Source organism: Danio aesculapii, chromosome 25 (assembly GCF_903798145.1).
Source record: "Danio aesculapii chromosome 25, fDanAes4.1, whole genome shotgun sequence".
NCBI lineage: Eukaryota > Metazoa > Chordata > Actinopteri > Cypriniformes > Danionidae > Danio > Danio aesculapii.
This window is the reverse complement of record NC_079459.1, coordinates 2,839,410-2,911,498: the sequence shown is the minus strand read 5'-3', so window position 1 is coordinate 2,911,498 and position 72,089 is coordinate 2,839,410. Positions and strand designations below refer to the sequence as shown.

The 72,089-nt window shown below is 36.0% G+C and overlaps 2 protein-coding genes across 2 annotated transcripts; one reads left to right on the top strand and one right to left on the bottom strand.

Moving 5' to 3' along the window:
- The first annotated feature begins 16,108 nt into the window (after positions 1-16,108).
- LOC130219935 (transient receptor potential cation channel subfamily M member 1) lies at positions 16,109-47,915 on the top strand. Its single transcript, XM_056452445.1, has 25 exons — positions 16,109-16,194; positions 16,430-16,643; positions 18,473-18,597; positions 20,239-20,410; positions 25,954-26,128; positions 27,035-27,158; positions 31,911-31,983; positions 32,062-32,162; positions 32,786-32,959; positions 36,889-37,023; positions 37,216-37,266; positions 38,371-38,511; positions 38,756-38,785; positions 38,873-39,168; positions 39,326-39,554; positions 40,980-41,108; positions 42,090-42,221; positions 43,235-43,363; positions 43,443-43,694; positions 43,774-43,948; positions 44,625-44,645; positions 44,759-44,903; positions 45,090-45,292; positions 45,396-45,528; positions 45,614-47,915. Exons 1-25 carry the CDS (start codon positions 16,192-16,194, stop codon positions 47,031-47,033), a joined length of 4,782 nt encoding a protein of 1,593 aa, XP_056308420.1. The 5' UTR covers positions 16,109-16,191; the 3' UTR covers positions 47,034-47,915.
- A 583-nt stretch (positions 47,916-48,498) lies between these two features.
- LOC130219934 (ras-related protein Rab-8B-like) lies at positions 48,499-71,046 on the bottom strand. The gene is made up of 7 exons (XM_056452444.1): positions 70,824-71,046; positions 62,862-62,922; positions 60,758-60,818; positions 58,666-58,743; positions 56,737-56,826; positions 56,460-56,576; positions 48,499-52,855 (listed from the first exon to the last, which is right to left on the bottom strand). The coding sequence occupies exons 1-7, from the start codon at positions 70,945-70,947 to the stop codon at positions 52,763-52,765; spliced, it is 624 nt and encodes a 207-aa protein (XP_056308419.1). The 5' UTR covers positions 70,948-71,046; the 3' UTR covers positions 48,499-52,762.
- Positions 71,047-72,089: the final 1,043 nt, after the last annotated feature.

Sequence of the window (72,089 nt, the reverse complement as noted above, 5' to 3'; positions counted from 1 at the left end):
TATAATATATCTTAATATAAGAATGTTTAATAAAATATAATATAAAATAATATAATATACTATAATATAATGTTTAATAATATATAATATAATATAATATAATATAATATAATATAATATAATATAAGATAATATAAGATAATATAATAAAATAATAGTCTTTACACTACATTTTGGGATAAAGAGCAAAATTAATTTGCAAATTAATAAACAAAACTGACGACAGTCTCTATCGTTTCCGCTCAGACCGCAGCCGAGGCCAAAACAGCGAAACCGAACTTGTTGCAAAAGATGCATTATATAAAACAGATTTGCATCTTTGAAACGATTTAAATCTCCTGCTAATCCAAATCCTAATCTTAATGATCGCAGGAGAAACCAAGAGGGCGTTTTTGAGCGTGAGTTTCTCCGCTGCTCCTCCGCTGCCTCTAATCCCCCATAATGCCCAGTTTGAGCTCCAGCAGCTGGCCAAGATTAACCACTTTACCTCCCGCTCGCAAAAACATCTGCTTTCATGTGATTAAGACAGAAAATAGAGCCGTCACAACTGCTCAAGGCATCAGGAAGAGTAGTCTACTCTTACAGCCATGTCAGGTGGACTGACTTTCATAAGATTTCCATACACATAATGCTATTTTAATTATAACTTTGTCGCATATTATATAAAGAAATACAAGATGGAAACACTAAAATGTACATAAAGCCTTACAGATAAATATATGGCTTATAATTTATTTTTATTTTTTCCATATTGCATGTTTTACTTTAGATGCAGAATCAGTGTGTTTGTACTTTGTTTTTAATTCTGTACATATTTAGATTTTTATTAATATTATAAATATTAGGTTGAGTGGACTGACTGTTACGTTCAATTATCGTGGCATATTATATTAGAAAGTGTGGGACAGAAACACTAAAATATACATAAAACCTTACAGAAAAGTAGATAGATAGACAGACAGACGGATAGATGGACAGATGGATGGATGGATGGATGGATGGATGTATGGATAGATAGATAGATAGATAGATAGATAGATAGATAGATAGATAGATAGATAGATAGATAGATAGATAGACAGATAGATAGATAGACAGATAGATAGATAGACAGATAGATAGATAGATAGATAGATAGATAGATAGATAGATAGATAGATAGATAGATAGATAGATAGATAGATAGATAGATAGATAGATAGATAGATAGATAGATAGATAGATAGACAAATACTAGATAGATAGATAGATAGATAGATAGATAGATAGATAGATAGATAGATAGATAGATAGATAGATAGATAGATAGATAGATAGATAGATAGATAGATGGATAGATGGACAAATACTAGATAGATAGATAGATAGATAGATAGATAGATAGATAGATAGATAGATAGACAAATACATGATAGATAGATAGATAGATAGATAGATAGATAGATAGATAGATAGATAGATAGACAGATAGACAGATAGACAAATACATGATAGATAGATAGATAGATAGATAGATAGATAGATAGATAGATAGATAGATAGATAGACAAATACTAGATAGATAGATAGATAGATAGATAGATAGATAGATAGATAGATAGATAGATAGATAGATAGATAGATAGATAGATAGATACTAGACAGACAGATGGATGGACGGACGGACGGAGGGATGGATGGATGGATGGACGGACGGACGGACGGATGGATGGATGGATGGATGGATAGATAGATAGATAGATAGATTGATGGACGGATAGATAGATAGACAAATACTAGATAGATAGATAGATAGATAGATAGATAGATAGATAGATAGATAGACAAATACTAGATAGACAGACAGACAGACAGACAGACGGACAGATAGACAGATAGATAGATAGATAGATAGATAGATAGATAGATAGATAGATAGATAGATGGACAGATAGATGGACGGATGGATGGATGGATGGACGGATGGATAGATAGATAGAGTGATGGACGGATAGATAGATAGACAAATACTAGATAGATAGATAGATAGATAGATAGATAGATAGATAGATAGATAGATAGATAGATAGATAGATAAAGATAAATATATCTATAAATACATAAATATAGTATTGCAGTGTACTAAAAATGTATTTAAATATTAGTGGTATTTAGTACACTTGAAATTTCAGTGTGTAAAGGACAAGAGCGCAAGCCTTAGATGAACAACCATGATCTCTGATCCCTCAGGCGGCACTGCATCAAGAATAGTCTTTCATCTATAAGCCATATCACCACATGGGCCCAGAATTACTTACAATTACTGTAAGTAAGAATTACTGGCAAACCTTTATGAAGTACCACAATGCGTAGTTACATCTACAAATACCAGTTAAAACTGTACTGTGCCAAAAGGAAGCCCTATGTTAACAGTGTCCAGAAGCGACGTTGACTTTTCTAGGCTCTGAGGCACCTGGGATGGACCATCACACAGTGGAGATGTTCCAAAAGTGAAATACGTGCTTATTTAGAAACTAAAAAAACATGCTTATTTAGAAGAAACACTAAAAATCACAAGGAACACATTAAATAATGTTTGTTGGGTTGTCTGCAGTGAAATACAAGCCCAAGTAAATTTAGAAATCACTATTTTCTCTGTTTATCGGCATCTTCCATACTGTCCCAACCTTTTTTCTGATTTGGGGTTGCATGTAGAAACTCTCTGAGAAGGTTTACAGACCTGAAATCAGTGATTAGTAAATAAAGTAACATTTAAAGCAATAATTTTCTTGTAGTACAGTAAAAAAAAAGAGGCTTTCTTATCGTTGTACAAGAAATGTAACCTAAAAAAACAGGTCACACTTTATTTTGCTGGTCCGTTTGTTGTTACATTGCATCTACTGTACATGCCAACTAATTCTCATTAGATTAGTAGACTGTTAGGTTGGGGTTGGGGTTGACATGTACTTGCAAAGTTTTTTATAGTCAGTTAAATGTCTGTTGAAGGAGCAGTACCAGCAGATATTAAACAGACAGTCTACTAATACTCAAATGGACCATCAAAGTAAAGTGTTACCTAAAATCATTGTAAAGAAATGCTGTTTGTGCAGTCTGAGAAGTATATGGCTATATAATTATATTACTAATAAAACGCTTCCTTTGACATTTAGATGTAAGTGCTTGAAAATTGAGGTTGATTTCTGTTTTGGGACTGTTCCCTTCCCCCTCTCAGACAGAGAAAAACACTCGCACACAAACATGGTTGTCTGAAAAATGTGTCTTATGACTAAAAAATCTCAAGGCTAATCAGTGACATGTTGGTCTCATGTGATGATGGCTAACTGGATTTCAAGCCCGGCGAGACAATGAGTCTTTTTAGAGGCAGGGTTTGAGGGGGAAACACTTTTCCTTAAAAAGGTTAAGCATGTTAAAGTTGCCTGCAACCCCACAGACCCGTTGTCTCCAGACTTGGTGTAAAGGCAAAGCTTAAAGTGAAAAAAGATCAATAAAAAGTGAGATGTTGCATTGGCAGCCATTAAAATAGAAGGTATGATCACAGTGAACACACAGCGTTTCAGTCATGGAAAAAGATGGATAGGGAGTTTTCTCTATTGTATTAGAGGATAGAAGGATGGATGGGTGGAATAAGGATCGAAAAGATGGATAGATGGACGGACAAAAGGATGGATGATGGATGGACAAAAGAGTGGATGAATATATGGATGGATTAATGGAAAAAGGATAGCTGGGTGGATGGATGGATGGAAAAGGATAGAAATATGGATGGATGGATAAAGATAGAAAGAGGGATGAATGAAAAAATATAGATAGATAGATAGATAGATAGATAGATAGATAGATAGATAGATAGATAGATAGATAGATAGATAGATAGATAGATAAAAATGGAGAGAAAAAAGGATGGATGGAAAAAGTATAGATGGATGGATAAAGGAAAATTAAGACAGAAATTAAGATGGGTGGATGGATAAAAGGATAACAAAGAAGGATGGATGGAAAAATTGATGGATGGGTGAAAAGGATAGAAAAAAGATGGATGGATGGATGGATGAATGGATAAAAGGGTAAAAAAGAAGGATGATGGAAAAAAGATAGACAGATGGATGTTTAATGGATGGATGAAAAAAGGATAGAACAAAAGATGGATGGAAGATATATGGATGAATGAAAAGGATAGAGAGAAGGATAGATGGAAAATGATCTGGATGGTTGGAGAAAAGGGTGGATGGGTGAAAAAATTGGAAAAAGATAGAAAGATGAATGGATGGATAAAAAGAGAAAGATGGATGGATGGATAAAAAGAGAAAGATGGATGGATGGATAGATAAAAAGAGAAAGATGGATGGATGGATGGATGGATGGATAAAAAGAGAAAGATGGATGGATGGATAAAAAGAAAGATGGATGGATGAATAAAAGGAAAGAAAAGAATGATGGATGAAAGGATAGAAGGAAAAATGGATGATGGATGAAAAAATTATGCATAAATAGATGAAAAAGTAAAGAAAGATGCAAAAGGATGGATGGATGGATGGTTAGAAAGAAGGATGGATGAAAAAAGGATTGATGGTTGAAAAATTATAGAAAAAGATGGATGGATGGGGAAAATGGATATATGGATATGTGGATGATGGATGGATGGAAAAAAGTATGGATGGGATAGATGGATGGATAAAAGGATTAAAAAAGGATAAATGAATGGATGATGGGTGATTTAGAGGAAAGAAAGAATAGATAGATAGATAGATAGATAGATAGATAGATAGATAGATAGATAGATAGATAGATAGATAGATAGATAGATAGATAGATAGATAGATAGATAGATAGATAGATAGATAGATAGATAGATAGATAGATAGATAGATAGATAGATAGATAGATCTTCAGGCATGGAGCTGTGGAGTGCTGTGAGCTGAACTGTGAGCTGGGGTCAGATCTGCTCATTATCAGTCAGTCAGCAGACTGCAGCTCTCGTGATCTCAGTGTCTGCTTCTGTGCTGCGTCTGAACTCCAGCAGATCCACAGACTTTACTCTTCACCTTCGTTGGCTTTGCCTTTACAACGTGAAATCACAGATTTGTACAAAAACTGTGGGAAAGCTTCGCGTGAAGCTATAATCTGATTTCCCTCTCTGCAGCTGCAATCCTATTTATGAACAAACGCCTTTTTTAGTTGAGCAACAGCGCGCGCGGAGCCGCACGACACGCACAGACTCAATAGTGTTGATTGTTGCCAGGTCTGCCAATGGTCTTGTTAATTTGAGCAAGAAAATAAGTTTTTTTCCTCTCAAAAAGCCGTTTCTGAGCAAAACTCGAACAAAGCTGATGAGCGCTCGGCGGATTTGAGCTTTAATTGCTGTGGATAATGAGTTTAAACATGCCGAAATAAGTGCGTCACACTGGCTCGACTGTTGCGGTGGCAAGAGCCCTTTGTCTTCAAGAGCTTTAACTACCAATAATCCACGTGTGATTTTAGGACTACATCAAACTTGCTGAAAAAGGGAGATTGAAGAGGAAAGAGTGTATTGAACATTAATGAGTAATCAGTGGCATAGCTAATAATTACAGGTTGTACAGTGTGAACAGATTTTGCTACTGGCCCCTTTGGAAATATTGTGGGCTTTGGCGATGTAACAATCATGCTCCCCCAAAAACATCACTGTAGTTTAAATGATAGAAGAATGGATGGATGGATGGAAATCAAGATGGATGGATTAAATTATAGAAAGAAGGATGGATAGAAAGGTGGATGGATGGATGGATAGAAATTAAGATGGATGGATAGAAATTATAGAAAGAAGGATGGATGGTAAAAAGGATGGATTGGTGGGTGAAAAAAGATAGAAAGAAGCAGGGATGGATGGATGGATGGATGGATAAAAAATTATGGATGATTGGAGAAAGGTGAATAATGATAAAAGGATAGAAATTAAGATGGATGGATAAAATGATAGAAAAAAGGATGGATAGTAAGATGGATGGATGGATGGATGGATGGATGGATGGATGGATGGATAGAAATTATAGAAATAAGGATGGATGGTAAAAAGGATGGATTGGTGGCTGAAAAAAGATAGAAAGAAGGATTGATGGATGGATGGATAAAATAATTATGGATGATTGGAAAAAGATGAATAATGAAAAAAGGATAGAAATTAAGATGGATGGATAAAATGATAGAAAGAAGGATGGATAGTAAGATGGATGGATGGATCAAAAGGATGGATGGATGGATAGATGAATGGGTGGATAAAAAAATTTTTGGATGGTGGGAGAAAATGATTGAATAATGAAAAAAGGATAGAAATACAGATGGATGGATAAAATGATAGCAAGAAGGATGGATAGTAAAAAGGATGGGATGGATGGATGTAGGTTGAATAAAAGGATGGAAAAAGATAGATGGAAAAAAGGATGGATGAATGGAAACAAAGGAAATATAAATGATGGATGGATGGATGGATGGATGGATGGAGAAAATGACGGATGGGTGAAAAGAATAGAAGGATGGATGGATAGATGGATGAACACTCAAAAAATGGCATGCGTTGTTTGATCAAACTACTTATTTAAAATGAGCTGAAACAACAACTATTGAGGGTTTTTTTTGCGACAACTTGATTGTTTTAGGTTCAATCCACATGAATTTGTAAGAACTAATAAATGAACTTAATTTCTTCATGTTGTCCCAACACAATTTTTAACCATGTAGACAGTAAAAAGGCTTTTTTTTGTAAAACACAATTTTTAAAGAAAAAATAGCACTACACTGGTTCCAATTTGTGTTGGGACAACATGAAGGCATTAAGTTAACTTATTACAAATGTAGATTTAAAATAAATCAATTAAGTTGTCTCAAAAAACTGGAGAGTTGTGTTGCTTCAACTCATTTTTAATAAGTAGTTTGAACAAACATGTTTTGGGTGTTTTTATTTAGTTTGAAAAGGCGTTTGAGTAAATTATTATTATTATTATGATAGTTATTATTTTCCATTTTTCCTGAACTGCACATTAAATATGTCCTAAGGTGTGACAAAGTTATGAAAAACAACTCTTAATAATAATACTGTACAAATATTGTGAGAGTGATTTTATCTTCATAGTTGGATATTTACCTTTATATAGTAATAAGTTTTTTATAGAAATTCTGAATAATATTATTTTTCTCTATGACTTGTTGAACCTTATCAATTAATGAGGGTGTCGCACCAAAAGACAACAAAATTTACACTTCTATAGTGGTTTCAACATGCAAAAATAGAGTTTTTCTGGAGATTTTTATGACAACTTAAGTTTAAATGGATTGAACATAAAACAGTTAAGTTAACTTAATCCTCTTACGTGGAACCCTACACATTTTTACAGTGAAATAAGGTAAATATGTATAAAAACATCTGAGAAAAAATGTAACCGCTTTAAAGAAAATCTTCTTCACGTGATCTTGAAATGGGGTCCTTCAACTAATTTATGTTTCCCGTGCATTTGCCAGATTTAAAACCAGCACGTGTCACACCAGAGGACACGCTGAAAAAAGTGTTGCATGCAAAACTGTTGCAAACAATTTATTTGTGTTGAATTTAAACAAACAAATTACATTTAACAATGTTCAACTTAATTTGTTTGTTTAAATTCAGCCCAAATAAATTGTTTACAACCACTTAACGTAAAAAAATTGAGTAAATCCAAGGAATCATCTGTGAATAATTTTTTGCAGTGCACGGTTTTTGGTGAAAAAAAAAGTTTTAGAAATATCAGGATGAAATAAATTAATTACTAAAATAGTAAAAATTATTTTCTTTTTCGAACCGTTTCGAGCTCTCACAACAAAGGACACTTTTGAGATCTGGTAATGTAATAGTAATGTAAAACAGCTGTTTTTATAACAAGAGGTCTGTGGAAAACAAAGAAATGTTTACCTATTTACTGCATTTATAATGACGACGACACTAATTATATTCATTTTTGTCATGCGTGAAAATGCGACACCACGTTCCATCAACCCATCCACATTTTCATCAACCCATCCACATTTTTTGGCTGTAATCTGATCAAGTTTGCAATAATTGACCGGGTAACCCTGCTTGATATTATATTTAAAAACCATCCAAATGTCTCCCATCCTGGTCAAATCGCTTTAGGTAGTAAACTAATTTCATTTTTTTTCTTATCGAAACTTCACAAATCAAAATATTTTTGCTGCTCGTTGAAACAACTTATTTATAATGAGCTGAATCAACACAATTCTTGAGAGTTGTTTTTTGGCACAACTTAATTGTTTTATGTTCAATCAACTTGTATTTGTAAGAATAATTAAGTTAACTTAATCGATTTGTGTCGGGACAACATAAAGGAATTGTGTGGATCCCAGCCTTTTTTATAGTGTTTGATTCAATTCTTAAATCTTTAAATAAAAAAAGAAATGTTTTTGTTTATATTACATTTATATTCATTCATTCATTTATTAATTTTCATTCGTTAATCCCTTATTTATCAGGGGTCGCCACAGTGGAATGAACCGCCAACTTATCCAGCATTAGTTAACACAGCGGCTGCCCTTCCAGTGCAACCCAATACTGAGAAACATCCACACACACTCATTCACACTAATACACTACGGCCAATTTAGCTTAATCAATTCACCTATAGCGCATGTCTTTGGACTTGTGGGGGAAACCGGAGCACCCGGAGGAAACCCACGCCAACATGAGGAGAACATGCAAACTCCACACAGAACTGCCAAATGACCCAGCCGAGGCTCGAACTAGGGACCTGGATGTCATCTAGTATATTAAATTTATTATATTATTTATATTTTGCACCATCGACTTCATAATCATTTATTTCTAGAGAAGCGCATCGCCGATTTGTTTTTATAATGATCAATTCCAATACTTCCAAGACCTCATCACAAAAAAACATGTTAACCATTGGATCGTCCCACATCAAACATCCTCCATTGAGTGTCACCAGTTATGATAGTGAAAGGCTTTTTGTGTAAAAAAAACCCGTGTCGCTCGGAAGATGAAAGTCGATGATTGTTGCTCCGTCAAGAAACATTTTCCGCCTCCCAATATGGCTGGCGAAAAACAGAGATTAACAACAATTAGCGTCGGATGACCTTGCCCCCAACTGGAGCCCTGTCATGTATTAACTAGGCCTCTTTTCAGAAGAATGCCTGCGCCCAATTCTCCCAATTATGCAAATTGGGCTTGAAATCAAAGGGTGACGCTTTTTTCGGTGCGCTCCCGTTCCCGTTTTCTACATCTCTTCAGCTCCCCAAGACTATCCGAGGGTAAAAGAGAAGGTTTTCAAGGGGTTTGCGAAGCTATCAAAGTAGATTTGTTGTGCTTTGCTCCAGCGAGGGATGAAAATACCCTGTGGGCATGGAGAGAGAGAGGGGTCATGGGACTCCCAAAAGGATTACCTTGAACTGGAGTCATGGGACGTGCCTCGAACAAAGGCTCTGCTCACATGCTCATCATATGAACAGCCCCTCATAAAGTGATGAAGTTTCATGTGTTTTGGCACTCATTGGGCGGTGGAGCTCCAGGAGAGAGGACCATCCGAGAAGGGACCATAATGCAGAAACGAGTCTCACTTTGGCTCCTTCTTAACTTCGGCTTGGGGATCCAGAGGTAGGACTCTTGCTGGCTAACATGGATCCATGGTCCACTGATCCCGCTGGTATGATGGGATGAGAAACGACAAGAAAATGTATATTGAAACTAATGTAACAAACCTTTTTCCAAGTCTTTTTTCAGGAATATTTTGGGAAAGTTCACCCAAAGATGAGAGTTTAATCACTTTTTACTCTTTAAATCTCAAAACCTTTGAGTTTCTTTCATCTGTTGAACACTAAAGCAGATATTTTCAGGAAATTTGTAACCGTTGACTTCCATAGTAGGAAAAAAACAAATACTATGGGAGTCAATGGTTACAGATTTCCAACATTCTTCAAAATATCTTCTTTTGTGCTTAACAGAAGAAACTCATAAATGTTTGAAACGCTGAATAAATGAGGCTCAAATTTAGATTTTTGGGTGAACTTCCCCTTTAACTCTGATTACTATGACTAGATGAGAAACGTCAAGAAAATGTATATTGAAAATAATTTAACAAACCTTTTTCAAATCTTCCTTCAGGAATATTTTGGGATAATTCACCCAAAGATGAGAGTTTAGTCACTTTATACTCTTTAAATCTCAAGTGGTTTCAAACCTTTGAGTTTCTTTCTTCTGCCGAACACTAAGGGAGATATTTTGAGGAAAGCTGATATTTGCAACCGTTGACTTCCATAGTAGGGGAAATGAACACTATGGAAGTCAATGGTTACAGGTTTTTAACATTCTTCAAAATATCTTCTTTTGTGTGTTTAGTAGAATAAAGAAACTCATAAATGTTTGAAAGGCTGATTAAATGATGACCGAATTTCCATTTTGGGGTGAACTGCCCCTTTAAGCAAGTTATTATTAGATATAAATATATTTGTACTGATGTCGCTGGTATGATGGGATGAGAAACATCAAGAAAATGTATAAGGAAAATAATTTAACAAACCTTTTTCGGGTCTTTTTCAGGAAGATTTTTGGATGGTTAACTCAAAAATGAGATTTTAGTCAATTTTTAGTCTTTAAATCTCAAGTTTCTTTCTTCTGCTGAACACTAAAGAAAATATTTTCAGGAAATTTGTAACTGTTGGCTTCTATAGTAAGAACAAAAAATACTCTGGAGATCAATGGTTGCGGGTTTCCAACATTCTTCAAAATATCTTCTTTTGTCTTCAATTGAGGAAACTCAAAGTTTTTAAACAATTTTGGGGTGAACTTTCCCCTATTGAACATTAAAGATATAAATGTATTTGTGCTGATGATGTTGGTATGACGTGATGTGAAACATCAAGAAAATGTGTATGGAAAATAATTCAACAAACCTTTTTCAGGAATATTTTGGGATGGTTCACCCAAAAATGTACTCACTTTATACTATTTAAATCTCAAGTGGTTAAACTTTTATGAGACTCATTCTTCTGTTGAACACTAAAGAAGATATTTTAGGAAAACAGCTGACTTTCATAGTAGGAGAAACATCTTCTATGGTAGTCAATGGTTACAGGTTTTCAACATTGTTCAAAATAGCTTCTTTTGTGTTTAATAGAAAAATGAAACTCATAAAGGTTTGAAACAAGTGAAGGGTGTGTAAATGATGACCGAATATTTCTTTTTGGGTGAACTGTCCCTTTAAACAATTACATTATTTAAAAAAAAAAGCACTGATGCCACTGGTAAACGTCAGGACAATGTATATTGAAAATAATTTAACAAACTTTTTTGAGGAATATTTTGGGATGGTTCACCCTAAAATGAAAGTTTAGTCACTTTTCACTCTTTTAATCTCAAGTGGTTTCAAACCTTTGAGTTTCTTTCTTCTGCCGAACAGTCTCAAGTGTTTGAAAACGTTTATGAGATTCGTTCTTCTGTTAAATACGAAAGAAGATATTTGTAGGAAACCTGACTCCCATAGTAGGAAAAACAAATACTATGGAAGTCAATGGTTACAGATTTCCAACATTCTTCAAAATATATTATTGTGTGTTTAATAGAAGAAACTCATAAAGAAGTTTGAAACAAGTGAAGGATGAGTAAATCATGACAGAATTTCCCTTTTTGTGTGAACTATCCCTTTAAACAATGGATTATTTATATATAAATATTATATATATATATATATATATATATATATACATTATCTGTACTGATGCCACTGGTATGATGGGATAAAAAAACAACAACAAAGCTGGCAGTTTTAGATCAGATTTTAAAAATGCATATTAAGATGTCTTCATGCAACAGCAGTTAAAGGGATAGTTCGCCAAAAATGTAAAATTACCTACTATTTACTCTTCCTCGAGTATAGGAAACAAAACCATTATGGTTTTCTTTATTCTGTAGAATATAAAAAGCAGATATTTTAAAGAGAGCTGAAAACCTGTAACCATCGACTTCCATAGTAGCAAAAACAAATCCTATGGGAGGAAATGATTACAGATTTCCAACATTCTTCAAAATATCTTCTTTTCTGTTGAACAGAATAAAGAGACAAGGTCATAAAGGTTTGAAATAAGTAAAGAATTTACTTTTTCGTGTGAACTATCCCTTTAATCAGTGTATTATTTTCAACACAACTTGTTGGCCTCTGGGTCAAACTTTAAGAGGTAATAAACTCTGAAAATAGCCATATTTGTGTAATTTCATGTGTTTCTGACATGTTGAGCCTTTCTCCTCATGGCTACTGTTCTGTGACTGATCTCCAAGGAGATTTGCCTCGTCTTAATTAGTACGGGACCAATAACAAAAGCCCAGACAGATATTGCATTGAAACCAAAGGTTATTTTCGTCCAGAGCCGGAGAGCAATCAGAAAACTGGCAGGGCAGAATATGACCTGCTCTCTGTGTTTTTTTTTTTTCTAAAATGAGTTTCCATAGTGCTCTCTCGCTGACAGAAAAGCAGGGGGCAGACTTTGACCTCCGATTTGCTACGCGCTAATAATTTCATCTAAAAACAGGGCACAGTGCGGTGGCCGGCGACTCTGCGGATCTCCGTTTGCGCTTTATCTGTGTACTAGTGTTCCTAAAAGCACACTCATCTGGGCTAATGGCCAACAGATGCGGTTCATCAGAAGTCTCCACAGTTAATCACTTTAGGCATCGAACATATTTTCCATGCGTTCTGTACATCTACGGCTTGCGCATACTGCAGCACTGATACTTTAGTAAGGGATTATTATCGCAAAGAGGATTTGCCATTCACTCTAGGCGAACTCAAGGGACTAAAAGCAGTTCTTGCTGTAATCGACGTTTTACACACGTACACACACACACTCTTTATGTATATGTGAAAAGGCAAGGTACTACTGTACTACTTTATATGTGTGTCATTTCTGTTTGTGTCTGTTTTCTAGGGCCAGAAAGTTTGGATTGAGAAAACCTTTCACAAAAGAGAGTGCAATCATATATTTCCAGCCAAGGACCCGACCCGGTGAGCTTTATTTTTATTTTGAACAAGTGTTTAGCGCATATAAAGCCTCCATTGTGGATAAATTACCTCTATGAATCTGTTTTCTGAGGCGTTTTTAGGCTGTTATGTAATGAGGGGTGATGTGTGACATCATAAGCCCATTCGCAGTGCGCTGTGTGGGCAAAGCTTCAGGGCAAGATGCGAGTCTAGTTCACCGCACTGCCTGTAGGGTTGCCAGGTTGTGCACTGATGCATGCACCGATTGAACACTCCCCCAATAACTGGCTTACACTGCAGCGATTTTACAGTTATTTACCGCAAAAAATGCCTGGTAATATACCACATACATTTTTAACAGTTCGCTACTGTAATATGCACTGCATTGTGGGTAAAAAGTTTACAGTAACTTACTGCATATCCAGTATTCTTCTGTAATCAAAGTAATCAAGGACTATTACTGTAGTTGAATGCAAAATGGGAGACCGTCAATAAAAAATGTATTTGTATTTCAAAATGTGATTAAAATAGGTTGATTTATATGGATATAATAACAATGAATAATACAAATACGGTTGATTTATACTGCTAGTGTAAAATGTTAAGAAATGACAGTAAAGTACTTTAAAAAGTGGTATACGGTAAAATTAAAGGCCATTTATTCAAATTAAAAGGCATTTACTATAAAAAGAAGTTGCAGTAAGGATATTTTACTGTAAAAATGAAGTTCTGGTAAGGCCCTGCTACTGTAAAAGACATTTACAGGTAAGTTTACAGTAAGATACCGCAATACAATGACCATGTCAAATGTCATTGTAAAAACATGTCAAACAGTGTAAAAAGCTCGACCTCAAACTCAGTCCTGGAGGGCCGGTGTCCTGCAGATTTTAGCTCCAACTTGCCTCAACACACCTGCAAGGACGTTTCTAGAAAGCCTAGCAAGAGCTTGATTAGCTAGCCCAGGTGTGTCTGATTGGGGTTGGAGCTAAAATCTGCACAGCACCGGCCCTCCAGGACTGAGAATGAGAACCCCTGCCTTAAAGCAACATGTTGATTTGACTTAGTCAGTAAACCATTGACTTAACTTTTATAATTATCCACATATTTTGTTTATTTAATAATTATAATGTAACCAGTTTACTTGTTTTTTTTAAGTAAAGTCAACTACTCTGTTTTTACAGTGCAAAGAAAGATTACTGTAGACGTTGGACATTATTTTTATGCATATGTATCACATTATTGAAAAATACGATAACACTATAATAACTACACACTATGAATCATCTATTAAGCATTAGCAAATAGTTAATTTGTTATTTAAGCATTACTCTAAATTAATAAACGTTAGTAAGCAGTTTATAACTGCAGATACAAATGCTCTATTCTTGACTTATAAACGCATTCATAATGTTCTTAATAATTGTACTTTCATACTTTGTTACTGATTAATTTTTCATGACTAAATTAAGTGTCGCATTATTTACAAATCATTTATATTTAAGAGTAGTTGGGAGATTTTAAGATCATTCAGAATGAGTTAGTAAGTGATTAATAAACTATTAAAATCAACGTGAATATATCTTATTATTCAGGTGTATACTAATAGATCATTTTTATTTTAATAAATGCTTTATTAACTCAACTTCATCCAGTTTTCTGACCTAATCTAAAGTGAGGACTATTTATGCTTTAAAAATCTTTTATAAATGGCAATTAAAGGCTTGGTATCAAATGAACAATAATCTTTGCAATCTTATCTGAAAAGTAAAATTACTGTAAAGTTAAAACATTGCTGAATAACAGGAGTGACAAAATATGACATAAAACTGGATAAAACAACAACAATATAATCCTTTAATGATACATTTATGATGCGACATTTTAATGTTATTTTGTCATTTTAGCTAAGATTGCAAAGAATTATTTTTGATTTGATTCAGTTTCATTTGTGTATCTTCAAATGAATAGAAATTAGTAAAGTCTCTTTATTTATTAGGGATTTATAAAGCATAAATAGTCCTCACTTTTCATTAGGTCACAAAGCTGGATGGTTAAGTTAATAAAGCATGTATTAACATACAAATTAACTATGAATATGTGCCTGAGTAATAAGATATATAAATGTTACTTTGAATGATTTGAATAATTCTGAATGAGCTTTAAAAACCAGCAACTTCTCTCAAATACCTGGTTTGTAATGGATGCAATACTTAATTTAGTAATGAAAAAATAATAATTAAGAAGTATTCAAATACAATCATTAAGCACACAAGTCAAGAATAGAGTATCTGTTTCTGCAGTTACAAACTGTTTACTAACATCTGTTAATGTAGAGTTCATGCTAAACGGATAATGAATGAACTATTTGCTAATGCTTAATAAATGATCTACTGTATAGTGTCTAATTATTATAGTGTTGCCAAAAACGCTTGATGGATCTGTCCAAGATGTGCATAAAGTTTGAAAATGCGCATACTGTAAATTAGAAACTAGTAAATTAGTCAAAATGTGCATAAACTATGATTGAAACACATTTATTAAGTAAATTCATGCATGGGCATAAAAAAGGTCATGTGATTCTGTTTTAACACATTGTGTGATGATAAAAATAGGTGCAATGGACAGCATTAAGGGACAAAACAGCATTTCCAGCACACTTTAAATGATCTGAAATGTTGTTTTGGTCATTTCTAAAATCCCTCAGCTAAAGTCTGTTATCACAGTGGTTCAGTATTATTATTACCTCCAGAACTGTATTGAGCATCTGCGCACCCAAAGAGTATCTCACGCCTCCAAAAGCCTTTGTACATTCATAATATTTCATCTTCTGAAGTCTTAGGAATTTATTAAATAAGAAAAAAGCCCACAGGGGCTTCTCCTATCACGGCAAACTCAATTTTTCTGTCTGATTTTTGATGCCAGTTAATCAGGAATTGACGGTTTTGTACTACTTGACTCATTGGATGGAAATTGTGATATTTTTTTCCCCCTCAGGTGTGCCTGTGGTTATCTAGTGGCTCAACACACAGCCGTCGCCAACAAGCCCTCAGAGGAGAATCAGCTTGTTCAGGTGGAGCCACCGCAGGAGAAATGGTCGGTGGTTCGACATACGCAGCTCACCCCGACCGACGCGTACGGCATCATCGAGTTTCAGGGAGGAGGATTCATCAACAAAGCCATGGTATCTAATCTGAATGCTATTTTAATGATTCTATTAGTCCCTTTCACACAGTAATACCAGTAAATATCATTAAGAATTACTGGTATGTTTTAAAAAGGCCTGTTTACACATTGAGTTCTTACTGGTAATTTTTAAATGCATGCCTACTGCAAGACAAGTTCACTTAGTGAGGAAATGAACACCTTCTTTATAAATCTGATATTAATCCTCAGATCTCTCTCTCTCGCTCTCTCAGTATATCCGGGTGTCTCATGATACTAAGCCGGACAGTTTGCTGCATCTAATGGTGAAGGAATGGCAGCTGGAGTTGCCCACGCTGCTGATTTCGGTCCACGGCGGCCTCCAGAACTTCGACCTGCAGCCCAAACTCAAGCAGGTGTTCGGGAAAGGCCTGATCAAGGCTGCGGTGACCACCGGGGCATGGATCTTCACTGGTGGAGTCAGCACGGGTGGGTAATTATGGTGTGAACTACACTGCAAAAAAATGCCTTTCTTACTTTCAGAGGTTTTTGCTTGTTTCTAGTCCAAATATCTAAAAAAATCTTAAATCCAGAAGCACTTTCTGGACAATAAAATACAGTTTTGATTTCAGAAATAAGTCATAAAAATTAAGTGAGCTTTTCCTTAATCTAAAATTCCTTAATCATATTTTAAATAATCATTTGCAGAATGTTTTGCTTGTTTACTCACTTGGTTTTGACTTTGCTTGTCTTGAAAAAGCTTCTTGATTTGAGAAAATTTCCAGATATTTGGACTAGAAACAAGACGAAAACTCCAAGTTATAAAAGAGTACATGTTCCTGGAGCACTACTGTCTTATAGAGCAGTGTTTCTCAACCACGTTCCTGGAGGACCACCAACACTGCATGTTTTGGATGTCTCCTTTGTCTGTCACACCCGTTACAGGTCTTTCAGTCTCTGCTAATGAGCTTTTAATCTGAAAGGAGACATGAAAAATGTGAGGGGCTGGTGGTCGTCCAGAAACGTGGTTGAGAAACACTGCCATAGAGTTTAGCTGTTCAGATCAGACATACCTGAAAAGTTCAGGTTACTTCAGTGTTACTGGACAGTGAAGTGAACAGCGGCTCTCTTGAGTTCCCTGGTCTGTAAATATGGTTCCTGTCCACACGACAATCGCAACATGCACCAAAACAACATAAAAAACACACAAAAAAACTGATTGACATCTAACATTGGCCTCATAAAACTAGTGCTGGGCAAATTAATCACATTAATTGCATCCAAAATGAAAGTTTGTGTTATATATATGTTTGTATTACTCATATTTCTTATATATAAAGCATGCACATTCATACATAAAATACAGTGCTGTAATTGATTTCTGACATTTTTTTAATGCCAATGTTAGACGTCTATTTGATGTTGTTTTGACATCAAGGTAGTTTACATTGTAGAGATACGCACAGATGCATTAAACATTTCTTATAATACTAAATATTGTTATTTTAGTGCTCAAAATGGCATCAATGTGTGGATGTCAAATAAACATCAAAGTTTTGACATCAAATTGACATCAAGAATGTCATCAAAAAACATGCAAAAAAGCTAATCGATTTTGTTATTTTGACATCAAGGTAGTTTACATGCATTGCAGAGATACGCACAGATGCAAAAACATTTCTTTTGATACTAAATATCGTTATTTTAGTGCTCAAAATGGCATCATGTGTGGATGTCAAATAGACATCAAGGTTTTGACATCAAATCAATGTTTTTGGCACCAATGTTAGACGTCTAATTGATGTCATTTCAAGGTAATTTACAATATTTGTAGGCATACAGAATCCAGTGTAAATTTGCCATATAGAATAGAAGCTTTCAGATGAATACAACTTTTCTTACATTATACTAATTGTGTCATTATTTTGGTGCTCAAATGGCATCAATGTGTGGATGTCAATTAGATGTCAAGGTTTTGACATCAAAAGGATTTACATATTTGGTGTTTTTTGACGCCAGTGTTAGACGTCTCTTTGATGTTTTGACATCAAGGTAGTTTACATGCATTGTAGAGATACGCACAGATACATAAACATTTCTTATAATACTTTTTATGTCTTTATTTTGGTGCTCAAAATGCATCAATGTGTGGATGTCAAATAGACATCAAGGCCTTTTTTTTTTACATGTGTTTTGACATTATCCTTGATGTCAGTTTGAGGTTGTTTTGACATTTGGATTCACCTTTGTTCTGCTTTTTCCTGTGATTGGTTTCAAATCAGATCTTCAGTCTACCATTTGCTCTTCTCTCAATTTAGGAGTGATTCGGCACGTCGGAGATGCTTTGAAAGACCACTCTTCAAAATCCAGAGGGAAGGTCTGTGCTATAGGAATCGCACCGTGGGGAATCCTGGAGAACAAGGAGGACCTTATTGGAAAAGACGTACGCTCAGTCTAATTGCATGCAATACATAGCATAAAAATAATCATCACTTAATTTTGATGGATCCTTGAACACATTTTCTTGATTATAAGTTACATCTCATCTACATCCATATCTAACTCTAACTAGACTTTAAGTAAAATTTAAGTAGTCGAAGTTGATATGAAGAGTTCAGATGATGCAAACACCATCTGAAAAGAAATCTAAAACCATAAAATATTCTTCTAAATTTTGTTTTTTTTATATCATGTTTATGGCAATGATTAGTTTCTTTTCATATATATATATATATATATATATATATATATATATATATATATATATATATATATATATATGTATATGTACATACGTACGTACGTACATACATACATACATACATACACACATATATATATATATACACACATACATACGTACATGCATACATACATGCATACATATACTGTACACACACACAGTGCTGCTCAGCATATATGATAATTGTGTACACCCCCCAAATCTCTCATTTAAATTAATATTTTTTTATAGGGAGCTTTACAATATTATATTTGTGCATATACATTACATTAGTCAGTACTGAAGCCAAATATGGAGCTTATCTAACTAAATAACTTACAATAATGGCTCACAAACTAGTACACCCAAATTTAGATGTTCTAGAAAAATATTAAATACAATTTTCAAATTTGGCAAAAATCAAGAGAAACAAAAAATATATACAATTTTGTTGAAATGTTGTAGTTTGTCATTTTTTTTGCAATATTTTACATGAATTTAAATGTATTTGATTGTATCTTTCCATTTCTAAAGATGTTCTGTGACTAAACTATTATTTTCATAAATATATATGTTTAATAAATCTGTCTATCTAAGCTAATCAAATGCACCAATATTCACTGAGAAATGGATAAAAATAATAATTTTCAAAATGAGCTGTACTCATATATGCTGAGCACTGTATGTGTGTGCATGTACAGTATGCGTACATATATATATATATATATATATATATACATACATATATATATATATATATATATATATATATATATATATACATACATACATACATACATACATACATACATACATATATATATATATATATATATATATATATATATATATATATATATATATATATATATATATATATATATATGTATATATACATACATATACATATATATTTTTTTTTTCTAAGTTATAAAAACTCAATATTTTCAGTCAGTTTGATTGACGCAAGTTGAGATGATTACATAAGTTAATTTGATTCAACTAATAAATTTGAGTCTGCAAGATTTTTTTACAGTAACAATACATAACAATTGTACTTATTTTCATAAGCTAATCAGGTTTCAATACTTTTTAAGTTCGAGTCAGCAAGAATTTTTTTTACAGTGCCACAAAACATATTAATTTAACTTATTTTAATAAGCTAATCAGGTTTTAAATCATTTTCAACTCAAGATATGCAAACTCAATAGTTTAAGCCAGTTTGATTGATTTAAGTTTAAATGACTAGAAAAGTGCATTTAATTCAACTAAAAAAAAATAATATATAGTTTTTTACAGTGTAACAATAGAAGAGAGTCATACTTCTGGTGATTATTTATGATGCATTGTTGCTTATTTCAGGTCAACAAACCATACCAAGCAATCTCCAACCCTCTGAGCAAACTAGCAGTTCTCAACAACAGCCATTCGCACTTCATCCTGTCTGATAACGGCACTTGTGGCAAATACGGAGCCGAGGTCAAGCTACGCAGGCAGCTGGAGAAACACATCTCGCTCCAGAAGATTAACACGCGTAAGTGCGGCGGCATCAGAGAATCTTATCTGCTTTAGGTCTAATGTACCTCTGATCTCCTAAGAGGAAGCATGTGAAAGCTCGCTAAGGGTTTGAATGACACCAGATATATCCTGATTATCAGTAATGGTTAGGGATGCGTAATGTATATTGTTTCAGCATCGATATTGCAACGTTGACTGTAAAATGTCCGTAAATTATCGGTTTTCCATATTTTGTGATTCATGTTTTGAGTTTTTACCTATTTATTTCTGCTTTTGAGTTGCATTATGGGAGCTTGATCTTTCTTTTAACACGTTTTTAACCTTAAAAAGTTCGAAAAAGTGACTTTTATGGTCATTTTTAATAGTTTAAGGTGATATATTGTCTGGGTTGGTGTTGTATATCACGCTACAAACACCTTGTAGTAAACTGCCAGTACATTTTCTGTTGTTTTGCAGACTTATTTGTCTATATATTACTTTTTATACATGATATTTTTTCAACCTAAGTCACTAAAGTCACTTTGTTAAATGGTAGAGTTGTATTTTCAACATCAAAAGTCGACAGAGCAGAGATCAACATCCCATAATGCAATTCACAACCGTAAATAAACAAAACACTTGTGAATCAAGGTTAAATGTTGCTGGAAGAAATATCAAGGTGCCGTAACGCAATTCAAAAGCATAAATAAATGGGGGTAAATAAAAGCATTAAATACGAAAAACTGCTAATTTACGAAGATTTTTTACGACTATTTTGAACTATGTTCGGACAGCCGTAGAGCGCAGTAAATAGGAGAGTACCACAAATAACTTTTTTGCATTTCTATTTTCTCAAATAATAAAAAAAACGTCAAGTTTACTGTCCTGCCCTACGGAAGCGTAGAGCTGCCACCCAGGTAAAAAAAAATCTGAGCTTTATCACGTTTGTACAATATACTTTTCACGTTCTTACAATATAATATCACGTTTGTACAATATAATTATCACGTTATTACGTGAAAACTTTATTGTTTAGGCTACGTTTACCTGGTGCGATCAGAGCGTGAGAAAATGTCTTGTTTAACAGAGTTAATTAAGTTCTATTTTATGCTTGGATTGAGACATGGGGAAATTTTGCAGCTACTGATCAGCTTGGACAATGTTGTTATCAGCATGCCAGTTTTCAGGTAGGCGGGCTTTTCGTCTTCGCACCTGACAATAAAGTTTTCACGTAAGAACGTGATAATTATATTGTACGAACGTGAAAAGTATATTGTACAAACGTGATATTATATTGTAAGAACGTGATAATTATATTGTACGAACGTGATAATTATATTGTACAAACGTGATATTATATTGTAAGAACGTGATAATTATATTGTACGAACGTGATAATTATATTGTACAAACGTGATGTTATATTGTAAGAACGTGATAATTATATTGTACAAACGTGATGTTATATTGTAAGAACGTGATAATTATATTGTACAAACGTGATGATATATTGTAAGAACGTGATATTATATTGTACGAACGTGAAAAGTATATTGTACAAACGTGAAAAGTATATTGTACAAACGTGATATTATATTGTAAGAACGTGATATTATATTGTACAAACGTGATATTATATTGTAAGAACGTGATAATTATATTGTACAAACGTGATGATATATTGTAAGAACGTGATATTATATTGTACGAACGTGAAAAGTATATTGTACAAACGTGAAAAGTATATTGTACAAACGTGATATTATATTGTAAGAACGTGATAATTATATTGTACAAACGTGATATTATATTGTAAGAACGTGATATTATATTGTAAGAACGTGATATTATATTGTAAGAACATGATATTATATTGTAGAACGTGATAATTATATTGTACAAACGTGATATTATATTGTAAGAACGTGATATTATATTGTAAGAACGTGATATTATATTGTAAGAACGTGATAATTATATTGTACAAACGTGATATTATATTGTAAGAACGTGATATTATATTGTAAGAACGTGATAATTATATTGTAAGAACGTGATATTATATTGTAAGAATGGATAATTATATTGTACAAACGTGATATTATATTGTAAGAACGTGATAATTATATTGTACAAACGTGATATTATATTGTAAGAACGTGATAATTATATTGTACAAACGTGATATTATATTGTAAGAACGTGAAAAGTATATTGTACAAACGTGATAAAGCTCAGATTTTTTTTTTTTACCTGGGTGCCAGCTCTACGCTTCCGTACTGCCCAAATAAAAAGCTACATTAGAAACGCCTCGCATAAACGCTAATTAATTTTGTAATACAAAGTATAATACAAATACAAAGTATGGCTTCAGAAATGTACAACATTTCTTTTAAATCAAGATATTAAACAATTTCTAAGCATTAATGATGACTGTTAAACGCATCTTCACCGTCTTGTAAAAAAAATGATCCATAATGTAGTGAAAGTTTATCATTTACATGTGTTTTTAGGATCTATGACCTGTAAGCGTTTCAAGAGAGTTTAAAAAGCACAAGAAATTTACACACAAACATTACATACATTTGATTAGTTATACGATGAAGACTATACAGTGATATTTTACATTTGATTATTCAACTCCTGTGCATGAATGCTGTGCGACGACTCTGAAAAAACGGAAAATCACAGTGTATTTCAATTGTATCGTAGCTCTATTGTATTTATCCATTATTGTGATTTGTTTGTTATGTGTTATGCAGATGCCCTACAGGATCAGCCTAATCACTCTAAAATGATGAATTCTTTCCAGAAAATCATCTGGTGGATTTGCGTTTACATTTGCATATCACGAAATGGTCACACTTTATTTTAATTTACAATTCACGCTATTTACAAACGTTCAACTGAGGCTTTTAGCATAATAAACTACTAATTAGCTGCTTATTATTAGTTACTAAGGTAATCATGAAGTTTAGGTATACACAAAAAAATGCTGAGTTCCATACAATTCCTTCATCTTCTCCCAACACAAATTGATTAAGTTAACTTAATGTTTTTTTTTTACTTATTTAAGTGGATCGAACATAAAACAATTAAGTTGTCCAGGAAAAAAGGGGTTAGAATTGTGTTGTTTCAGCTCATTTTAAACAAGTCATTTTAACAAGCAGCAAAAGTCATTTTTTTGAGTGTTGGGTGGGATAAGGGATGTAAAATAAGATCATACTTCATAATACTGGTAATATCCAGTACACTGTAAAAAAAATACAGGGTTCAACACCGTTCATTCATGTTGTCCCGTCACAAATCAATTAAGTTAATGTAACAAATTTAAGTGGATTGAACATAAAACAATTAAGTTGTCCCCCAAAATATCTCAAGAATCGTGTTGATTCAGCTCATTTTAAATGAGTAGTTTGAACAAACAGCAGTGTAGTAAATAATGTGTATTCTTTCTTAAACTAAAGGGTTACCCAGAAAATATATCACAGAACAACAAAATATTGCAATTCCAGCATTATGGATGTGACATTTGGAGTAAAATCTTAAAACATAAATTCACAGAGAAAGTATACGTTAACATTATATTGAGACTAGGGGTGGGCGGTACACCGGTGTCATAGTCATCACCAGTGTGATATTGCGCCACGACATGGATTTTCTAATACCGTCAATACCGTAATAAATCAATTATGCGCCTTGAACGGCTGCATTTACATCAATAATAGCTAATTCTAAATAATAAGGCATTCAATTTTCTTCAAACGTTCAGTTGTGGTCTGAATACATGTCCTTATACTACAGGGCTCGAAATTGCAACCATTTTGGTCGCATGAGTGCCCGAAATTTAATCTATGCGCCCTCATAATATATTTGGGAGCATTTGTGTGTCTGAATATAATGGTTGTAGTGCAATCTGATTTGATTTTCTCTAAAAACTTGCTGAATTGTTCTAGGCTGCCGCTGTATTGGTTCATATTAGCTGTCAGTCACTCAACGCTTCCCGCTTTCAGATAACAGGGAGCTTTTGTTACCGCAGGAAATACAAACGGCTGAAGAGTGAAAAGTGCACAGGTTTGCAAACCTCACCTAAAGTTATAATAATAATACTGGCGCAGATGACAGCGATCATGACATGAGGTAAATGTTGATCCGCCAGCTGAGATCAATCGAGTGCTTTCGGAGAAGGTGCCCGAATCTCGATGCGTTGCATTCACCGCGTGTTCAGCGCAAATGTCCGCTAAATATAAATCTAACACTGTACACATCATCGCCAAAGAAACTCACCTTTACTAAGTTTACACTGAAACTACAGCTCATAACAAAGAGCGGAATTGCGCCGGTGGTCATCATGAGAATCCTGCTCTGTCTGCTCATAAATTGGTGCGGCTGACTCGCCTGCTTTATTCCACCAACACAGAGAAATGAAGATCAGCTCATAACGAGACTGAGCATTTACAATGACCCAAACCAAAACTTTTAAAGAGTGATAGAAGTGAGACTTTCTTTTGTCCGTTCTTCCTTGAGATGTAGATTATTTTGCTATTGAAAGTAATACCATGATATTATACCGTCACCGTTCAAAAGATGAAAAATACCGTGATATTAATTTTAGGTCATATCGCCCACCCCTAATTGAGACATCTGTTTATATTTTCCAAGAGTTATGGGATCAGAAAAATCTCAATCTGTAAACATATTTTAAATGAGGGATATAAACATGCATTATGAGTGTGACCAAAAAAAGCCTGCGAGTCGGCTCTCGATTGAACAAACATGATTCATTTTATTTGCCATGTTTGCATTTGTGAGGGAAAAGCTTGGTTATGGATGTGAGGTGAAATTGGCACTTGTGTGACTTTGGTAAATCAAATATAATTGTTTGAAAACATTGACAGAGAAATTGAGTATTTTACAGTACTGTTAATACAAGCCTGCACTAAAGCACTTAGAAAGGGCTTCGCTATTCACTATTTTTGCTCATGGTTGACATTTGCATGGAATTGCTCATATTCATTTTTTTCCAGCATCGTGCAGCATAAGTAATGTGATCCCGGAGAGATGGAGACGTCCAGCGTGGTTTTGGCGTCTGTGACCTGTGGGTTTCCCTTTGTCATCCTATGCCTAGAGTTTCTGATAAGGCAGGGACAGCAAAGGGAGGCTCAGCCGTCACCACTCACATCGGCTGATCTGGGATCAGAGCCCAGAGAGACAAATTAAAATGATTGTGCTCCCCTCTTCTCTTGACTTATAAATGCCTCCCAATTTTTAGCAGTATTTTCAATTAATCCAAATGCACGCACATTAAATTCGAAAGGGCTTTTTGGATTTTATTTGTGCATTTGGAGTAATTGAAAATGAGATTTAAAACACACACAAACACCTGAAAGACTCCAACATTCAGGCTAATGTTTCGTAATAGTATTATATTGATATGTGCGCAATCCCTGTGTTAAGAAGTTCAGAACGTTTAGGTAAATGAATTGCTTATGTGTGTGTGTGTGTGTGTGTGTGTGTGTGTGTGTGTGCGTGTGTGTGTGTGCGTGTGCGTGTGTGTGTATGTGTGTGTGTGTGTGTTAGGATTGGGTCAGGGTGTACCGTTGGTGTGTCTGATTGTGGAGGGGGGTCCCAACGTGATCTCCATTGCCCTGGAAAGCCTGCGCGAGGAGCCGCCTGTGCCTGTTGTGGTTTGCGACGGCAGCGGTCGAGCATCTGACATCATTTCCTTCGCCCACAAATACTCCGAGGTTGAAGGGTGAGCGTTATCAGCAAATAAATCATGCATTTGCTTTAGACCGAATGCATCCCAATCACTTTGAACTCAAATTACTTGCACACCATCCCTTTAAAAGTACAGGCCATTGTTGATCTGGCCATTGTTGAATCTGATGTATAGCAATATATGCAAATGACATATGACATACAAGTTCACATTTGAACTTTACATATATACATATATATGTTTAAAACTATATATATATACTCACCGGCCACTTTATTAGGTACACCTTACTAGTACAGACCCCTTTTACCTTCGGAACTGCCTTAATCCTTCGTGGCATAGATTCAACAAGGTGCTGGAAACATTCCTCAGAGATTTTCCTCCATATTGACATGATAGCATCACGCAGTTGCTGCAGATTTGTCGGCTGCACATCCATGATGCCAATCTCCCGTTCCACCACATCCCAAGGGTGCTCTATTAGATTGAGATCTGGTGACTGTGGAGGCCATTTGAGTACAGTGAACTCATTGTCATGTTTAGGAAACCAGACATCCTTATATAGCTATATATAAACATAAAATTATAGATAATATATTTGAACATATACATATTTGTAATTCAGTAGTATAAGTGTAAAATATATATGTACAATATACATGTAAAAGGACATTCTCTGTAATATTTTGAAATATATGTTGTAAATCCAAATATGAACTGGTATTGCATATGTAATTTGCATATATTACCATATATTATCAGTTATGTGAGGTAGGGATGCGCAATGTGTATAGTTTCAGCATCGATATCGCAGTGCACACTAAATACTTGAAGTTGTATGTCATACTGTGTATGTAATTTGCATATATTACCATATATCAGATTTCTATGTCGGTCAGTTCCCTAAAATGTTTGTTATCATGATTTTTATTTTTTCAGATTGGTAAACGAGGACGCAAAAGAGCAACTGTTGGTCACCATTCAGAAAACCTTTAACTACAACAAAATGCAGTCCGGCCAAATTCTGCTCATGGTCCTTGAATGCATGAAGAAGAGGGAGCTGGTAAGTTTCTACAGTAATGTACGACATTGTAGACCGATATGCACCAGCATTGTAGCCAACAGAGATCCGTTTAGCCAGTCTGGGAGACCAAATTAAACCAGTTAAAGGGATAGTTCACCCAAAAATGTACATTTTCTCACTATTTACTTTCCCGCAAGTAGTTATAAACCTTTAAGTCTCCTTTGTCTGTTGAACACAAAAGAAGATATTTTGAAGAATGCTGAAAACCTGTAACCATCCATAGTAGAAAAAACAAATACTATAGAAGTCAATGATTGCAGGTTTCCAGCATTTATTAAAATATCTTATTTGATGTTCAACAGAAAGACACTCAAATAAAGGGCGAGTATGATGGCATAATTTTCCATTTGTTTGGACTATCCCTTTAAGACTAGCATTATAGATAAAGCTGGTTTAAAGTGATCTGTTTAAAACATAAGTTATAATATAGGCTGTAGTAATCGTATAAGTGCATGTCTAAAAATGTTTTTGAATGTTTTGTGCTGACTTTCATCAATAAACCTTCACATTCATTATTCATTTTGTCATGCATCTTTCTTCATGTGTCTTATTCATTTGTGCATCTGTATTTGCTCCATAGTTGCCTTAATCAGGCACATATCATCATACATTAACACTTAAAGCATTGAAGAATAGTAGTGACTAGTGCTACACCTCAAGTAAGTGGTTGTTACGATTTAAGAGATACTGTAGTTCACCCCAAAATGAACATTTACTCATTGTTTACTCTCCCTCAAGTTGTAAACTTGTTTGTACAACAGAATATATTGTAATTTATGTATTAAAGTTTACCCAAAAATGAACATTTACTCACTGTTTACTCTCCCTCAGGTTGGAAACTTGTTTATACGCCAAAATAAATCGTAATTTATGTAGGCTAATGATTATGGCTCATGATGATTTAAAGTGGTTCAATCAAGTCAATAAGTTAAATGTGTTTACTATATAAAAGTTTACTCTAAGTAAGTTTAGCTCTTACATTTATTAATGAGACCCCTGATATTTCGTTGTACACTTTTTTTCATCTATGGTATAAGTCAATGCGCCATGAGCTCTGTAATGTCATTATATTTATGCCGCTGCAACTTTAACTTAGGGTAAGTGGTGTGTATTAAAGTATTAATGAATAATATGCTTATTTAAAGTGGTTAAAATACAAGTTAAATATGTTTACTTAAGAGTTTGCTTGCATCTGAGCACATTCCCTGCTTAAGTTTTGCACGGGAAATGGTGGACACACAAAACGGGACTGGAAATTCAATTATAAAACATTCGGCACTTCCTACACAAAAGTTGTGATCTATAAAAAACAAACTTGACAGGAGAATGTGAGCAGCTATAAGTAAATGTAACTTTTACGTTTATTAATGAGACCCTATATCGCTTTACACACCTCCAGGCACCTATGGGATCACCCAATGCGCAATGAGCTCGAGTATCGTCATTATTTACGCCGCCGCAGCTCAAACTGAGGGTAATTGATGTGTATTAGTGTATTAATGATTAATATGATTATTTAAAGTGGTTAAAATACAAGTTAAATATGTTTACTTAAGAGTTTGCTTACATCTGAGCACAATCCCCGCTTAAGTTTTGCGAGGGAAATGGTGGACACACAAAACGGGACTGGAAATTAATTTGAATAACTTATACGCCACTTCCTACACAAAAGTTGTGATCTATAAAAAAAAACTTGACAGGAGAATGTGAGCAGCTATAAGTAAATGTAACTTTTACGTTTATTAATGAGACCCTATATTGCTTTACACGCCTCCAGTCACCTATGGGATAACCCAATGCGCAATGAGCTCGAGTATCGTCATTATTTACGCCGCCGCAGCTCAAACTGAGGGTAATTGATGTGTATTAATGTATTAATGATTTATATGATTATTTAAAGTGGTTAAATCAAGTTAATATACAAGTTAAATATGTTTACTTAAGAGTTTACTTGCATCTGGGCACATTCCTGTCAAGTTTTGCGCGGGAAATGGTGGACACACAAAACAGGACTGGAAATTTGCGTAACTTACGCCACTTCCTACGCAAACGTTGTTATCTATAAACTTGACAGGAAAATGTGTGCGGCTGTAAGTAAATGTAACTTTTACATTTATTAACGAGACTTCGTTATTAAGATATTTCGCTATACACTCCTCCAGTCACCTATTGGATAACCTAAACCCAATGCACTATAATGTCATTATATGCCACTGCAGCTTTAACTAAGGTTAAGTGATGTGTATTAATGATTAATATGATGATTTAAAGTGATTCAACCAAGTCAATATACAAGGAAATATGTTTACTTGAGATTTTACTTACATCTGCGTACATTCTCTCCTCACGTTTTGCGCGGGAATTGGCGTACGCACAAAACTGGACTGGGAATTTGCCAGCTACGCAATTTACGCTACTTCCTACGCAAAAATTTGCGCAGATGTATATTTAATAATGAGAAACCAGATATTTCGCTATAAACTCCTTCAGTCACCTATAGTATAACCCAATGCGCTTTGAGCTCGAGTAATGTCATTATTTATGCCGCCGCAGCTTTAACTGAGGGTAAGTGGTGTGTTAAGCGTGTAGTAATACCCCCTCAGGACAGCGTATAATCTGCAGCTCAATACATCTGGATGCGGATCAGTGTAGTGCCACCTGTTTTATAAGTTCATTCATTCCTGAAAGTGAGCAGATGGAGGAGGGAGGGTGGATCCATTTCTCTCTAATCCACGCTGAACATCTCTGTTTTAGCAAGATCACATCACGTCGCCTGGCATTAGATGGGCTAATGGCCTCCGCAACACTTATTTTTTTTATGTAAAGCGAGATGTTAATGTATGTTAAGAACCAGCCTTTGATTTATGTGGATGTTTGGAATGTAAATGGCCATGAAATGTGGCTATTGATATGTAGATGATGCTAGTATGATAGCCAGCAAGCTAATGCTTTTCTTAAGCAATGTACACTCACCGGCCTCTTTGTTAGGTACACCTGTCCAACTGCTCTTAATGCAAATTTCTAATCAGCCAATCACATGGCAGCAACTCAATGCATTTAGGCATGTAGACATGGTCAAGACAATCTCCTGCAGTTCAAAGTGAGTATCAGAATGGGGAAGAAAGGTGATTTTAAGTGACTGAACGTGGCATGATTGTTGGTGCCAGACAAGCTGGTTTGAGTATTTCAGAAACTGCTGATCTTTTGGGATTTTCACGCACAACCATCTCTGGGGTTTACAGAGAATGGTCTGAAAAAGATCAAATATCCAGTGAGCAGGCAGTTCTGTGGGCGCAAATGCCTTGTTGATGTCAGAGGAGAATGGCCAGACTGATTCCAGCTGATAGAAAAGCAACAGTAACTCTAAGCACTCGCTACAATATTTTCTTGGCACACAATTGAGTATTGTTGCTGACCATGTCCATTCCTTTATGACCACAGTGTCTTCTGATGGCTACTTCCAGCAGGAAAAAGCGGCATGAATCATCTCAGACTAGTTTCTCGAATACATGACAATGAGTTCACTGTACTCAAATGGCCTCCACAGTCACCAGATCTCAATCTAATAGAGCACCCTTGGGATGTGGTGGAACGGGAGATTGGCATCATGGACGTGCAGCCGACAAATCTGCTGCAACTGTTTTTCCAGTACCTTGTTGAATCTATGCCACGAAGGATTAAGGCAGTTCTGAGGGCAAAAGAGGGTCCAACCCGAACTAGTAAGGTGTACCTAATAAAGTGGCCAGTGAGTGTACGTCCACTGAGTTTGCATACATTGCAAAAAAAACAATAACAAAAAAACTTCCTTATAGTTTTTATCTTGTTTCTAAGTCCAAATATCTAATAATTCTGAAGTCAAGAAACATTTTCTGTACAAGAATACTGATTTTTAGGAAATAAAACATCTAAATTAAGAGATTTTTCCCTTAAACAAGCAAATTTATCTGCCAGCGGTGTCAGTAAAATAATCTAGTTTTAGGTTTGAAATAAGAATATTTTACTTGATAATTTAGTTTGTTTTAATGAAAGAAATTATCTTTGACTTCTAAAACGAAACAGTATTTTTTTACTTACTGTAAAAATGCCTGTTATTTATGATTTGTTTTAATATTTGGGCTTGTAATAAGACAAAAAACTAACTTAAACTATTTATTTATTTATTTTTGCAGTGTACTTCATGTAAAATGACCATAAAATGAGCATTCTTTCTCAAAAGGGAGTTCAAGTGAGTCCAGCATGAGTCTCTGATTAGCAACGCATGCTAACGCTCAGGAATGTCCTGGAGTATAGGCACTCGTTCATGTCAACGTGATTATATTTACCATTATTGTACATGTGACTGCAGCGCAGATCATTTCATTTGACACCACACGTCTTCAATAAAGAAAGCAGTATTCATTCGACAAGGAAATTAGCTTGTTATACAGAGTGTGAAGAAGCATTTTGCTAGCTTCCTGGCAAATGCTAATACAATTAGGCAAAATATTCACCAATTAAAAGAGATTTTCCATTCATTCCCATATACCCATGTAGAAATATCTGAGATATGGTTACATATACTGTATGTTGTTATATGTATGGAGTTTCCCAGTACTGGTTTGCGACTGGAAGGGCATTCGCTGTGTAAAACACATGACATAGTAGTTGGTGATTCATTCTGAGGTGGCAACCCCTGATAAGTTGAAAATGTCCTAATATTGAAGCAATTTTGCTGCTTACTAACTTGTGTAGATAACAGTCTTTCGAATGGGAGCTGAGGGACAGGATGATATTGAAATGGCTATCCTGACTGCATTACTAAAAGGTAATGACTTCTCCTAAATACCAAAAAATCTCATTCATGGCTTAAAATTAACTCCAACGTGTGTTTGTTTTAATTCAGGAACAAACGCATCGGCTCCGGATCAGCTGAGTTTGGCTCTGGCCTGGAATAGAGTAGACATTGCACGAAACCAAATCTTTGTGTATGGACACAATCTACCAGTGAGTGACACATCTGTTGAATGCATTTCCATAATGTACAGCTGAAGTCAAAATTATTCGCCGTCCTGTGATTTATTTATTTATTTATTTATTTATTTATTTATTTTTATTTATTTTTTATTATTATTATTATTTTTATTTATTTTTTATTTTATTTTTTATTATTAATTTATTTTATTATTATTATTATTATATATTTTTTATTAATTTATTTTTTATTATATTTATTTATATATTTTTTAATTAAAAAATGTTTTTTCCAGATATTTCCCAAATGACTTTTAACAGAGCAAGGAAATTTTCACAGTATTTCATATGTTTTTTCTTCTGGAGAAAGTCTTATTTGTTTTATTTCAGCTAGAATGAAAGTTTTAAATTTTTATTAAAGCCCTTTTAAGCAATATTATTAGCCCCCTTAAGCAATATTTGTTTTGGATTGTCTACACAACAAACTATTATGTTTAGAAATGTGTTGGGAAAAAAATCTTTCCGTTAAACAGATGGAAAAGGGGAAAAAATGTGTTGGGGAAAAAAAATCTATAATAATTCAGGCTAATAATTCAGCAGGGCTAATAATTCTGACTTTAACTGTAAATAACCTAAGTAAATGTTTGCTTTTACAGCCTGCCAGTGCTCTAGCTAGTGCCATCACCATCTCCGCGCCGTCTCAAGAAAAGCAAAAAGGAGCAACTCAGCGTAACAAAGGAAAGGCCCGAGGGAAAAAGGGCAAAGGAGGCAAAGCCAAACCAGAACAGCCAGAGGAAACCGACCCCAGAAAGCTAGAACTACTTAACTGGGTAAGATGATGTCTAAGGGTCCGATCACACCGAGCACGCCTTTACACTCCAAAAATGCGAGACGCACACTAGGCAGTGACTGAATCAGCTGCGTATTCAGCGAGAGTGTTGCTATAGATATTGTTATAATTGTAATATTTAATAATATTGTGATATTCAAGATTTGTAAAGTCATACAGCTCTGGATAAATTGAAACAGCGATCACTAGTCTTTCCCTCTCCTTTAAAAGTCTCCGTCATCGTCTTGACATAAACACTGCTGTCACCTCAATGGAAACCCCGCCTCTGCTATCATTTGATTGGAGAATGAAGAAGACGCGACCGACGTAACATGCTTGTTCCGATCAGAGTTGACTTTTATTTCATATGCAGGATGCACGCAAAGTCCTTGCGTCCGTTGGTAAACTCAAAAGTTGCGCCTCTAAACCCAAAAAGCATGGTTGGTGTGATCAGCCCCTTATCAATTTTCTCCATATATCTCCATACATTACAATTACATTTAGCAGATGCTTTTGTCCAAAGCGACTTTCAAGAGTTCCCACTTAGATATGCTTGGCGTATAAAGCAGGTTTGGCATGCTGTCCCGGGAGAGAACCCTGAGCTCAGAGATATTTGAGCCCAGGGCTCCCGCCCGGTGGATAAGCATATCAGGAGATCCGAGATCAGGTAGGTCTCGAGAGCTCCCCCTTTAGAAAGGGGAGGAAAAGGAGGAGATGGGGTGGAAGGGGGGATTCTTCCAAACGAAGATAGAGCAGTAGGGAGAAAATGATCCATTTATAGTAAACTAGGATCACTCTGATTGGATTATTACTGATTACAGATGAGTGGCCAGACGTGCTCAATCATATCACGTGCTCCTCTCGAAATTAGTGTATGAAACTTCACTACAATTGTGGAGGCGTTCAGTGATTCAACAAAAAATGGCAATGCACACAAGAAGTGCTAATTATACAGAGGAACAGTGAGTGCTCACAGAATTAAGTGCTAGAGTGTTTCTACAGGTGGTTTGTCAAGTCCACTCACTATGTTTTTTTAGAGATATGAAGTGATTGTAAGAAACTTTCGGGTGCAAAACAAGTACAAGTGTCGGTTAAAGTGTCAGAGATGAAAGAGTGAGTTTTCTACAGGTGGTTTGTCAAACCCACTCACCTGCGTGAGGCACACTTCATCAATGCACAATGATTTTTTTTTTGAGATCTCCAGTATGCCACCCTTAGTCACAATGCGAATGCTGAGGGTCTTTTTCACAGATGTTTAATGCACTTATCGACACAGACGCAGACATCAACACTGTAGAACTGAATAAATGGGTAAAATAACAACATCAGACACATTCGCATACATGAGAATTAAGCATACAACCTTAAAGTCGTTAATAAACAAAAATACGTTCGCATACCACCTTGCCTGCTTGTAAACTAAGAGAGGAGGGGTACATCTATAGATTTCTTGATTGGATGACTTATAACTCACTCATTTAAAGAGAAGCATCCTTAAATCCTTGTTAAATCCGGTTTTATTTTCATACCAGTGACCAACCCGGAAGTAATCATTTTCTAGGAATGAAATAAAATATGTCCAAAAACCTTTACAAAGAATAACTCTTGCTCAAATAAACCATAGATCAGTAAATAAGTCAACAATAAGCATTATAAAATGATAAAAAATTATACCGATTAAATTAATCAGGAGTTATTGAAGTAAACAAGTTTGAAGTACACGAGTGCTATCTGGTGTAATAGAATATCACTGCTTACAGCGGTTACATGGAGGGATTGCAGGAAAGTGACTGGTGCAAGTGTTAATTAAAATATCAGAGAGTTGAAAGAGTGTCTTTTCTACAGGTGGTTTGTCAAACCCACTCACCAGTGTGAGGCACACTCACAATTGCATAATGTTTTGAGGTTTTCACGCGGTGTGGTGGGGGGAGAGATGAGGGGGTCCTGGTTATCTGGATAAGGATAATATTTCAGAAAACATTACACCCTCACTGGCCACTTTATTAGGTTCAGCCTACAAGAAAAAAAAATACAGTTTTGAACCGTACTATAGTAAATTACTTAACTAGAGTTTAGATTAACTAGAGTTAATCTGTGGTAATTCGTTAGTTGCTATGCTAACACAACAACTGTAGAAATGTAAAGAAATTACCCAACAACTAACCAAGTTTTCTACAACTGTTTATAGTGTACTACAATACACCAAAGTTTACTGTAGTAAAAAACATGTAAAATAAACAGTAGGGGGGAAATAAATATAAAATTTTCTCATGAGCAGTTTTTGAAGGGGACGCAAATAATACAGTCAAACTGTACTTATGTAAATGTACATATACATGTTTAGAAGTGTCTTAATTCTTAACGTTAATTAAGAACAGAATAGAAATTGATTGAATAAAAAATACATTGGGGTCAGTTCAGACGTAGCGCAGTGCTCATTTAGTAAATGCACAAACAATAAACAATATGCTAAACAATATGCTAATTGTGGCCGTTAACATTATGCTAAGTCGTCACCAATAAAACAATGCATGGAAAACAACTTTGGCGTGTTAGTTGCAGTGCAATATTCATCAAGCTATTGTAAACAAGCTAACGTTAACTTGATAGTTCATATTTTAATTGATAATATAGCAGATACACGAAAAATTACATCGGTAATCAACATTTTTGTCTCAACTAATTTAATAAATGAAATTTATTAAAGCGAATAAAATATCCTGCTTACTGGAGTTCAACATTGAGTCGCAGCCACACACCTGACTCGTATGTGTGTGTGTGTGTAGAGGAAGTTCTGATGCGCAGCCGGCCGGAAGTGTGTTATGTATATCAATTATAGTAGTATTTTTTTGACACTGTATAACAATAATTAATATTTGTACAGTACTGTGACGGTTGGGTTTCGGGTTGGGGTGCGGGTAGGTGTTAAAAATACAATTTATTGTGTAATTTAATTGATAGCATAAATAATACTTGGTATAACTACTGTTTTTACATTATTCTGACATTTGGGTTTAGGTTTGGGGTGGGGGTAGGCCTTAATAAAATACAATAAATGGCTAATTTAATAAATAATATAAATAATTCTCGTTAACTTCCGGCCGCATCCATATCCGATCTTTCGGAAAGTTTTTTTTTTTTATACACAAATGCAAATATACTCAATGTAAGCCAAATTTTTCATTTTTTAAATAAGAATTGGAACTGTACTAAACCATAACAAGTCTCATAACAAGAAAGCAATTAAAACTTATAAAACATGTGCTTTATTTAATATTCTGCATTAATTTCTTTTCTTTTTTCTTGTTCCCTCGCTTATTATTTTTGTCTCTTTTTCTTTCTCATTGTCTTTCTTTTGCTTTAACTTTATTATATTTCTTTAAAATTGTTACATTTCTTATGTTGCAAAAAAGAAATATTTGAATTGCTTGTACTATTCTTCTATCCGTTTGTATTTCTATCTGATGTAATTGCCTGTTGTTATTGCAATAAAAATAAATAAATAAATATAAAAAAAACAACAACCACAGTGAGATGAAAGCAGGCAGTGGGCCAAACCATTATCAGAAAGGGGAGGGGGAACAGCATACTGTAGTATTAACTAAAGTTTTGAAACTTTATAATATAAACAGTATCATACAGTTTACTATTGCATGGACCAAACACACTATAGTATTTATTAATAGCTACTATAGCATTTTTTTTTTCATCTGGGCATTTAGAGTCACTTATAGTTTATGGATTGAATTACATTATTATTTAACAGCCCATTCATTAACTCAACAGTATCAGCTGTAAACAACACTATAGTAAGTAAGACAGGGTTTATAATCCATTAGTGCTGGTCCATGTCCAAAAACCTGAGAAAAATGCTGCAATCCTTCAGCATCAGTCAAATGTGTTGTGCTTCTCCTCTGTCGCCCCCTTCAGGTGAACTCCCTCGAGCAGGCCATGATGGACGCTTTGGTTCTGGACAGGACGGATTTCGTCAAGCTCCTGATAGAAAACGGTGTAAACATTCACCATTTTCTAACCATCCCTCGATTAGAGGAGTTATACAACACTGTAAGCACCACAGCCATTATCATTCTGGAGCTTAACTCAAAGGAAGTACAACAGAGCATGAGAGCAATTCATTAATCCACTGAGGAGAAAAAACATACAGCCGCTGCTGTCATATCTTTTAATATTTCTCATAATATTATTACTCAATCGCACACAATCTTATGGCTTGTGTGTGTGTGTGTTTCCTAACAGAAACTCGGTCCTGGCAACACTCTGCATATTTTAGTAAGAGATGTTAAAAAGGTAAAGCTTTATGTTTTCTTGAATCTTTACAACTGATGATTTCTGAAGATAAAAATATAGCTTTAAAGGAACACGCCACTTTTTTAGGCTAATTTTACACCTCCTCTAAACTTTTTAACCCATTCAGCCGATCTTCAGGTCTGGCGGGAACACTTTTAGCTTAGCTTAGCATAAATCATTGATTCGGATTAGACCATTAGCATCCCGCTCAAAAAACATGTCAAAAAGAGTTTTGATGATTTTACTATTTTGAAGCACGACTCTTTGTGTACTAACACTGATTAATGACACTGAGTTAATATTATGGAGTTAGCTTTTTTTCTTTATTTTTTAATAAATTTTTAGTTTTGGGGAAAAATTAAGTACACAGTGATTAGAAAAATAAAAGATTGCAAATAGAAACACGTTTAATTAGAAACATTGTCAATTTACTGTCACAATCACCAGCGATCTAATCCTTGCAGATCGCTGGCGAACACGTAGATTGCTAAAAACTACAAATCCTTAATATTAATCCAAACAATTTTCCAATTTAAAGATAAACTCTTCTGTAGTTACATAATGTACTAAAACCAATGGAAAATGGTCGATATTATGTATAGGAACTATACTCTCATTCTGGCGTAATAATCGAGGAACGTTGCTGTCGTAAATGTCTTTGCTGCAATGATATTCTGCAGCACCTGAAAATAGTCCCAAGCTAGATAATAAGGTAACAGTACTGCGTGATTTCATTGCTCTTACTTCAGCCATGGTACAGCAGCAAAGTTCCTTGATCATTACGCCAGAATGAGGGTATAGTTCCTAGCTATAATAGCGACCCAGAAAATATCAACTTTTCATTTTCAGTCGTAGTCTTTAAAAGTCCAGCTTTAAATAGGAATATTATCAACAATCTATTTTTTTTTTTAATTTTGAGCAAGATGCTAATGGTCTAATCCGATTCAATGATTTATGCTAAGCTAAGCTAAAAGTGCTCCACCCAATCCGGAGATTGGCTGAATGGATTCAAAATAGTGAAACTGTGTAGGGGAGTTGTAAAACGAGCCTATTTAAAAAACGTGCCCCTTTAACAAAACTAACACGGATCTTGTGATTTCAAAGGGGAATCTCCCACCAGACTACCAGATCACATTGATTGACATCGGACTAGTGGTGGAGTACCTGATGGGCGGAGCCTATCGCTGCAACTACACGCGGAAAAACTTCAGAGCTCTTTACAATAATCTTTATGGACTAAAGAGGGTGAGATATGGAGGTTGAAATTAGTAAATAGGTTATTATAATTTTGCATCTCTAAATTAGTATTGGCTTCACGATGGCGCAGTGGGTAGCACAATTGCCTCACAGCAAGAAGTTCGCTGGTTCGATTCCCTGGGCCAATTGGTATTTCTATGTGGAGTTTGCATGTTCTCCCCGTCACATATTCATTCATGGGTGAACTTTAAATTACAACACAAATAATCAAATGTCCTCTTTTTTTTTGTAGCCCAAAGCCCTGAAGCTGCTTGGAATGGAGGTACACGTCCGTTATTTGACCTTCTTCTAATGACATTCACAAACCACAATGTCTGCATTATTGTAAACATCACCCTTACCTCAATAGGATGACGAGCCCAGGTCAAAAGGCAAGAAGAAGCAGAAGAAGAAGAAGAAGGAGGAGGAAGAGGACATCGACGTGGACGACCCAGAGGTCAGTCGCTTCCACTACCCGTTTCACGAGCTGATGGTGTGGGCCGTGCTGATGAAGAGGCAGAAGATGGCTTTATTCCTGTGGCAGAGGGGCGAGGAGGGCATGGCCAAAGCTCTGGTGGCCTGTAAGCTCCTCAAAGGCATGGCCCACGAGTCCTCTCAGAGCGAGATGGTGGACGATATTTCTCAAGACCTCGATAACAACTCCAAGTGAGTTCATAACATGCAAATAACTAAATTAGACAAAAAGATATGTGTCAGTATGAGTGTTGATGATGGTTTGACCATAGAATTTGAAGTATAGTTAAATGCTAAGTGTATTTATTCGCATTTATGCTTTGTAAATGTACTCTTCTACCAATCTTAGGGAGTTTGGAACCTTGGCCTATGAGCTGCTGGATCAGTCTTACAAACATGATGAGCAGCTAGCCATGAAACTGCTGACCTACGAGTTAAAGAACTGGAGTAACTCCACCTGTCTGAAGCTGGCGGTGGCAGCTAAACACAGAGACTTCATCGCCCACACCTGCAGCCAGATGCTGCTCACAGACATGTGGATGGGCAGCCTGAGGATGGGCAAAAACCCTGGGCTGAAGGTGAGGCAGTTTTTTTGTCATTGCACTTAATAATAGTAGCTGTGTTTCTTTTCAAAGATGCAAATTAGATTTATGCTCTGGGCCCAGATTTGGAAATCCCATGTTTTGATATCTAGGATTAACTGATCCATCTTACTTTTATGCCAGTTTTTATAGGAACGTTGTTTTTAAAGGAAATAATTTAATATTTGTTTGTTTGTTTGTTTGTTTGTTTGTTTGCTTTATTCACAGAGCACATTTAAAAACAACAGATGTTGACCAAAGTGCTTTACAAAAAGACCTAAAAAAAGATCTATACTTCTATATAAAAATAAGCAAAATATATAAAACAGATTAAAATTAATTATTTGCAATCAAAAAGCATGAGACAGAAGGTGATTTTTTTTAGATGAGACTTAAAAGCACCAAGGGAGGAACATGACCTGATATGTAAAGGCAGACCATTCCACTGACGTGGGTCTGTGACAGAAAAAGCCCTGTCACCTCTTGATTTCAACCGTGTTTTGGGGGCAACTAGCTGAAACTTGTTTTCCGACCTGATTGGCCTCTACGAAGTATGCCAGTGACAAAGCTCACTGATGTAAATAGGTGCCAGACCATTCAAACTTTTAAAAACGAGTAGCAATAACTTATATTGAATCCTAAATTGGACTGGGAGCCAGTGAAGAGATGATAAAACTGGTGAGATACTAGAATTTTTTTTTTGTTCCAGTTAAAAGCCTAGCAGCTGCAGGCATGCAATTGAAGCCTGAATAGAAAGAGTTACAGTAGTACAATCTGGACATAATAAAAACATTGATGAAGGTTTCCAACTCTTTAGAAGACAGAAAAGGCTTCAATTTGGCAATGTTCCTCAATTGGTAGAAACCACTTTTGACGAATTTATTTGCTTGTCGAACTTTAACTCAGTGTCAAAAATAACTCCAACATTTTTTGCGGGACTGTGGACCTTAGGCTTGAACGAACCTAATTGATTAATTGTAGATTCACAGACACTTGGAGTGGAATACTATTGGTTGGGTTTAAGAAACGGGTGTTGGGTGGGTCACTCTGTCAGTAATTCAGTCAACAGCAGGCTGGCCTGGTCGGCTGAAGTGTATATTGTGCCCTCTGGTGGATTTACATGAGAAGGGGACGTGCAAGAGGAATTTGTGAAAATTAACAAGCGTACACAGCGCCCTCTGGTGGATTTGCAAAAACAAAAACTGCTGGCAGACATACCTCCGGTTACATGTTTCGCTGTCCCCAGAAATATAGACCTGGGTACAGTACGTATCCGCAATGAGCCTGGGCTGGAGCATTTTGACGCAGTATCCCTACATACGCATAAAATAGGGGGACAGAAATGTAGCTAATTACGATAATGCATTTTAATTTGTCTAACTGTGATATGCTTTTCACTTTTGTTTCTGAATGCTCATCCAGGTCATACTGAGCCTCATTTTCCCACCTTTCATCCTGCTGTTGGACTTCCGCCTGGGAGATGACACGTCTCATCAGGTTGCTGTGGCCACTGAAGACAAAAAGACCAAAGATGATGAAAGGTCCACTCGGGTAAGCTGGACTACTCCTCTTTTTCAAACAAACCTTCTTGTAGATCTGCAAGCTGTTGAATGGACATTAAGACCTTATTTCTTAAGTTAACACACAGGTCTTGCGTTACATATCGACTCATGATGTGGATAGAAAAAAGATAAAGGAAAAATAAAGGAAGTTAGGAGAAAGCTTATATAGTATGCAGATACTCTATTATCTTCATAATCTTACATTTTCTTTGTTAAAACAAATCCATGTTACCGGGCTCAGATTGAATGATATCAGTCCAATTTTGCCGCGATTTGTTAGACATGTAGTGATAAAAGGTGTAGCAATAGGGCCAGCCAGGCAGACAAAAGCCTGGTACCCTGCTCTTTAGGGGACCCAACGATTTCTGTATGTGACGACAGCCAGATAGAAAACCGCATTAAAACGGCATTAACCTTATACCATATATGCTGGATAAAAGCAAACTCTTGCCACCAGACTTCACAGACAGATTGGCCTATTCTGTGAAGTCATCAGGTAACGTTATTAGAATTGAACTGAATTTATTTTGCAGTGGACATTATAAGGCACTATAGTTAGCGAAACTTCTCGTTCCTGTGAAGATCATGACTGTAACACATTAACGCTATTATGACTATAACAAATCAGATACTTATTAATGCATTACATTTGTTGGTCTCCTTGTTTAAATTTACATTTACTCATTGAGGACATGCTTTTGTCCAAAGCAACTTACAGTTGAGGAGGAAAGAAACTTGCTGTAGCTGGTTTGTAGTGTGGTTTCGAAAAATCATTGTTTAAAGGGTTATGTGGCACTTTCCCCTAACCCTACACCTCCAACCAAAGTAGAATTGGGGTACCCCAACCCATTCATGGTTACGCTTGAAATGGAAGGGTAGGGCGAAGTAGAAACGCTAAGGACTAGTATTGGGGTTTGGTCTTAGATTCTATTTATTGTACTTGTTGTAAAACTTCCCCATTTACACCTAGGATGCTAATGCAGATGCAGCCTCTAAGAAAGGAGACGAGGAGGACGGAAATAAGAAAATGAGGCGCATTCCTATCGGGACGAAAATCTTTGAGTTCTACAATGCCCCTTTCACCAAGTTTTGGTTCAATACAGTGAGCACAATATTCAGCCATTTATTTATTTTCCAAAGTGCTTATCCTGTGTACACTACGTGACAAGTCTTGTTGCCTATCCAAGTTTTGGGAACAACAAGTAATAATTTGACTCCTAGTTGATCATTTGGTATCAGAAGTGGCTTATATGAAAGGTAAAGGCCTCTAGATTATGCTTATTTTACCAAAATACAATATGATCTTGCCTTGATTTTTAATGATTTAATATGGACAGTAAGGTCTGACTTTGCTTAGACAAAAGTCTCGTCACTTAACAGAAGTAATGTCCAGTATAGAATATAAAGTCATGCTGCAATGGAGAAAAAAATGAATATTGTGTCTGACTCCCATGAGCTTGGAGGACTGCATCCAAACATCTCTGCAATGACTCAAATCACTTAATAAAGTCATCTGGAATGGCAAAGAAAGCGTTCTTGACAGGACTCCCAGAGATTATCAAGATTTTTTGGATTCGTCTTCAATGTCTCCTCCTTCATCTTACCCCAGACATGCTCAATGTTCATGTCTGGTGACTGGGCTGGCCAATCCTTGTGCACCTTCTTTGCTTTCAGGAACTTTGATGTGGAGGCTGATGTATGAGAAGGAGCGCTATCCTGCTGAAGAATTTGCCCTCTCCTGTGGTTTGTAATGTAATGGGCAGCCCAAATGTCTTGATACCTCAGGCAGTTGATGTTGCCATCCATTCTGCAGATCTCTCACACGTCCCCAAACTGAATGTAACCCTAAACCAAACTTGACTGATTTCTGTGTGAATCTTGGGTTCATGCGGGTTCCAATAGTTCTTCTGCAGTATTTGTAATGATAGGGATTCAGTTCAACAAATGATTCATCGAAAACAATCCACCTTCTGCCACTTTTCCAAATGATAAACTAGAAGTCAAGTTACTATTTGTTGCTCTTACAACTGGGATCGACAACAAGACTTTTGTCAGGTAATGTAGGGTTGTAGTAGTGAAAATTAACTGAATGGAACACTTTCTTGTATTGGACAGATTTCCTATCTTGGCTATCTCATGCTGTACAATTACATAGTACTGGTGAAGATGGAGCGGTGGCCATCTTTACAAGAGTGGATCGTCATTTCATACATCATCACTTTGGGCTTGGAGAAAGTCAGACAGGTAAATGTTAAGACACAATTGGAGCTCCAGAAATCAATGCGAATTCAAAACTAACCAAAGCTATTTCTGTTGACCTCAGATTTTGATGTCCGAACCAGGCAAGCTCAAGCAAAAGATTAACGTGTGGTTGGAGGAGTACTGGAACATTACAGACCTGGTAGCCATCTCAGTGTTCTTGCTTGGGCTACTACTTAGGCTGCAAAATGAGCCTTATATGGGCTACGGCCGTGTGATCTACTGCGTGGATATCATCTTCTGGTATATCCGTGTGTTGGACATATTTGGTGTCAACAAATACCTAGGACCCTATGTCATGATGATCGGGAAAATGGTAATGCAATACAATAATAGTAGTACTTTATAATTAGCAATACAGTCTTGACCTGACTAATCTTCGACCTGTCCTGCAGATGATTGACATGCTGTACTTTGTGGTGATCATGTTGGTGGTCCTGATGAGTTTTGGCGTGGCGCGGCAGGCCATTCTCCACCCAGATGAGGAGCCCACATGGCGCCTGGCCCGCAACATCTTCTACATGCCTTACTGGATGATCTATGGAGAGGTGTTTGCAGATTCGATAGACCGTAAGACTAGAATTCATAGTAAGATTTTGTTTCCTGCCTCTAGGGTAGATAGATGGCCTTCAACAGTCTGATCCAAAATTCCAGCAACTCTCTATAATCTCTCCGTTATCTATGTTAGGGGGCCCATGTTTAGTCTTGTAGAGCCATAGTCCTGCAGAGTTGTGCTCCAACCCTACTTAGACACACCTTAACAAGTTAAACAAGGGTTACTAGATAGCTGCAGGCAGGTTAGAAGTTTTTTAAGGTTGGATTAAAAAACTCTTCTAGACTTTGAGACTTGGCCACATCTGAGTTATAGTGTCTAATATCCAAGCTGTATAGAATATATAGTCTCCAAGCTGGAACATCTTGCCAAGTACCTGTTGTGTGAGGGAAATTTGTGTATTCAGTCTTGTAGCTTTCTAAATTGAATCAAGAAACACTATCAGTCAGATTATAGTGGTTATTTGAGCGTCAGCCATCGAACATACATTTTGCAGCAGTTTCTAGTTGCCTGTATCCTAATTTAGATGTTGGGTTCGATTTTTTTTTTTTTTTTTTTTTTTTTTTTTTTTTTTTTTTTTTTTTTTTTTTTTAATTTATTTTTTTTTTTTGCATGTGTTTTTTTTTGTTTCTTGTTTCCAATTGCACTAACTAACTGTTCATCTCTGCTCTGTCCATCTGGAATGTCCTGAAGTTTACGCAATGGAAATAAACCGTAAGCAAAATGCTTTTCGTAAATAAAATAACCACACGAATGGTATAATGGAATTGTTTAATTGAATCCGGCACAAATTCTGGTGTGATAATTTAAAAGCTTTTTCTATACAGCTCCCTGTGGGGAAAACCTATATGATGAGGATGGGAAGAAGCTTCCTCCGTGCATCCCTGGAGCTTGGCTGACCCCCGCCATCATGGCCTGTTATTTGTTGGTGGCCAACATCCTGCTAGTAAACTTGCTCATTGCTGTCTTCAAGTAAGAATCCTACCATTACAGACTTATTTCAGTTATTAAGCACATAAAAACAAAGAGTAAAAGATTTGTTGCAATGTAAAATTCTTTTATGACCAATGAACTTTACCGAAACATGTTTATTGGTGCATCTCTGGTAAATGTCAGTAGTGTAATTCACCTGTTTTATGCGTTTTCACCCCCTTAAAGCAACACATTCTTTGAGGTTAAGTCCATCTCCAACCAGGTGTGGAAGTTTCAGAGATATCAGCTCATCATGACCTTTCATGACAGACCTGTGCTCCCTCCACCGCTCATTATCTTGAGCCACCTCTACATCCTATTCCGTAAACTCTGCTGCCGCTGTAGCAAGAAAAAGGAGGGAGAACTGGATGAGAAAGATAAAGGACTGAGTGAGTGTCTTAAGATTATAAGATCAAATAAAATGCGAGTATTCAGTAATAAACTCAAATTGAACTTTATAAGATGATTAATTGCTGTGTTTTGCTAATAAAGAGCTTATACTCACCCCGGATGAGCTGAAGATGCTGTACGAGTTTGAGGAGCAATGTGTAGAGGAGTATTTCAGGGAGAAAGAAGACGAGCAACTTTCCTCAAACGATGAGCGCATCAGGGTTACAAATGAAAGGTAATTTCATTACAGGAATACTGGTACATCTTTAAAGTCTGCTTGAACCGGAGGCTGTTTTCATAATCTTCTTGCTCCTGCTCAGGGTGGAGAACATGTCCATGCGTCTTGAGGAGGTAAACGAAAGGGAAAACACAATGAAGGCCTCCCTTCAGACAGTGGATCTCCGGTTGTCCCAGTTGGAAGATATTAATGGCCGAATGGTGAATGCCTTGGAAAGACTAGTGGGAATCGACCACTCTGAACTGACCAGGAGCCGCTCTTCAGCCTCCTCTATTTGCGATCCCTCATCTCTCCAGCGTCACAGTAGCATCAACAGTGCTGATGGGTACAGCCTCTACCGCTATTACCTCGGCGTTGATGAACGTCCACCAGAGGAGAAAGAGGGAGATCCAAATAAAACAATGAGTACAACAAACGTCAACACAAAGGAATATGGCCAGAACCTAGAAGTAGATGTTCCAGGGGTAAAAAGACGCCTCGGGTCATGTGTGGACATCAGAATCTTCCCTTGTGAGAAAGGTGATGAAGTTGAAGGCACGAAGGCAGAATCACCCAAATCAACAGTTCCAGACAACCCAACTGCTTCTTTGGATAGTGACACACTAAAACAAGCCTTAACGATGGAGAGAACCAAGCTTCAGGCAACTACATCTTATCCTCTGGAAGAGGTTGCAGCATTCAGATACTATCCCTCAGAATTACAAAGCAAATCCCCTTCTACTGTGCGAAGGTCTAAGAGCACGATCTTGTACAATCAAGTAAGTGGAAGGCAAGCAAGTCAAGATGGAGAAGGAATTGATGGATCTGCTTCTACAAGACGTTGGAGTGCTGGCTATGAGTATAAGGTGCATGCTAGTCTTTTCGGTCAGACGCCAAAGGTTTCAATGGTAAGACCCTTAGTAGATGAGATCGACAAGTTTAAGGACAGTTTCAAGGTACAGGAACATACTGAGGAACAGAGGCCGAGATCTTCTTCCAGACAGAGTAAAGAGGAGATGGGATTGCAAGACGGAGAGAAGACACCAGCTGCTTCTGATGGAGCGGTGAATCATGAAAGAGCTCAGGAGCTAACTGAAGATGGGATAAACAAGACACAAGCAGAAGAGGTGACATTGCCAGAAGTAGATCAGATGAATCGAGAAGAAAAGAATGATGTAGTGGACACGGAGGTGGAGGTGGCAAGGGAACCTCCTGAAGGAAGCTACGGAAAGGAGGAAGGATCGGAGAAGCAAGATGGACAACAAACAGATGAGTTAACAACAATCGCAACTCCCTGTGATTCTGACGGCAGCCATCTGCTCCTGCCAGAGGACACGATGTTCCTTCCTGGGAGATCCAAGAGCTGGTCTACCAAGTCCTGCAAGTCTTTAGGAAACAGCTTGAAAAGAGCCCATGGGTCGAGCAGTGAAAGAAACCTTGCTGGAGCTTGTGGAGACTCTCCTGATGATCCAGCAAAGCCAGCAACACACCAGACTGATGATACACCTTTGAATGAGCCATAGCTGTATACCATAGGTTTCCAATCTTGCTCCTGGCGGGCCAACATTCTTAACTATTTACGTCCAACCAGGTCTAGAGCTACGTTCAAGTCCTCCTCCTGGGACATTAGTGCTTAGGAGTTGACAAGTCGTAGTTATGATGTAAGGTGCATTACTTTCATCTGCACCAAGATGGTAGTGTACCTTATTTTGATGAATTACAAGAATTTACAGGGTTTGTTAACTCTGCTGATAGGAAATGAGAAGCAAAGGATTCGCATCAGGTGTGTTTTGTGTTTTTTAATAGCTTTGAAAATAATTTATGAAGCCACTTTAATTTAATCATATGAAAACTGATTTATTGTTGTATTACAATACAGTCACGTTCAAAAAGCTTGTCTTTTTAGTAAATAAAAGACTGACCAACATTGTATCCAACAATTATGCCATGTTTCTTGCCAACTTGGCCCCAACTTGGAAATTCAGGACTAAAAGGAAATTCCTAACTTGAGAGAAATTGGGAGAAAAAGCTTTAAAACAATTGGTTTACAAAGTGATTTGAAGCATTGAAAAAACACATTCTAAACCACAGGTGTCGAATCCAGTTCCTGGAGGGCCACAGCTCTGCAGTTTAGCTTTAACCCTAATTAAACACGCCTGATCAAACTAACTGTGTCCTTCAGGCTTGTTAGAAACCTACAGGTGAGTGTGTTGAAGCAGGGTAGGAACTAAACTGTGCAGAGCTGCGGCCCTCCAGGAACTGGATTTGACACCTGTGTTCTAAACCATGAAAATACAACTGAAACTTTAAGTGTAACCTATAAATGCACTTAGCTTATATACTATTATATAAAATCTATATGATATGCATTCTTTTATAGATTTTCAAGGATTATATATTGTTTGTTCCATTGTGGCTCCAACAAGAGACTATTAACTAATATTATTGTCTTTCATTCTTCAAACTTAACATCTACAAACTTCTAAGACTGATCCAAGATCAGGTAAAACCAATGAAACCTGCTCAGTGATTAACCACTAGCGGGCGATCTGAGTGAATCCGCATGATTCACATGGATTTAAATTACTCAGATCTGTTAACTGTTAACTGCTAACTGTTAACTGAGTAATAAGTTAACCGAGTAGCAACCGTTCATTATTTGTGATGGCATTTCTATCATTATTTGAACTTAAGGAACAGAATACATTATGAAACAGCTTATAACCTTGCTCTAGTCCTCATCATGTGTTAAGGGTTTGATGTTTGTAGTATGAACCACAGTATAAAGACGCTCTAAAAATAAGACTATGCAAACTGAACTTGTCAAAGGACCAAATGAGTCTACCTCAGTGCAAAATGTTCGCAGTCTGTATGAGAGGTTTGTTGTTTTATTGGCGGGATAAAGCTGTGCAATGGCGCCATCTCCTGTTGAGGATGATGAATTGCTTGGGAGGGAAAAGGACAACAATGTATGAAAGACAATAGCCATGAAAGAAAAAATGAAGGTTTATGAAGTATTTTACTATGTTGTATAAAATTCTACAGTTAATAAAGCCACACTTAAAATTCTCGTTCACATTTCTTTAAGTTTTTAACACATTTAAATGAGCGCACAGTAGCTTTTCTTCAGGAAACAGGTTATATGTCCATTAACACAAATAGCGGTCGCACAATCTCAGATATGAAAGAAAACACATGCATAACAATGGTCCCATCTGAATATCAGTGGTCATGCTACATTCGCTGAAGTGATATGTTGATCATCGACACATTAAAAGTATGACAAATTCATAAAAACAGATCCAAGGCATTACGTTCCCAGTATTAGCACAAGTAGATGAAGTATTTTTTTTATTGCTGTAATCTGTACTACTTTTTTTGCACAAAGTCTTTAGTGCGGTTTCAATTGGAGACCGAAATGTCTCACATAACCAGTTTAACCAGTAGCATTCACTCTGAAATGACGACATTGACAGTACAAGCAAACAACACACACTTTTTTGGCAACTATACATTTGTTTTAAGAGCCTACGGTGAGAAAGAAAATGTAAACAGTAAATAAAATTACTTGTACAAAATGAATGTAGATATTAAAAATGCACTGGATATATTCAATCAAACTAAATATACAAAGAGCTGAAAAGGCAAGACGTATCAAATTGAAATTGAAAAAAGCTCCGTCAATGGCAGTGTTTCCCAACCCTGTTCCTGGAGGCACACCAACAGAACATATTTTGGAGGTCTCCCCTATCTCACCCATTCACTTCAGGTTTTGGAGTCTCTTCTAATGTTCTGGTGAGTTGATTCAGGTGTGTTGGATTAGGGAGAGCTTGAAAACGTGTACTGTTGGTGTGCCTTCAGGAACAGGGTTGGGAAACACTGGGTTAGAGGACACATCTTCACACGGGCCAAACAGCCTGAGATTAATACCAACAGTTAATGATCATCATGTTGAAAAAAATATATATTCACAAGTCACAAATGCTGGACAGAATTTAATTTACATATATGACCCTTATTTTATAGCTCTAAGACCAATCATCAAAGGCATGATTTATTTTCTAAAAGGGACAGTTCATACACCCAAAAAATAAACAAATAAAAAAATCAAGGTGACTACTTTTTCTTCAGTAAATCTTATATGCTTATATAAAAAAATGTGAAATGATGATTAGAAATAATAATGTAAATTACGTAGTTGTGGCACGGTGGCTTAGTGGTTAGCACTGTCACATTACCGCAAGAACGTCGCTGGTTCGAGTTCTGTCTGGGTCAGTTGGCATTTCTGTGTGGAGTTTGCATGTTCTCCCTGTGTTGGCGTGGGTTTCCTCCGGGTGCTCCAGTTTGCCACACAAGCCCAAAGACGTATGTGAATTGGATGAACTAAATTGGCCGTAGTGTATGAGTGTGTGTGAATGAGTGTGTATGAGTGTTTCCCAGTACTGGGTTGCGGCTGGAAGGGCATCCACTGCATAAAACATAAACAATTCTGGCAAATTGTTGGCGGTTCATTCCGCTGTGGCGACCCCTGATAAATAAGGGACTGAGCCGAAGAAAAATGAATGAATTATGTGTAGTTTCTTGTGATCATAAAACCACAATCTATCATCATTAGCCATAGGAATTGCTTTTGTTTTGCCTGTATATGTTTTTTTTAAACAAAAATTCACCAAGAATTATGATTTTAGCTTAAAAAAATAGCAAATAAATAATTAATAAAGAGATCTAAAGGTCACAAAATTAAGAACAAATTTTCTTTTTTTGCATGAACTACCCCTTTAATACTGTTGGTTCTCAAGTCCGACACCGCCAACCTGATTTCACCCACTAGGACATGGTCCTGGATTAACATCTATGTTGATCCTGGAACAACATTCAAATTAGCCAATCAGAATTCAGGGATATGTTTACCGTTTATGTCTAGGCTTACGGTTAGGTTTCTGCACTTCTACATGACTGTTATCCAACTATTACTCCCCTCTGATTTTGGAAATAAGTTACAGTTATGGTTGGGTTTAAGGGTGGGGAATAGGTTTGAATAACATTTTCCAACAAAAATTATTTTAGGATGAATCTAAGGGCCCACGCCATTTTGAAGCCCCCAGAGTAACTATTAAGGCTGATTTATACTTCTGCGTAAAGTGCACACATATGGTCCGCCGCAACCTTCACGCAGTTGCATAGCCCTCGCCAGTGCTTAATTTGTAAATAATTTATTAATTCCCGGAACAAAACCAGGAAGTAAAACCTACTATGACTGACATCCGCCACACAATTTCAGTTTTCCCGGAACATGACGCGCAAAAAAAAACGTCACATTTCTGAACGGTCGATTATTTTGTGTGCGATATAACGTTATAGGTCAGTCATCGTTAATAAAAACATTTAGCTGCAAGGATAAATCGTATGAACAATCACTATTCAGTTCACTATTATGTGCCAAGTGAAATACAAATAATTAATTGACTCACTCAGTCTAATCTTCAAGAAGAGCCCTCAGTTACATCTTCTGTCATGTTTTCTGGCTGAATTGAGATCGCTTTGCTTCTTTCTCCCGCTATCCTGATCCATTCGTGCAGTTTCATCTACTCAGGATCTCTTATGATTCTCATTATCAGATTTACTCGTGGTTTTAAAAAATGGAAATATGGGTGACTGCCTCTTTGCCATTTTGAAAATACAAGTATTTAGGTAGGCCACTATGGCATTATTTGTTTTCGCTCATCACTGCGCGCGAAACAACAATCCCCAACCAATGAGACTGATTATGAGACAAATTAATGCCGGATCCATTAAAATTAATACTAGAATGCAAAACACGAATATCAGACATTTTCCGGAACAGGATCCAGCTCAAATTAAGCACTGGCCCTCACCATCATGGCTGATGCTGACGCCCGCCTCTCAAAAAATGTAGCGCAAGCTCTGTGATTGGTCAGCTGAGTAGCACTGATGAGCGCAGAAGTATAAATGCACGACTATGCGCAAGGCAGGCTCCGTGGGTCACGCAGATCACTCGACAAAGTAGAAATCAGCCTTTAGGGTGCTCAATTAAACCCGAAACCCCACCCTAGCTCTTCAATTTCATTTGCAATACCCACCTCCCAGGTCTTCAATTTCATCTGTGATACCTTACCCCCTTCTTCGCTTTTGTCCATGACAGCCTTTCAACCTCCCATCCCACCCCCGCTCTTCACTTGTCCACAACAGCCCCCATCAGAATGTTGTCATAGGGGCCGTACCGGCCAGCGGCGACCCTGTTCCAGTATTAACGTAGATGTTAATCCAGGATCACATTGTACTTGGCAAAATCATGACGTGCAGTCTGACACACACATCTTTGAGTGTCTGTGATTTTTGCCTAGTAAGACGTGTTGTTCCCTTTTGATACCTGACCATCATGACATACCTGGCAACATTTGTCCCTGAAAATCCGGGAGACTAGGGGGGTTTCGGGGGTGAGGTGTCTGAATAAGACTGTTGAGAACCGGGTTCTGTGTACTGTGGTGTTAGTAACTGCTGAATCGTGTTTTGGGCGGCCTCTGCGATCAGATCCTATTCCAATGTTGGTGACCCGGGGGTTTCACAGACCGTACCAAAATTCTGAGGGGGCAGGGGGGATTTTTGATATTACGGGAGCTTTCCGGAAGAAATAACAAAATGGGAGGGTGGCGGGAGATGGGCCTGAAATACGGGAGACTCCCGGGAAACACTGGAGTGTTGGCAGGTATGCATCATGCACTACCTGATGTCGATCTGTGCTATACATGGACATGTGCCTGAATGAAAACACATGTAAAGTGCTTTTAACTCACTGCCATTTTTCATTTTACACGTCTTATCTTACATTTTTAAACCAGTGGAGTAACACAGTGTATAAAAGACCATAAAACACACAAACTAATTGAGAAACACTGTATGCGATACATCGAAGCCTTCAGCAGCAAATGTTTTAAGACGGGGTGTGCTGTGCCCATATAGAATATTTGGCAAAAGAAACATCAAAACCATATTTGATCCATTACCTGTCGACACGATCAACACACAACAAAGGAATGGTCTCCTATTGTGACTCTACCGAGTGAAACGGTATCACTCCTCGGTTTCATCTTGACGTTGAGGGCTTGGAAACGCGAGCCTTGGCCCGTTCTGGAGCCTGGTTTTGCGGCTCTTTTGCAGGGCTGCTGTGATTTGTTACACCAGCAGGAGCGTTTCTGGCTGCGGCAGAGTGAATCTCCTCGCTGCAGGACTCTTACAGCAGAGCACATTTGAAGATGCTGTGCTTTTTGGAGCGCTTCTCTGAAATCTTCACCGGCCCGCCGCCGTCAGCTTGACCACCATCATTCTGCCCGATAAAAACACAAGACGCTTTCAGTTTGCTTCCTTTAACCAATTTACATGGTAGGAAGGAAGAAAGAAAGGATGGATGGATGGATGGAAGAGAGAAAGAAAGGATGGATAAAAGGAAGGATGGATGGACGGAAGAGAGAATAGAAGAAAGGAAGGATTGATGGATGGATGGATGGATAGAAAAAAGAAAGGAAGGATGGATGGAATGAAGGATGGATGGATAGATGGAGCGATGGATGGATGGATGGGTGGGTGGAAGAGAGGATGGAAGGAAGAATGGATGGATGGATAGATGGATGGATGGATGGGTGGGTGGAATAGAGGATGGAAGGAAGAATGGATGGATGGATAGATGGATGGATGAAAAGAAGGAAGAAAGGGAGGATTGAAGGATGGATGGATGGGAATCAGAAAGGGTGGATGGATGGAAGGAAGAAAGGATGGATGGGAAGAAGGAAGAAAGGATGGAAGGATGGATGGATGGAAGAGAGAAAGAAAGGATGGATAAAAGGAAGGATGGATGGACGGAAGAGAGAATAGAAGAAAGGAAGGATTGATGGATGGATGGATGGATAGAAAAAAGAAAGGAAGGATGGATGGAATGAAGGATGGATGGATAGATGGAGCGATAGATGGATGGATGGATGGATGGGTGGAAGAGAGGATGGAAGGAAGAATGGATGGATGGATGGGTGGGTGGAATAGAGGATGGAAGGAAGAATGGATGGATGGATAGATGGATGGATGAAAAGAAGGAAGAAAGGGAGGATTGAAGGATGGATGGATGGGAATCAGAAAGGGTGGATGGATGGAAGGAAGAAAGGATGGATGGGAAGAAGGAAGAAAGGATGGAAGGATGCATGGATGGAAAGAAGAAAGGAAGGATAGATGGGGGTTGGATAGAAGGATGGATCGATGGGAAGAAAGGATAGATGGAAGGAAAGATGTATGGATGGAAAGAAAAGATGGAAGAAAGGATGGATTGATAGAAAAAAGAAAGGAAGGATGGATGGATGGAATGAAGGATGGATGGATAGATGGAGCGATAGATGGATGGATGGGTGGGTGGAAGAGAGGATGGAAGGAAGAATGGATGGATGGATGGATGGATGGATGGATGGATGGGTGGGTGGAAGGAAGAATGGATGGATGGGTGGGTGGAAGAGAGGATGGAAGAAAGAATGGATGGATGGATAGATGGATGGATGAAAAGAAGGAAGGAAGGGAGGATTGAAGGATGGATGGATGGGAATCAGAAAGGGTGGATGGATGGAAGGAAGAAAGGATGGATGGGAAGAAGGAAGAAAGGATGGAAGGATGCATGGATGGAAAGAAGAAAGGAAGGATAGATGGGGGTTGGATAGAAGGATGGATCAATGGGAAGAAAGGATAGATGGAAGGAAAGATGTATGGATGGAAAGAAAAGATGGAAGAAAGGATGGATGGATGGATGGATGGATGGATAGAAAAAAGAAAGGAAGGATGGATGGATGGAATGAAGGATGGATGGATAGATGGAGCGATAGATGGATGGATGGGTGGGTGGAAGAGAGGATGGAAGGAAGAATGGATGGATGGATGGATGGATGGATGGATGGGTGGGTGGGTGGAATAGAGGATGGAAGGAAGAATGGATGGATGGATGAAAAGAAGGAAGGAAGGGAGTATTGAAGGATGGATGGATGGATGGATGGGAATCAGAAAGGGTGGATGGATGGAAGGAAGAAAGGATGGATGGGAAGAAGAAAGGAAGAAAGGATGGAAGGATGCATGGATGGGAAGAAGAAAGGAAGGATAGATGGGGGGTTGGATAGAAGGATGGATCGATGGGAAGAAAGGATAGATGGAAGGAAAGATGTATGGATGGAAAGAAAAGATGGAAGAAAGGATGGATGGAATGAAGGATGGATTGATGGAAGGAAGAAAGGATGGATGGAAGAAAGGATAGGTGAAAGGGAGAAAGGAAGGATTTACATTCCTGCCATGTTTACATTCCCGGCACATTCCTACATTCCTGAAAAACTTGTGTCTTGTGGCGACAATTTGCCTCTATTTGTGTGTTTAACCAATTTACAAGAAAGAAAAGAGAGAGAGAGAGAGAGAGAGAGAGAGAGAGAGAGAGAGAGAAAGGAAAGTGATTTTACATTCCTGCCATGTTTTAGCACAGACTTACCATAATTTACCATTACAATATTGATTTAATGCTGAGTTCACAGCAAATGTGGAATACTGCATCATTAGCTTTAGTTTACTCGTATTTCTCCATCCTTAAAATAGTAAAAGCGGATTCGGACACGCCCTTAATACTTTTGCGCCATGAGCTTTAGACTTTGTGCCTAGATCGTTAAAATACAGCCCATAGTCTGTTTTGAGTTTCTTTCTGGACTTTAAACGTGTCAGGACTGTCATTGTTCATGGAGGATGAGGGAGCTCTCCAATTTCACCTAAAATATCTTAATCTTTGTTCTGAAGATGAACGAAGGACTTGGAATGGCATGAGGGTGAGTAATTAATAACTTAATTTTCATTTTTGGGTGAACTAACACTTTTACTAACAAGAATTACCATTTTCCTAGCATGTTTTAAGATAAGCATTTTAGTTAATTAACATTTTGCTAGCATGTTTTAAGATAAGCATTTTTGTTAATTAACATTTTGCTAGCATGTTTTAAGATAAGCATTTTTGTTAATTAGCATTTTGCTAGCATGTTTTAGGATAAGCATTTTTGTTAATTAGCATTTTGCTAGCATGTTTTAGGACAAGCATTTTTGTTAATTAGCATTTTGCTAGCATGTTTTAAGAGAAGCACTTTTGTTACTCAGCATTTTGCTAGCATGTTTTAAGATAAGCATTTTTGTTAACTAGCATTTTTGCTAGCATGTTTTAGGATATGCATTTTTGTTAATTAGCATTTTGCTAGCATGTTTTAAGATAAACATTTTAGTTAATTAGCATTTTGCTAGCATGTTTTTAACATGTTCTAATTTATACTTTATGCCAGAATGAATTACTATGTTGTTCAAATGTTTCACAATGTCTTAACACATTGGAGTCATGGATTTGCATGTAACATTTTGCTATCATCAAGTAACAGGTTGCTAGCATGTCCCTAGCATACGTCCCTAGCATAAGTAGCTCATTGCTCAAACATCAATGATTGTTGCTAGTATGTACTTCAACATTTTAGAAACATGCTAGTAACAGGTTAAGTACATGGATGGTTTTAACATGTTGCTAACATGTTGTTAGCATGTTTTATTATAACGATAGCATGAATTAGCATAGCATTTTGTCACATTTCGAGCATGCTTTACAAATATTAACCATAAAACAAAAAAAGGAACAACATAGCATAGTTAAACCATGGTAATGAATTAACCATGCTTTGGTCACGGTTTAACTTAAAACCTAAACAGCTAATAAAATTGTTATGGATAATGTCCCAGAAAAAAACATGGTTACTAAACTTTTACTACAATAATATCATGGTTAACTCTGGTACTGTATGTGTTAGCATGTTTTACCACACAGCTAACATAACTTAACAAGCTGTTTCATGTTAGCATGTTTGTAACAGCCCTGTAATGTAAACACTCACCATTTTTCTGTTGAGTCGAGCCATAATGTCTCTGGCGAGGGTGAAGAAGGCCTCTTCAACATTTATGCTGGTTTTCGCACTTGTTTCCAGAAACTTGACCCCATAATCAATTGCCAGCTGAAGATCATGTGGAAAATGACAAAACGGTTATTAGCAAAAAGCTAGTAGCTCACATGAGGACATGTAATCTTATCCAGTATCACTCATCTATTTATTGTCTGTTGTTGATTGTAAATCATTGGCTTTATTCATCGATTCATCTTTAAAGCTGCCTTACTTTCTCTCCTCTCTCTTTGGACACCTGTCTCCGTTCGTTCATGTCACATTTATTCCCCAGGATCATCTTCTCTACGTCAGACGATGCATGCTGAAATAGAAATAGTATATGAATAAATAAACTATATAAATTAAATATAATACTTGATTTGGAACAACATAAGAGTGAATAATTAATCACTTAATTTTCATTTTTGGGTGAACTAACCCTTTAACCAGAGTTAACACTTTGCTAACATGTTTTAGCATAAGCTTTTGCTAATTAGCATGTTGCTAGTGTGTTTTGAACATGTTTATGTTATACATTATGCCAAGATGAATGAGAAATAAATTAGATATTATAATAATAATAATAATAATAATAATAATAATGATAATGATAATAATAATAATAATAATAATAATAATAATAATAATAATAATAATAATGATAATAATAATATTGATAATAATGATAATAATAATAATAATGATAATAATAATGATAATAATAATAATAATAATAATAATAATAATAATAATAATAATGATAATAATAATGATAATAATAATATTGATAATAATGATAATAATAATAATAATGATAATAATAATGATAATAATAATAATAATAATAATAATAATAATGATAATAATAATAATAATAATAATAATGATAATAATAATAATAATGATAATAATAATGATAATAATAATATTGATAATAATGATAATAATAATAATAATGATAATAATAATGATAATAATAATAATAATGATAATAATAATGATAATAATAATAATAATAATAATAATAATAATAATAATGATAATAATAATAATAATAATAATAATGATAATAATAATAATAATGATAATAATAATAATAATAATAATAATGATAATAATAATAATAATACACTGCAAAACCCCAAAAAAGTTAAGGTAACTCAAACCGAGCAACAAACCATTTAAGTTCAACTAATCCTAATGAGTGCTGTGAACTTAATCCATTTGAGTAAATTAAACAATTCGAGCACAGTAAATCCCAATCAATGAAGAGAACCCAAACCAGTTGAGTACTGTAAAACCCAATAAGTTAAGGCAACTCAAACTGTTTGAGGAAACCAATTGCTACAAACCATTTGAGTTAAAAGCTAATCTATATGAGTACTGTGAACTTACTCCATTTGAGTTGAAGTAATGAGGTATTTAATTAACTCAATACCTTCAACACTGAGTTCAAAACTCTTTTCAAATGAGTAGAATTAACTTCCAGTACATTTTCCCCCGTTTCACAAACAAGGTTTAAGGCTAGTCAAGATTAAATTGCATGTTTGAGTTGTCTCAACTCAAAATAACTTGCGCTGAGATGTCTTAAAATACGCCAGTGTCATTTTGTTTGTCTCCAGGTACACACTAGTAATACATTTAGTAAGGCCATTTTTATAAATGTGGCTTAAAGCTTAATTTAACTAAGGACTAGTCCTGGCTTAATCTAAGCCCTGTTTGTGAAATCGGGCCTTAGAGTTATATATTCAGCAAAGGCTGAATTATTCAATTAAAAAGGCTGACACAAAGTCTGATGAAGAGCTGCGTGGCTCGAAATGTCGTATACTTTGTGTCAGCCGTTTTAATTTAATAAATCTGCATCTTTGGAGCTTTGGTGTTGCCGCCTTTGTTGAATATAATTTGCACCTCCTGCGTTTTTTGGCTGAGCACCCAGTTAAGAGGGATGTGCGTGCTTTTGTACAGTTTTTCAGTAAATATTGAGTTAACTACACTCATTTCATTCGGTAAAGTTGACTCTTGGGTTTTACAGTATAATAATACTAATAATTAATGTCCCTGTAATTTCATTGGATATGCAGTGTACTAATCAAATCAAGATCTGTTTTGAAATGGAAAATGACTTCATCACTCCAGTTAATATGCAGATATTTTCGGTTACCTCCTCAATATTGCGTATCCAGTTTTTAATGTTCTCGAATGACTTCTCGCTGGTGATGTCATACACCAACATAATGCCCTGAAAAAATAAACATTCATTCGACACTTTAAAATACAGCGGAGATCAAAATTACTACTTTTTTTATTGACATTTTTATAAATAATCTAATTTTCGATGGTTCAAATTTGTAAGTAGTTTTCGTTGTGGCTCCACCATGCTAGTACAACAGCGTTTTACAAAATAACTTCGACCCCTCAACCAAAATCCTTGGAGAACAGCAATGATTGCTGCATAAACTAAGATTATCTTCCACAGCTGACAGAAGTGACTTCATTCATTCAATCATTCATTTTCCTTCGGCTTTGTCCCTTTATTCATCAAGGGTCGCCACAGCGGAATGAACCGACAACTTATCCAGCATATGTTTTACGCAGCGGATGCCCTTCCAGCTGCAACTCATTACTGGGAAGCACTCATTCACTCACATACACTACAGACAAGTTAGCTAACCCAGTTCACCTATAGCGCATGTGTTTGGACTGTGGGGGAAATTGGAAACCCGCGCTAACATGGAGAGAACATGCAAACTCCACACAGAAATGCCAACTGACCCAGCCAAGGCTCGAACCAGCGACCTTCTTGCTGTGAGGCGATCGTACTACCCACTGCACCACTGTGACACCCTTTATTATTTATTTATTTTTTTAAATATTCTAATTTTGATGGTTTTGAAGTCATTTTAGTTGTGGCTCTACCATACTAGTAAGGCAGCGTTTTGCAAAATAAACTAGACTTAAAATCCTAGGCGGCGCAATAGCCTAGTGGTTAGCGCGCTGACATATGGTGCAGTAGCACTTCAGGGCATCCCGAGTTCGAATCCCAGCTTGAAGACATTTCCCATCCCTACCCCTTCTCTCTCTCTCCCACTTCACTTCCTGTCTAAAATACTGTCCTATCAACTTAATAATGGCAAAAGGCCAAAAATAAATCTTTAAACAAACAAACAAAAAAAAAAAACTAGTTTTATCTTCCACAGTGCGCTGATAGTAATGATTTCTTTCCTGAGAGTACCGATTTCTTTCCTGATAGTAATGATTTTTCTATTGATTTTCAATTAGGTTTAGGTCAGGACTCTGGCTGGTCATTTCATGATTTACATAGTGGTAGGAGAAAAAGATAGTGATGAATCATGATTAATCGCATCAAAAATAAACGTTTGTTTTGATGTAATATGTGTGTGTAATGTTTATATTTTTATGTATATAAATTGCATACATGCATGCGTATATTTGAGAAAATGTTTATATATATATATATATATATATATATATATATATATATATATATATATATATATATATATATATTTATTTATTTATATATAATACACAGTTGAAGTCAGAATTATTAGCCCCCCTTTGAATATTATAATTTTTTTCTTTTTTAATTATTTCTCAAATTATGTTTAACAGAGCAAGGAAATTTTTACAGTATGTCTGATAATAATTTTTCTTCTGGAGAAAGTCTTATTTGTTTTATTTTGGCTAGAATAAAAGAAGTTTTTAATTTTTTATGAACCATTTTAAGGACAATATTATTAGCCCCTTTAAGCTATATTTAAAGGTATGTTTATACTAGTCTACAGAACAAACCATCGTTATACAGTAACCTGCCTAATTACCCTAACCTGCCTAGTTAACCTAATTAACCTAGTTAAGCCTTTAAATGTCACTAAGCTGTATAGAAGTGTCTTAAAGAATATCTAGTCAAATTTACTGTCATCATGGCAAAGATAAAATAAATCCGTTATTAGAAATGAGTTATTAAAACTATTATGATTAGACATGTGCTGAAAAAAATCTGCTCTCTGTTAAACAGAAACTGGGGGAAAAAAATAAACAGGGGCTAATAATTCAGGGGGGCTAATAATTCTGACTTCAACTGTATATTATTTCATACCCATTATATTATTTAAAACTACTAAAATGTCAATAAAAGTCACTTTGTTAAACTGTAGAGTTAAATTACAGCTTCAACAAGAAAATCTGATGGCGTCATAAGCTTAATGAGCAGTATTCAGTATTGTTTTTACCATAGCTCCTCTGTAGTAGGCCGTGGTGATCGTCCGAAATCTCTCCTGTCCTGCCGTGTCCCTGTAAAATGACCAAAGAGTCACACGAAAGTACACATCCTCGCCTCGATCCTTCCTTCCTTTGTCATTGGGCTCTTGACATGAGTTTGCACTGAATTATTTCCCAGCGCTGAATGTAAACATCCTGCAGAGTGAGCAGACGGAGGGAGCGTGTGGATGGTTCATAACACTACCGTCCGCACGCCTCGTCCTTCATCTCTCATACATATACAGTTACAAGCATCATAACTGGTAGATAGCCCCTGTGTGTGATGTCATTTCCTGACAGTGCTCAAGGACTATTACAAATATCAACACTTAAGCAGTAACCTTTTTAGGGCGGGGCTATATCAGTCAATTAGAACGGAGCTATCAGTCATTAAGGGCGGGGTTATCAGTCATTTAGGGAAGTGCTATCAGTCGATTAAGGCGGGATTATCAGTCATTTAGGGCAGGGCTATCATATCTTTAGGGCGGGGCTATCAGTCAATTAGAGCAGAGCTATCAGTCGATTAGGGCGGGGTTATCATTCAATTAAGGCAGGGCTATTAGTCCTTTAGGGTGGGGTTATCAGTCATTTAGGGTGGGGTTATTAGTCTTTTAGGGTGGGGTTATTAGTCATTATGTGCAGAATTATCAGTCAATTAGGGCGGGGCTATCAGTTAATAATAGCGGGGCTATCAGTCAATTAGGGCGGGGCTATCAGTTAATAATAGCGGGGCTATCAGTCAATTAGGGCAGAGCTATCAGTCGATTAGGATGGGACTATCAGCCAATTAGGGCGGGGTTATCAGTCAATTAGGGTGGGGTTGTCAGTCAATTAGGGCGGGGTTATTGGACATTTAGGGCAGGGCTATCATATCTTTAGGGCGGGGCTATTAGTCGATTAGTACGGAGTTATCAGTCATTTAGGGCGAAGCTATCAGTTAATTAGGGCAGTGTTATCAGTCAATTAGGGTGGAGCTATCAGTCCTTCAGGGAGGAGTTATTAGTCTTTTAGGGTGGGGATACCAGTCGATTAGGATGGGTTATGAGTCATTTATGACGGGAATATCAGCCAATTAGGGCGGGTTATCAGTCAATTAGGACGGGGCTATCAGTCAATTGCAGTGGGGCTATCAGTCAATTAGAGTGGGCATATTAGTCATTTAGGGCAGGGTTATCAGCCATTTACGGCGGGGCTATCAGTTCTTTAGGGCGGGGCTATTAGTTGATTAATACGGAGTTATCAGTCATTTAGGGCGGAGTTATCAGTCAATTAGGGCGGGGCTATTAGTCGATTAGTACACAGTTATCAGTCATTTAGGGGGCGAGACTATCAGTAAATGGGGCGAGGCTATCATCCTTAAGGGTAGGGTTATCAGTCAATTAGGGCGGGGCTATCAGTCTTTTAGGACGGGTCTATCAGTCGATTAGGGTGGGGTTATCAGTCTTTTAGGGTGGAGATATCAGTCACTTAGGGCAGGGCTATCAGTCAATTAGGGCAGGGCTATCATTAATTTAGGGCAGGGCTATCAGGACGTATCTCATTTCAGCTCTGCTTTCGTCCATTCATCAATCTGCCTTCATTTTGTTAGCAACACCCATCTTCCAACAATCCAATCAGTTCTCAGTGGATGAAATCATGCACCGTCCTACATTTATTTATTGATTTTTGGATCGTTTCAATTCGATGTAAGTCATTATATGGTAAAAATCTTAACTTATGTTTCATGGTCATGTAACGTATTTGAATAATTGCATTTCAAGTTATTACAAAATGTAATAATTAGACATGTATGATTGCATAAATGTTTAATTACATGGACAAAGTTTTAATAGAAATAAAAATAAAGGTTGTTTTAGTTTAAATAAAGGTAATTAAATAATACAATTAAAAGCAACAAAACCATTTAAATGCAAAAAGACATTCTGTACTCTAATAAGTCTGTTCAGGAAATTATAATCTCTTTAAACACACTCACAGAATATCATATCTCTGAAGAGGACGTGTAAATGATCACATAACCGGATAAATACAACGCAACTTAGCGCCGCATAATTATGTGACAAACAAGCAGCTCACCATATCTGCAGCTTGATTTTCTTCCCGTTCAGCTCAATGGTTCTGATTTTGAAATCTATTCCTGTGAAGAGAGAAAAGGAGAAGCTCTGTCAGATCTGCAGCACCGCATGCAATCAACAGTACAATCGATGCTGCTTAAAGTATAATGAGCCATTTCCAGTTCCTGGGGTTAAACTGCTCGCTTTCTGTCCTGCTCCTAAGTGGAAAATGACTTGTTTGTATCCCAGGTTGCCTCACATAAATGTTCTGTACTAGAACAATGAATGTTAAGGCTATTCTCATCTGACATCTCTAATCAAGTTTATTTAAATGTTCCATTCAGTAGAAACCAATAAGATGACTTGCAGTCAATGTAACTAGTCAAATGAGCAGCTCTGTGGTGTGGTTTCCTGTTGTTAAATATATATCTATATATATATAGATATCTATATATATATATATATATATATATATATATATATATATATATATATATATATATATATATATATATCTATAGATATATATATATATCTATAGATATATAGATCTATAGATATATATAGATCTATATATCTATAGATATATATATCTATAGATCTATATATATCTATATACATATATATACATATACACATATATATATATATATATATATATATATACATATATACATATACATATATACATATATATATATACATATATATATATATATATATATATATATATATATATATATATATATATATATATAGATAGATAGATAGATAGATAGATAGATAGATAGATAGATAGATAGATAGATAGATAGATAGATAGATAGATAGATAGATAGATAGATATCTATATACATATCTATATGTATAGATAGATAGATAGATAGATAGATAGATAGATAGATAGATAGATAGTCCAGATCTTTAACAGTTATATATTTATACACATAGTATATCTATGTTAAAAAATACTGTAGCAACTTTTAACACTGTAGTTTTTTTGAGCCCGTACCATAATAAAGTACTTGAACTAATCTGTTTTGGTGTTATGGCAAGAGGACAACTATAGTAATGCAAACAAATGACCCAATACTGCAGTTTTCCACAGCTATATACATTATTCTACCTTACACCACAGTAAAACTAAAGTATACAACAGTATTTGTTACAGATTATCACGTTACTATGCTATACAGTTGCTGTAGCGTTCATTAACAGTGTTGTGAATACTATATCATTTATAGCATAAAACACTTTACTATAATGTGGTTAAAACACTAGTGTTTACTATGAACTGCATCGATGAGGTACAGTTGAGGTCAGAATTATTAGCCCCCCTTTTTTAAATATTTCCCAAAATGATTTTTAACAGAGCAAGGAAATTTTCACAGTATGTCTGATAATATTTTTTCTTCTGGAAAAAGTCTTTTACTTAAGTTATTAAATTTTTTAAACCCAATTTTAAGGACAATATTATTAGCTTCTTTAAGCTATATTTTTATCGATAGTCTACAGAACAAACCATTGTTATACAATAACTTGCCTAACCTGCCTAGTTAACCTAATTAACCTAGTTAAGCCTTTAAATGTCACTTTAAGCTGTATAGAAGTGTCTTGAAGAATATCTAGTCAAATATTATTTACTGTCATCATGGCAAAGAGAAATAAATCAGTTATTAGAGATGAGTTATTAAAACTATTATGATTAGAAATGTGCTGAAAAAAATCTGCTCTCCGTTAAACGGATATTGGGGGAAAGAATAAACGGGGGCTAATAATTCTGACTTCAGCTGTATATATCAAAAAATGGCTCTTATTTGAAGCGTAAGCCTCACTAGATTTGGATTTCCCTCATGATAAAGGTGCATAATGTTAGCGATTGTAGTGAAACTTCAGTAATGTCTGAAATAAGCAGCTTTCAGTCGGTCAGCGTGAAAAATCTGCCAACAAAATTTTTCTGGTCACACAAAACTCCCAACTGGAGTGCACCCGCTGGTAAACAAGAGCTTCTTGGCGTTTTTACTTTTGGTATTTGCCGCCAGTTAATCAGGAAGTGACGATTTTGTTGTCTTTGACTTGGATGGAAACGCTGCTTTATTCGCACGTCTTTTTTTGTCATCATAAAATGCTTCGAAATATCTTTTTTCTTTGATCTGCTGCATATTTTACTTAAAATATTGTGTAAAAGAATGATTATTTTTGCAGTTTGCATGTCTGTACTTTGTATTCCTCACGTTGTGGAGACAAAATGTCATTTTGCGCATAAATTTAACTCGCATTTTTGCATGGAAACAGAGTTAGTCATAGTAGGAACACAATAATGTGTGTGGATGTTAATGGCTGCTAATTATTTAGCGAATTGCAAATAAACACTTGAATTCTACAAACTAGTTTCTTCGTACTGCATAATGTGATAATCAGTACTAGTTTACGCCATCTTCAACAGATAGATACTGTAGTTTACTCAAAAATGAGTAGGGTTTCTTTTCTGTCGTCAAAAGTAAAATAAATGACTGGTATTGCTATACTTGTGGGGACATTTGGTCACCATAATGTGAGAAACACATGGAACACACACACACACTGCAAAAAAACATTATTTTACACAGTATTTTGACATAAAAATTATAGCAGATTGAGAAATAAAGATATTAAAAAGCATTTATGATGACAAAATTAGCGCTAAATATTTTGTGAATTGCAAAGTAAAAACTTAAACGCTACAAACAAGCGTATGTATGCATGGTGTGATGAACTATCAGTACTAATTTATGGCATCTTCTATAAAATTATACTTTAGTTACTATTTACTCACCCTCAACAATATGGGTTTCTTTTCTGTTCAACGTAAAAGAAGATATTTAGAAGAATGTTGGTAGCCATTGGCATCCATAGTAAGAAAACAAAAGTGACGGGCTACGGATTTCCAACATTCTTCAAAATATCTTCTTTTTTGTTTTTATTATTTTCATTATTAAATATACTATATTAATAACTCTCATTACATGGCTGCTTTTCAGTATATATTCTTGTGTGTTGAACAGAAGAAAGAAACTCGAATAGCTTTGGAAGCAGTGACTAAATGATGACAGAATTTTCAGTATTTCTTTAAAGTCCGCATGGACTGGAAGCTGTGACCGTTTTTATTTTGGTATTGTGATGCATTTCCTAGAGAAACGAAATATTGTATGAATGAGAAAACAGTGGGCGTGGCTTGTTTTTTTTACTGCGAGCTGATTGGATGTAGTAAAGTAGCCATTTCATTCCGAAAGATCTGGGAAAGGGTTTGGGGAGAGTTATTACAACCTAACAGACTCCTCCTGCTCACCATTTCTGTTTGTAGTCAAAACTGACAACTGGAGGGGCGTGGTTAAGTATGTTAGCCACGCCCAGTTCCTCAGATAGACGTAATCTGAGAATTAAACTGAAAACAAACAGGAAGTGCATTTTCAGACTTCAGTTAAAGATTACAAGAGCAAACGATTGTGTTTTTCTTCTTAATGACATGCACAGATGACTTGTTCACCACAAAACTAGCAATGTGAGCTAATTGAATCAACACGGTTACTTTTGATTTCATGCGTACTGAACGCAGGCCTTATTTCAGCAACATCTCGACCGCAGACTCAGAGGAAGTGGCAGAAGTGTGAGGAAGTACACAAAAAAAAAAAGTGTGTTTTACAACTGGGGTCACGGACGTCCTGGCACAGGAACGCAGATATGCCAGTCAAACGCTGGTCTGCATTGGCGGAGGAATGTTGAGCGAAGATCACGAGAGCGTGATGGAGACTGAAACACTGCAGGCCTCTGTTCACGCTCACGTCTGCTGTGACCCCACACACACACCGTACTTTCCCCAGCTCTCCGTCCTGGGGTTTTCATCAAAATACCGAGCGATTGTGACGATTTCAAACATCCCAAATGCACACTCCGCTGTTTTTTTGGCCAAAAAAATGAGTAGTTTTTCTAGAGTGAATGCGAGAAAAGTCTGAAAGAAAGTCAAGGCTCGGAGACGCCACTGCGAGAGAGCGTCGCAAACAAAGGCAGAGGAGGCGGCCACATTTTAATCAGATGGAAAAACTGACAAAGGAAATGACTAAACACTCTGTGCAGCAGACCAAAGACAACTGTGCTGTTCACACACACACTTGTACAGCTATCTCTATGGGGACTTCCCATACAAATAAGTATTTTAATACTGTAGAGCAGTGTTTTCCAGCCCTGTTCCTGGAGGCACACGAACACAACATGTTTTGGACGTCTCCCTGATCTGACCCAATCTAGTTTTGGAGTCTCGTCTTATGTTCTGATGAGTTGATTCTGGTGTGTTTTATTAGGGAGAAGTTGAAAATGTGTACTGTTGGTGTGCCTTTGGGAACAGGGTTGGGAAACAGTGCTGTAGAGTGGACTGCATATTCAGTGTTTAAGCCTTAACCCAACGCTCACCGGAAACAATCTGCATATTTACATTTTCAAAATACGTCATTCTGGGTGGTTTATGAGCCGTTTTCTTCATAAGAAGCAAAAAATGTCCTTAAAAGTCAAAAAATGTACTGGTATTGCTATAATTGTGGGGACATTTGGTCTCCACAATGTCAGGAATACAAAGTACACAGGCAAACTGCACAAAAAATCATTCTTTTACACAGTATTTTGACATAAATAACTATCAGATTAAGAAATAAAGATATTTAATAGCTTTTATGACATGTTATGATGACAAAAATGGCGCTAATTATTTTGTGAATTGCAAATAAAAGCTTAAATGCTACAGACAAGTTTTTTCGTACCGCATAATGTGATAATCAGTACTAGTTTACGCCATCTTCAACAGATAGATACTGTAGTTTACTCAAAAATGAGTAGGGTTTCTTTTCTGTCGTCAAAAGTTTTTAAATAAATTACTGGTATTGCTATACTTGTGGGGACATTTGGTCTCCACAACGTGAGGAATACAAAGTACAGACATGCAAACTGCAAAAAAATCATTCTTTTATACAATATTTTAAGAAAAATATGTAGCAGATCAAAGAATAAAGATATTTAAAAGCATTTTATAATGACAAAACTGCCACTACTTTGTGAATTTTGCAAATAAAAACTTGAATGCTACAAACTAGTTTCTTCGTACCGCATAATGTGATAATCAGTACTAGTTTACGGCATCTTCAACAGATAGATACTGTCGTTTACTCAAAAATGAGTAGGGTTTCTTTTCTGTCGTCAAAAGTAGGACAAATCACTTGTATTGCTATACTTGCGGGGACATTTGGTCTCCACAATGTCGGGAATACAAAGAACACACAAACTACAAAAAAATCATTCTTTTACACAGTATTTTGACAAAGATAGGTGTCAGATTAAGAAATAAAGATATTTAAAAGCATTTTATGATGATAGAAATGCTAATTACACTAATTATTTTGTGAATTGCAAATAAAAACTGCTACAAACAAGTTTCTTCGTATCACATAATGCGATAATCAGTAGTTTATGGCATCTTATACAGATTAATACTGTAATTTACTCAAAAATTACTCACTTGATTGTGAATCACTCACTAGTTACTCACTCTTAAGTGGTACCGAAACAATATGGGTTTCTTTCTTTTCTGTCGTCAAAAGTAAAAAAAAATACTGGTATTGCTATACTTATGGGGACATTTGGTCAGGAATACAAAGTACACAGGCAAACTGTAAAAAATCCTTCTTTTACACAGTATTTTGACAAAAATACATATCAGATTAGGAAATAAAGATATTTAAAAGCATTTTATGATGACAAAAATGCTGCTAATTATTTTGTGAATTGCAAATAAAAACAAACAAGTTTCTTCGTATCACATAATGTGATAATCAGTACTATCTTATGGCATCTTAAAAAGATAGATACTGGCCTTTACTCAAAAATGACTCATTTGAGGGGGTTGAGTCAGTTACTAGTTACTCACCCTCAAGTGGTACTGAAACAATATGGGTTTCTTTCTTTTCTGTCATCAAAAGTTAAAAAATGACTGGTATTGCTATACGTATGGGGACATTTGGTCTCTACAATGTCAAGAATACAAAAAAATATTAAATTATTAAACTGTGTTTATTGTATTAAACAGTGTATTGCAGAATACACTTAAAAAATCATTCTTTCACACAGTATTTTGACCAAAATACATTTCAGATTAGGAAATAAAGATATTTAAAAGCATTTTATGATGACAAAAATGCTGCTAATTATTTAGCGAATTGCAAATATAAACTTGAATTCTACAAACTAGTTTCTTCGTGCCGCACAATGTGATAATCAGTACTAGTTTACAGCATCTTAAACAGATAGATACTGTAGTTTACTCAAAAATGAGTAGGGTTTCTTTTCTGCCGTGAAAAGTAAAATAAATGACTGGTATTGCTATACTTGTGGGGACATTTGGTCACCATAATGTGAGGAACACACGGAACACACACACACAAGCACGCACACACACACACACACACACACACTGCAAAAAAATCATTCGTTTACACAGTATTTTGACATAATTATAGCAGATTGAGAAATAAAGATATTACAAAGCATTTATGATGACAAAATTAGCACTAAATATTTTGTGAATTGCAAATTAAAAACTTAAATGCTACAAACAAGCGTATGTATGCATGGTGTAATAAACTATCAGTAATAATTTATGGCATCTTCAAAAAAATTATACTTTAGTTACTATTTACTCACCCTCAACAATATGGGTTTCTTTTCTGTTCAACATAAAAGAAGATATTTAGAAGAATGTTGGTAGCCATTGGCATCCATAGTAAGAAAACAAAAGTAAAAGGCTACGGATTTCCAACATTCTATAAAATATCTGCTTTTGTTTGTTTCAAAAGAAGAAAGAAACTCAAACAGGTTTGATACAAGTGAGTGAATTTTCATTATTAAATATACTATATTAATAACTCTCATCACATGGTGAAGCACACCAGGCCGTGATTTTATAGCTGAACATGCGAGCATCTAACAGGAGCACATTGAGTGACTCGAGTCCATCAGAATCAACATAAAATGCACACAGAACTCGATAAAGCGAGATTATGAGTCTCTTCTGGACTCAAGTATGAACTCATTTGACAGGTTAAAAGTAGATTTAACTGCGGTCAGCAAAATATCACACACCTTCCCAAAGATGATGGTATCTATATTTGTGAGTGTGTATGTGCACGTTCATATCTATCTATATATCTATCTATATTTGTAAGAGATCCATCTGTGTAACAATGTTTGTTGTTATTTGTTAGCACATTTTAAATTAATACTGATTTATATACTATTTAAATCAATAAATATTCATATATTCACATTAGTATCCTATTATACAGCATTACACTATTAATTATACTTTTTTATTATCTATTTTCCATCTACAGGTTTCTGTCAATTTATATATGTTACTACTAGAGGTATTTACATCAATACTGACTTAAATAAACGTAATTATATATTATAGGTTTTGTTAATATAGATTTTGTATATTAATTCTGATATACAAACAAATAAAAATGGATATTATCATTTATATCATCCCTGTATTATATATTAGATATATATATATATATATATATATATATATATATATATATATATATATATATATATATATATATTAGACATATATATATATATATATATATATATATATATATATATATATATATATATATATATATATATATATAAGTAATTAGCGTTCAGTACATTCTCTAGTATCTGACTGTTACCTTCTCACAGGCCTTTACATTAAATAAATCCAGATGTTTTCAAATTAAATCACATATTTTATTTGACAAAAGCCCACAGGTGCTTTTCAAACCCATTTCATCAGCGTAAATGTGACTTAATTGTATTTATTTGTTTTTTAATGACAGTCCTGCAGTATATCTGACCACTAACTATTGTCCCGCAGCAGATAACGGGACCGAGAGCCGGTGAAATGACTGACCGATAGTGGAGATGAAGGTGGTGTTAAAGGCGTCCTCGCTGAATCTGAACAGCAGGCATGTTTTCCCCACTCCGCTGTCTCCGATCAGCAACAGCTTGAACAGGTAATCGTAAGTTTTCGCCATTTATTAAACCGGTATTTCCGTCTTCAGTGACAGCGTGCAGCTTCCCTTGTTCATGCTTTGACATGAAATCATACGGTCGCGAGCGGGAGAGGCGGGGCCTCGTGGTGTGACGTCAGCGCATATCCGTGCCTGATTGGTCAAGGTAGTTTCTAGGAGGACAGCGCCTGTTGGTTAAAGCGTGCATTTTATACTGATAAACACTCATAATAGTTTACTGTGGGTCAAAGACGAGTGATTGTAGGATACTTATTGTTTTAGTAATTTTAATTATGGAAATTTTAGTAGAGCCATGTGGTTTGAATGGCTGACAAAATAAAATTACTAGTATTTTAAGAGTATAAATACACCTGACAAGATTTTTGGTATATAAATGTAGCTATGTCTATTGTGAATGAATGAGAGTTAATATTTTTTTCTTTAAATAACTAAACTGGACACATTTTAAGGTGAAAAAGCTATATTACACTTTTATTGATATCATTCTTGAATGAAAATGTTAATATTTTTCATACTAAAGACTTACCAGAGCTCTATACCCACATAGCAAAATATCTCTGGCCCAGCTCAGGCCCACACAATCAGCTTTTGCTTGGCCCACATGCCGCAGTGAATTACGGTACATGACTGGACCAAGTCTGTGCTTCCAGACAAGAGCCAAACATGGACCAAATCTGGGCCAAGTCTTAGCCAAGTTAATAACCCATAACTGAGCCTGAACTGGGCCAGATATGTTGGTGTGTCACGACTGCAATGAAATTGATAAACCCATGAATCATTGCACTTTAGGCGTGCTATGGGCGTGCCTTTCCTCGAAGCGACCTGATAGGTAGAATTTTTTATTTTTATTTGAAAATAATATAAATGAGTTTTTTATGGGTCAAGATAGACCAGACTCACATGGCCCATATATCAATTATTAACATCTGGGCCAAATACTACATTTTACATCTGGCCCAAGTATTGTGTGCCGCCTTAAAGACGGTGCCACCTCTGCCAAACCAGGCCCATGTTTGGCCCACATGTTGTATGCCACTGCCGGATGAATGCCTGCTGTGCCAGATTTATGCCAAATCTGGGCCAGAATTCTTTGCTACCTGGGTAATCTACAAATATCAAGAAAAAATCATTAATTAACAGTGTTG

Coding starts and splice junctions, on each gene's coding strand:
- LOC130219935 (XM_056452445.1), top strand. Junction 39,555..40,979: donor GCAAAAACCCTGGGCTGAAG/GTGAGGCAGTTT, acceptor ATGCTCATCCAG/GTCATACTGAGCCTCATTTT. Junction 43,949..44,624: donor GTTTGCAGATTCGATAGACC/GTAAGACTAGAA, acceptor AATGTCCTGAAG/TTTACGCAATGGAAATAAAC.
- LOC130219934 (XM_056452444.1), bottom strand. CDS start 70,947: ATGGCGAAAACTTACGATTACCTGTTCAAGCTGTTGCTGATCGGAGAC. Junction 62,923..70,823: donor CACCTTCATCTCCACTATCG/GTCAGTCATTTC, acceptor CTCTCTTCACAG/GAATAGATTTCAAAATCAGA. Junction 58,744..60,757: donor CCTACTACAGAGGAGCTATG/GTAAAAACAATA, acceptor TTATTTTTTCAG/GGCATTATGTTGGTGTATGA.